Consider the following 68,532-nt stretch of genomic DNA (forward strand, 5'->3'; position numbering starts at 1 on the left):
TGATGCCACAAACGATTACATACATTCATGTGGGAGTATGGCAACACACAATGATGGAGGGCTCTGGGTTATTTGAGAACAGACAGGGAATTCCACCACCTTCTAAAAAAAAAGACCAGCACATAACTGGGAGGGACGTGGGGGGGGGGCTACATTTTTCAGCTGTATGTTTTGATCTGCTGCCAAAAGAATGAGCTGTGCTTCATGTTCACAGGCTGCTGGGGCAGCAGGATACTTGGCACTGTCACACAGTGGACTAAACTGTGGACCAACCTACCTGATATAAATATAAATACAGTGTGAGACATTGTAGTCACTGTTTACAAAGAACACAGGAAATTTAAAAAAATACGTAATTTTTCTGAGTAAAAATGACAAATACGTTTAAAAGATGCAGTTCTACATTTTATTTCATGTTTAGCTGCAGTGAAATATCATCTTAGAATGCAAAAATAACAAGCCCACAACAGCCTCTCCTCTGACTGTAGATTACAGTTCATGTGGCAAAACACCTGCAGGCTTCAAATGATTTACAAACAAGACCAGTGTGTAAGACTGTACTGGATGATGCATAGTGAAGTAGCTGCTCAACGCTGACATGAAAAATTCCACTGAAAAAAATCTGTCTAAAAATGCTATTAAATATAATGTGTAATGGATCCGTCGGATAATCGAGCCTCGGATTCAGGAGATGCAGTGTGGCTTTCGTCCTGGCCGTGGAACAGTGGACCAGCTCTATACCCTCGGCAGGATTCTGGAGGGTGCATGGGAGTTCGCCCACCCAGTCTACATGTGTTTTGTGGACTTGGAGAAAGCGTTCGACCGTGTCCCTCGTGGAGTCCTGTGGGGGGTGCTCCGGGAATATGGAGTGCCGGACCCCTTGATAGGGGCCGTTCGGTCTCTGTATGACCGGTGCCAGAGTTTGGTCCGAATTGCCGGCAGTAAGTCGGATACGTTTCCGGTGAGAGTTGGACTCCGTCAGGGCTGCCCTTTGTCACCGATTCTGTTCCTAACTTTTATGGACAGAATTTCTAGGCGGAGCCAGGGCGTTGAGGGTGTCCGATTTGGCGACCTCAGAATCGGGTCTCTGCTTTTTGCAGATGATGTGGTTCTGTTAGCGTCGTCAGGCCGTGACCTTCAGCTCTCACTGGAGCGATTCGCAGCCGAGTGTGAAGCGGCTGGGATGAGAATCAGCACCTCCAAATCCGAGACTATGGTTCTCAGCCGGAAAAGGGTGGAATGCTCTCTCCGGGTCGGGAATGAGATCCTTCCCCAAGTGGAGGAGTTCAAGTATCTCGGGGTCTTGTTCACGAGTGAGGGACGAATGGAGCGGGAGATTGACGGGCGGATCGGTGCGGTGTCTGCAGTGTTGCGGGCTCTGCACCGACCCGTCGTTGTGAAGAAGGAGCTTCGCCTTCTGGCTCAGCTCTCTACTTACTGGTCAATCTACGTTCCCATCCTCACCTATAGTCACGAGTTGTGGGTAGTGACCGAAAGAACAAGATCGCGAATACAAGCGGCCGAAATGGGTTTCCTCCGCAGGGTGTCTGGGCTCTCCCTTAGAGATAGGGTGAGAAGCTCAGTCATCCGGGAGGGGCTCGGAGTAGAACCGCTGCTCCTCCGCATTGAGAGGAGTCAGATGAGGTGGCTCGGGCATCTGGTTAGGATGCCCCCTGGGCGCCTCCCTGGGGAGGTGTTCCGGGCACGTCCCACTGGGAGGAGACCCCGGGGGAGACCCAGGACACGCTGGAGAGACTATGTCTCTCGGCTGGCCTGGGAACGCCTCGGGGTCCCCCCGGAAGAGCTGGAGGAAGTGGCCGGGGACAGAGATGTCTGGGTTTCTCTGCTCAAGCTGCTGCCCCCGCGACCCGACCCCCGGATAAGCGGCAGATGATGGATGGATGGATGTAATGGAGTTGTGAGAGACATATGCCTCACTTATTGATGAACAGGAAGTCTGTCTGGATCACAAATTTTTTTGCTCGTTGGGACATGAGTTGATTTAACCAGAGGTATGATAATGACTGTTTTAATGCTAGAGTGACCGATGTCACTATATTGCTTGATGTAAATGTTGTTTGTATTCACTTTGTAACTGTTTGGAAAGTGCAGTAATCTTCCCTCCATTGGGGGTGACTCCATTCATGGCACGTTGTTGTACGTAAACAGTCACTGCTTGGTCCGTGAGCTGACCTTTCAGCTTCCTTCCGGAGACTGCACGGTTTCCCAGAAAGACAACTCGGATCAGCATTATACAACGTTCAGAAGTAGCACTTTTCCTCTGATGATGCCGAATCCCGAGGAAAAATCGGTATTCTTTCTTCTTTTCATTCTCACTTTCACTTTTGTACCTGGAGTGTGAGTTTTCAGTCAATATAGCATCTCTCTCAAAACGGTAGCGTGTCCATGAAGATTTTTTCTACAATGGGAGGTGGTGGCACAAGATCTTCAAGTTTCAGATAAAAGATGCGCTGGAGGCCTTGCGTGCACAGAGTCCTGAGCTCAGGCAGCTTCCCGAGAAGCCTGGACAAATAATTGGGCCGCAAGGACTCGGAGCCACAGACGGAAACGTGGTCTTTAAGGCAGGTGATGAACTGGTTCTGCAAGTCCTCCACACGTTTTGACTCCTTAAGACCATGTCGGTCTGCAGGGAAAAACAAGAAACATACGACAGGTCATTTTTCAGACTTTTACAAACCATTACTGATGATTGTTTGTAATGTTTTAAATTCTGCCGGAAATCTGACCTGCGTTTAGTTATTTTTTAGTCCTTTTTTCTAAACAAAACTTGACACACTGGATTGTATTTGGAACCTTGTTATATAAAACATAATCCATATTCAGCAGAATTTTGCTCGACTAAATGTGTTGGCTGTGCAAGTACTGCCACACTGACACTGAGTCTATATGTAAACCTTCACTCTGGTTATGTTTAGGTCAAGTTCCCTGTGTTAAACACGAGGTCGTGTTTCACTTTGTCTAACACCTGTTGTGTCCATCTTGTGTTGTGTAGCTTGCTGTTTATTAGCCACTGAGTTGAAAACTGAGAAAGATTCCCCGTGGACACGTGACAAAACAAACTGTTATTTGATTCAGAACAGAAGACAGCATTTTGAGGCTTAATATGAATGAAGATCTTACCGGTGATTATGACAAGGGCTGTGAGACAGGAGAAGGAGGAAACATCCAGCTTCATGCCATGAAGGCTTTGAGAAAACTCTAAGATGGAGTCAATCCAGTCCCCAAAGCCCCGGACACACTGTGTTTTATGTAGTACAGCCCCATTGCAAAAGACGAGTTTTTCTGTTTTAGGATTGGACCTTCAGAAAGAAAGAAAACAATCTACCAAATGTCTCAAAGATGCTACAAATAATCGTCTAAATCTAATTGCAAAAGAATTATAGAAAGTTGCACTCACCGAAATGCAAGACGCAGGATGAAGAGCTCAACAAATGCAGATTCCAGCAGCAGTTCCTGATCCTCCAAGCAGAAGTCAGAGAATCCTGGGATGTCCTTTGCCCACTTCTTGATAACTTCCATAGAAACTGTGAGTAGATCGTAAAACTGTTTGATGTCACTAGCTTCTTCTTTCTGGTCCATGCTGACTTCCTTCTCAACATACTGAAATGACAGAGAGCACAGATGTTAGGAGATGTGCCCGACTTTGCCTTTAGCTGAATTATACCCATTGAACCAAAAACAGAGGGACATTGCTGCGTCTCACCTTTGAATAATCCAGAGATCCAACACCAGGGTTTGAGTCGATGTGGGCCCTCACAAGTGAGGCGATCATGCTCACCGGAGACATAGTGGTCGTCACATCCTGAATGACTTTAGGCTTGGAAGGTAGGCGACCCCTTCGTCCTTTCAGATTATCAGTTCTTACAACTGTAAAAAAGGTTACATCAACTGTTACTTTGACGTCTTTCTTCCAAGAGCCACTTGAACTGAGTGTAACCAATTTGTTATGAGAGCGCAACAAAAGCCATTGTATGGTACATTCAGGCTGAGGATTCTCCTAACATATCTAAAACTAAAATGTATTTATTCAAACTAGTGTTTTATTGTGCCTCATGTTGGTTTTTGTTTTCAAAAGCTCCCTCTGGCCTCGTGTTAAAGACAGTACCCTATTTATGAGGCCATAGAAGCCATTAGTGATTGAATCTGGGAATGCTTTTCAGGTGGATGTTTCAAAGAATATGCTGTAGTTGAAGTAGCTTTATGTTCAGCCATAACATACTATTCCAAACAGATTAATCTGGGTTTGCATTATGCTCACCTTCCCTGACCATGCCCACAGTGAGACACTTCTGGAAACGGCAGAACTGGCATCGATTTCGTCTCCTCTTGTCCACAGGACAATCCTTGTTAGCAAGGCACACATACTTGGAATTTTTTTGTACTGTGCGCTGTAAAATAAGAGGAGACATTACTGTTAACTTGGCTGGAAGGCTGGCACAAAAACATTATTTTTAATCAGAAAAAAAGAGCGTGCCTCTGAATAGATGAACATTGCTGCACTGGGTAGTCAAACCTTTTTACCTTGAAAAACCCTTTGCACCCCTCACAGGTGCGAACCCCATAGTGCTGACAGGAGGCATTGTCTCCACACACAGCGCAGCCACCCTCATTTCCACTTTTCAACTTGGGCGATAAGCTTCCATCCAGCTGTTCGGTGACATCAAGACTACATGCCTGCTCCATCGTCATGGCGGGGAAGGTCAATGCGGATGGGTGAAGGTGAGCCACAGCAAAAGGTTCCTGCTCTCGCAAAAGCGACTGACCCAGATGAGACATGTCCTCCCCAGACCCGGAGCCAAATGTGAAAAAAGAAGGTGCATGTGGAACTGAAGGCTCCTCAGCAGCCCAGTATCCTGGACTGGGTGAGTATGGCCCAAATGCTGAATCCCAGTTAGACGCGTGCTGACTCTGAAACCCAGGTGTTGAAGGGGACGAGGCAGACGCAGGGCTCCCGAAATAATCCGAACCACTTGGGGACAAAGCCTCATCCGGGTAGTTCAGCATGAAGGGTCCAGGATAGCACCCGTAAACTTGGAGTTCATCCAGCTTAAAAGGGCTCTCCTGGTCTGGTGCCGGAGTTGCGTGGGCTGGAGCTGTAGTGAACTGGCATGAATAGGCATCATAATCTCCTGAAGATGCGCCCACCAGGGAATTGATGCTCGGCAGGGAGGGAGTGGTGAGGAGGTCCCGCGGGCTGCTCCTGTCAGCAGCCAGCCTGGAGATGAAGTCTGTGCTTGGAAGCTCTGGGCTGCTGAGGTTGTTCTCATAGGGCTGAGATCCATGCCGGGGGTGTATGCAAGTCATGGCTGCAAGACTGAGACACATCGCACAAATGTTAGAGAAGCCAAATTAGTGTTTTTCAGATTTTTACCTTTATCAACAATTAACAGTTAACCTGCCATAGGCTGCAAAAATGTATGGGTTTTTTTCTTTTTTTCCACCTTGTTTGAGTTTTGTGTACCATTTTACTGCACTTGTCCAAAGTTTACTATGTTGTAGGCTGATTGGACACAAATAAAAAATGTGCTCTATAATGCTAACAGGAATTCTAAAAGCCTTAAAACAACATCAGATAACGATGCAGAGCCCTTTTGCATATTTACATTTGTGAAGCTAATTTAGTAGAACTTGACCTATTTTGGACCTGCTGCACTGTGACAGTGGTTTAGGGGAATCCCTGGTCTCCTTTATTAATTTAAATAACGGTAAATATATATTCACTACTAGAAAGTTATATTCTTTTTATAGCAACAGACACTGTATTATTTATTGCTTCGTAGTAAATATAGTAACGCCTGCAAAGTGCAGCGGGGTTGGCTTACAGGCAGGGACACAGTGCCAAGATACACATGTGCCCATCGAGCTGGCAGAATTCACACATTTTCTTAGGAGGAAAGCTCAGTTAGTAGAGATAAAAAAAAAAAAAAAAAAAACGGATGCTAAAATGATTTTATTTCTATTTGAAATATCCAGCTATTTGCTTCACTTTAAAAAAAATGAACGGGGGTTTCTGTTAAGTTCTTGATTGATTAAAAGCCAAGCGTCAATATCACAGCTGCCGAAATTCAAAACAACAACAAAAGTTTCAACTCGTTTAAGTCCACTGTGTCAACGTTCCAAATAGTTTCTTACCTGTGTTGACCGTCTACAATTGTTAAAAAGAGTCTGCACTCTACAAACGACCGTCTGTCATCTTCGGTGTCTCTCAGCTGAGTTGCAGTCCCTCAGCTCTGTCCTCCACTACTCTCTTATAGCGTTACACTTTTTGTACCCATGACGCCAAAGAGAGCTTTCCGCACAAGGCAGCGGGGTGGGCGGGGAGATTTCCAGGCCGCGGCCAATCGCACCGCGCGTTTAGAAAATAGTCGCTGGATGACGCACTACGGGATTCCGTTGACGCGCATACAGCGAAGAACCGCAGCATTGTCCTCCATACACACACAGACACACACTCACAAAGAGACAGAAAGACAGAGACGCACGTGCGCACACACATATAGTCAGATATAACTCAATACATCTTATCAAAACCTTTCCTGGGCTGGCACAGGATGGCAGCGTGCACAGTTCTTTATAACCCAACTCACCACAGTTCTCTGTTTAGTACATGGTGGTAAATGTTCCTGATATAATGGAAAATAATGTGATTTAATCGTTTATAAACAGGAAGTTAGGGATATTTTTTCTGTTTCTACGAGAGGCAGAAAAATATCTTTTATGTCTGCTGTTTTATGATAAAAGAGACAAACATTTTGCACAGATGTTATCAGGTGTGCATGATAACATGATAACATAGACACAGTAGTCAAAATATGCTCTCGTATCTTAACAGACCTTTGATGGGGTGAAAAAAAGGATTGACAGTTGAAGGAGAATAAAACAAAGGCCAATTGTCCAATGAGTTGCTGTGGCAGTTAGACATTTACCATGTGTCTTGGCACATGTCAAACTTTATTGGGCATTTAAGATTACATGCAAGATGTCTGCAGACATGCGGGGCTGAAGGTATGTTCTGATGGGAAGTTTTATCTTAAAGAAGGTGTCCTTGGCTATCTCTGATTCTTTGCTCCTGTGTGTGATATTCCTGAGGGAATTGTTGGTCACATTAAGAATGGGAGGAGCGATTTAGCTGTGCAAATACAAACTATGATCATTCTCATAATACAATCTTTTGAGGTTCTGAGACATGCTTATACGAGGTCATGTCCTCACCTTGACTTTGGTTTTCTGAAAGCATCTTTGAACCCCCAGTGTGAAACAAAGGATGTGCTCACTCTCCCTGTGGCCCCATGGGAGGAAGTGCTTTCCACAAGCTGGTTCTACAGAGGAAACAGGTCACATACACACACACACATACACGACATGAAGCTGAAATTGTGACTACGGAAGTAATGATTATTTAAATGAAGGGAACAATTCAGCTGTGCGGACTGCGGTCCTCATAATGGCTGTCAGCTCAAGGTCATTCACACCAGAAGAAACTGGGTAGCACAGTCATAAGTTCAAGACTAAAGTTTTGGAAAGTAAACATTTTAAAATCACTGGTGCAGTTTGCTTCTGAAACTAACTTGTCCTTTTTTTTCTTATTTCAATATCCTTTGAATCTATCACATCATGCCAGCACCTGCTGGGCCTCCCTGCTGCACAGTAACTATTTTCATTCATTTTCATATCTGATCAGCATTATCAGACACAGCGTCTTGCTGCCATTGATGACAGTGAACGTGACATCAATGGGATCCTTTCCTTGGATCACCTCTGGGCACTCTTTCAAGTAATTTCCTTGAAGTGGTCATCAGTATGATAATCTGCCTGGCAGTTATTCTGTTGATATTTCTTTTGTGTGTTTCCATGATGTGAAAGAAACCTGGATTTTGCCTTCAACTGATCTCACACACGCGTGTCATTTATGACCACACGTCCACTGCCAGAGCACCACCTGCTGCTCTTCCAGAGTGCTATTTTCAGGTTAAGAAGATGGTTAGCATTCTGTTCAACAAAAAAAGACATACTGGTTCTTCAGTTTAAGCTTGACATATATTTGCATACATAATAATTCTGAATCCACCCAATCCACCGGGAGAGCTGCAGGGGATCCATGAGGAAGTTCTGCATTCTGATGAGCCAGATAGCAGATGGAAGCATCAGACACAAAGTGTGTGTTTTTTTAATAGCATGACTGGTCAAAGTTGTAACAACCACAGCCTGGAAAAAAACCCAGTTACAGTTGCTGAAGTCAGAGCCCTGGTAGTTTGCATGCAGATGTAAATGAGGCAGACAAGATGCTATCAACAGTGCTTTGCATCTTTTTCCAATTCAAAGAGAATTTCATCACCTATTTGCAGTTATCACAGCCTCATTCTGTGATTGTGGAATTATTACGCTCCAGAGCAGATCTCAAAGTGTCCAAAAGTGTCCCACATGCCTCAAAAATATCTTGTGTTAAGAAGTTAAAGTATACTCATTCAGTATCAAGGGATAGCCTTGCTTATTCTGGTCAGGTTGCAGGTCAGTGTAGAAACATGCTCCAAGCCAGTGTCATTGCTCCTGTTCTGGTAAAAACTGGTGTTATCACATAAACTGTGAAAATAATATTACTAAATACTCAGCTGCTGTTTCTTGCCTGGCAGTCTGTCAGTGTGGCAGCCTGACAGTGAGATTTATGAAGCAGGTCACTGAAAGGCACCCTGTCAGGGTATAAGGGAAAAAATAAGCCTGCATATGGTCAATTTAATGTATCCATTAATATGCTGCCTTCTCACGAGTACCCGTGACAACAAGCCAAGCAACACCAGCCTCTTCACTCCTTATATGTGCAGTCTGTTTTAGGACTTGCAGATGAATTTGAACCTGACGCAGCTCATATTCAGCACTTGAAATATATACTTCTCCCAGCGGGGGAGAACATCAGGAACTCCACAACAAGCCGATCAGGTTCAAACATGCCTTTGTGCGTCCTCGCTTCTTCATGCCAAGCAGTTGCACATATTCTTTTATGGGGTTTGTCAGGTGCACACTGTTTGTTTGCAATCTGATATGTATAAGTGAACCTGTATGTGCTGTCCTGTGAAATAAAACATCTTTCAGTTAAAAAATTTTACGTATCAAAACATAGTGAGAAATTAGGTATATACAATCTCTGAATAACAGATACATGTGACATATTACATTTTGTTATTATTCATTTAACTAAAACTACGCTAAAATGCCGAAGTATTGTGTGAAAACTACATCCACTTTCACTGCTTCCATCAGAGTTAAGAGGGTAAGTCGCAGCAAGGTACTGTCAATCAAACGCATTTGATAAAGTGATCATCAGCAGATGTGAGCACCTGTATAAGAGCTGATGTTTTTGCAGTTTGCTACTCTGGAGCATTCAGGTGTGTGTTAACACAATACCAAAGAGGAAAGACATCAGCAATGGTCTTAGAGAAAAATGTTTTGCTGCCCATATATCTTGGAATGGTTATAAGGCCATTCCCAAAACATTTGCAGTCCATCATTTTACAGAGAGAAAGATCACTCAGAATTGAAAAACATTCAAGACAGCTGGAGTGGAGTTCCCAGTTCACTTCAAAGTCAGACTGAGCAATGATCCAACACACAGCACAAAAAGAAGAAAAAAAAAAGAAATCCAGCAAAAAAAGGAAAGAGCCACATCGCAGACTTTATAGTCCTCAGTTAGCATGTTAAATGATATAGTTCATAGTATTTCTTGCTTGGAAAGGTTATCAGGCGAAAGCATCTTCTCTCTAAAAAGAACATGGCAGCACAGCTCTGGATTATAAAGTTAAATCTGAAAAATACCACAAGACTTCTTGTACAATGTCCCTTGGACAGACAAAACCAAAGTGGAGAAGTTTAGTCATAATTTACAGCAGCGCGTTTGGAGAAAACCAAACACAGCATATCAGCACAAATGCCTCATACCAACTGTCAAGCACGATGGTGGAGGGCGGATGATTTAGGCTTGCATTGCTGTCACTGGACCTGGGCATCTTGCAGTCATTAAGTCAACCGTGAACTCTTCTGTATACAAAAGTGTTCTAGAGTCAGATATGAGACGATCTATCTGACAGTTGAGGCTTGGCTAGACCTGGTCACATAACAGGATAATGTACTCAAGCACAACATCAAATCTACAGCAAAATTTCTGAAACAGAAAAGAATCAAGGTGATGCAATGACCCATTTAAAGTCCAGACCTCAGCCTAATTGAAACGTGCAAGCGGGACCTGAAAGAGATTTTGTCATAGATGAAAGTCGACAAACCTCAATAAACTGAAGTGACATTATAAAGAACAGTGGGTCAAAATTCCTCAGCAACCATATAGAAGATTGATGAGATTAAGAAAACAATACTTACTGAATGTATTGCTGATAAAGGGGTTCTACAAGCTGATGAATCATGGACTGTACTTAGTTTCACTGCTTTGTCTCTGTTTAATAAATATTGGCACCATGTAATATGTCATATGTTGATGTTCATTTCAGGTTGTGTTTACCTGTTTTAATTCCTGGTGAAGACCAGATATATATTTTTTTTTAATTGTCATAATAGATAAAACCTAAGAATTGTGTAGCCTCTTATTCGTTAGACTGTATTTACTTATTTGTCATGTGTTTACACTTAAGAATCCTTCTTTGAATGGCATGATATATAAGAACAGCTGAATGATGAAATCCAAGGCGACAGCTCTTGAGTGAAGGTTACCTTACTCACAAAATTCATCCTATATTAAGACTGCTTAAATTAATTTTTTATTGACTAGATCACTGATATTTTGGTTAGTTATACAATGACGCGATTGTGAATCACTTGTGTGATTTTTTTCCTAATGCAGAACCACAGACTGAAAGGACAAAAGAGGGGAAAACCTGAACTTTTGAGGACCATTTTGCTAATACGGTTTGGGCCCTCCAGTCCACTCAGAGGGAAGGATTACATGGTATTACTGAATGGTTTGGTGAGGATGAATTTGACGTGAATCATATGATCTCACCTTAACACAGTTAACAGACCCAACCAAACACACACGGGAGATTTGGATCGAATGTGTTAGCACTCTCAACCATCATCGTGAAATCACCAAATGAGGGAAAATGTTTTGGAAGAATGGTGTTCCGTCCATCTGGCTGACTTCCAGACAGCCATAAAAATGCACAGATTGTTTGAAGGTGGCTAAATGTTTGCTTAAGACACTGCATTTTAGTTTTTACCTAATTCTGTCACATGTCTGTATGAGTATTTCTCAAATGTTGACACAATGACGCTGATATTTTTTCTCCCAAAAACAATGTCAAAGTGATTTAAAAAGAAAATAATAATTTTGATCTTTTATCACCAGAGAAAACACGAGAAAACATGAGTTTCCCTATTTCGAAATACAGAAATGAGAGTTCCAAGAAATATGTGGGATATTGTGCATGCCCCCCACAGACACTACATTGTGGAATTTGTTGCAAAAAGCAGAATTGCCAGATCATGAGGTGAACATTTTTGGAGAAGCTGCTCTCTGTATCCATGACGTAAACATGACTAGGCCTCCAAGTGGCTCTTCCTCTTCCTCTTTTCTTTTTTTTTTTTACAGACACGTGACAGTTTTTTTATATCACTCCTACATTCCTCTTCAGGGCTTGAATCGCCACTGTCCTTATCAGGTTTCATTTTCCACTCTTGGATGTGAAGATAATCAGACACTACATATCAATGTCTCGTATCTTATAAACAGATCCCATAAATTATTACCTTCTCCTTCTTCCCACCTCTGCAAAGTCTGTAATTTACTGTTTGTCTGTGGCGTGATTAAGTTTTTGTAATTATAGTTAACAAATAAGTAACTATGTTTCAGTGTGACAACTTCCATGAGCGTGAACTGTGAGACAATTTATTATGAGACCTTTCAGTGCAAGAACAAGTGACATCTAATCTTGTGTGTCTGCGGTCATCTAAGAGTTCTCAATTTTCACTTACATTTGCAGCACAGGGAGGAGGCGTCACATACATGCTCTTTCTGGTGGCACAATATGAGAATGGGCCGTCATTTTACCAAGAAATACCTCCCAGTATAGGTGCAACAAATATGATAGAGTCGCTGATACACTGCTCACCATCTGGATTAAACTAAGCAAATAGGTAAGAGCCTCCCATAAGATAATTACTGCATTGATGATTATGTTTCAGCTGGCAACAAGTTATCCGACCCTAACTGATGCAGTAAGTAAATGGACTGTACTTGTATAGTGCTTTTCTAGTCTAACTGATCACTCAAAGCGCTTCATACAGCACGTCTTAAGTCTCTTTCTAACCATTCATACACACATTCATACACCATAGGCAACGTGGGGTTCAGTGTCTTGCCCAAGGACGCTTCGACATGTAGCCCGGGGAAGCCAGAGTCGAACCACGACCTTCTGATTGATGAGCTACAGCCCCCCTTGAGAAGACATGAGAAGTAGCTAAACAAATATGTCGGAAGACACATCCTAAGGCCGGGGAAAAGATGCTAACCTGTTTCAGAAGGGTCAATTATTGGCACGCATCAAGCAAAGAAAACATCTAAGGAGATTGATGAAACTACTAAAATTGGGTTAAGCACTGTCCAACGCATTATTAAAAACTGGAAGGATGATCTGGGGTTGCTGCAGTTGGTCAGGTCAAGGTTCAGCAATATTATGTGCCCAAAGAATGAGGTCAGACGACTACCTAAATATACTGAATGACCAGGGTTATTCCAACAGTGGATTGTTTTCCTCACTGATGGTATGGGCATTCTCCAAGATGACAGTGCGAGAATTCATCGGGCTCAAATTGTGAAATTGTGAAAGCGTGGTTCAGGGAGCACGGGACATCATTTACCACATGGATTGGCCACCACAGACTCCAGACCTTAACCCCATTGACGTTGTTTGGGGTGTGCTGGAGAAGACTGAGCAGCGGTCCAACTCTCCCATCATCATTACAAGATCTTGAGGAAAAATGACTGCAACTCTGCACGGAAATAAATGTTGTGACATTGCAGAATTTTTTTTGTTGGACAAGCAGTGTATATCGGCTCTAAGTTAGAATAGCCTCCTCCATCCTTATGCTGATTATTACAGTTTAAGGTCATGGCTCGACTAGGTGTACAATCTGGTGATGATTAATTGAACTGGTTGCAGTTTAGTACATAAAAGACATGTCTTAGCTGAAATTGACCCCACTTATCCTCTGACTGGTGACAAATGTTTGCCTCACTGCGTATTGGTCTGTTTACAGGTCCTAATTGAATGTGTAACATGCTGATAAAATCACTGAGACGCTTTTGAAGCTTTAGAAGGAGACAGACGCTGTTTCTCAAAGCCATTCTTCATGTCTCAAAAGGAAGGTGAAAAACATAGTGACGACTGAGTTTCACGTGGCTGCTTTGGTTTCACAGTCCTGGTGTGGTGTACTTTGGCTCACTGCCCCGCTGTCATATCTCATTGGGACACTCTAGTAAAGTAGCATCTTTAAAGCTATCAGTCATCAACACCTGTGACTTTACTGCAATGACATGTCAACATCATATCTGTTCTTAGAAATGTTGATTTTTCTGGCAAAAATGAAAAAAAACTGGTGTAAAACAGATCTTGCATGGATCCATGGACCCATGGTTCACATTTTGCAGATTGATTGTAAATAGTGGACTTTTAACAGGAATTAAGACACCTAAATGTTTTGAAAAAGATCAAGGTTACAAGAATTTGCACAAAGTTTTATATACATATGATATATTTATATAGATAAATGGGATATTATCATTCAGTTGTCTAACAGTCAGAGAAAGATTTAACTTAAGATGGTTTGTGGGACTTTGGGGACACGTGAGGGCTTCTAAATACTATTAAATCCCAGTAGCTGTACGAAATTCTGTGCACCCCTTTTTGTCAAAGTTAACGGCAACGCGTGGGCCCGGGCCACAGAAGAGCATCCTAATCCGGTTTCATAAGTATGACAATGAATTATGCTGACCTCGTGTGCGCCTTCAGTAATAAATGCAAAAAATAAGAAATAAACATATAAATAAAGAAACCACAGTGTCAAAAGGGAAATGAAGCTCACTTTTATAGTGAAAACTCACTGTGCTCCTTCCTCTCGCGTTTGAACTGATTCACCACCGGAGGGCAGCATCCTGACATGACTGAACAACCTCTTCTCCATGAGCCTTTATCGGCTTCTTGTTTCAGCCCTATGGAATGACATCCCATACATTTGAGCAAAAACGTGGAGCATAATAGGTTGGATTTAATTAATTAGTTACCCCTCACATGGAATTTTATGTGGATGGTACCTTTTGTTTGCAGGTTTATTTAAGAAAAAAAAAAACCTGAATGAAAATGTTATCAGAGGTGTGGCCCAAACTTAGAGGCGATTCCATTTTGATGTTGATCTGGATGGGCACAGACATTTGTGTCCAGATTTTTTTCAATTCCATTTGGTGCATATTTGCTGTGCACAGGTAAAAAACAAACAAAACTAAAATCTAATACATAAGAGGCTCTCCAAAAGATTGTGCTGGTGTGGTTGCAATAAAAAAGAGAAGAAGAGTGTTCCTCTAAGAACTGCTTTACATAAGCTGAATAAGCCATCACAAGTATTTATCTTATTTTATTACAGATATCAGGACAAAAAAAAATGATGATACATATTTTATGTACAAATTTAAAAAATAACTCATGTAAGCAACGATCAAAACACATAAGATAAAACCAAAATAAGTATGGTGTGATCTGTGGGATACAACCTATGACAATAAAAGGAGGAATGCACAAGATTGAATCCATCATGCAACTCACGCATACTGTCAGAGTACAACTTTTTCCACAGCTGAGAATTACAGAGAAGAAATATGAAATCATGTGAGTTACAAGTGATTCACACATTTACTGTGACATCATAAATCTGTCAGTGATGACCAATAAGCTTCTGTCAGGAAAGATTTAACTCAGATTTAATCGTTGCCATTTCTTGGGAGAATTCAATTGTTTTGAATTGTGAGCTCTGTCTTCATGCTTGTCTTTGTCACCAAAGAGGAGGACAAATTCTTGCCTGTCGTAATTCTCAAGAAAGTCCCTGTTTGAGCCCCCCACTCTCACATTCCTCCCTCATCAGCTGCCCACCTACACTCGGTGGGCCACACACACAGGGCTGCTATACAGGGTTCAGACAACATCGATGCCACTGTGCCAGAACAACAGAATAATACGGGAGAAATTATTATTTCAAAGTCCCTCTCCTCTAAAAATCAATATTTTTTTCGACATATAAATGTGTGTGTATGTGTGTGCGTGCATTACAAAACATAGAAGCAAATTTCTTTCCTTTTCTTTTCTTAAACTGAGCAGTATTTAACGGACATTCTTATACATTCCACTTATAAATGTTTGGTTGATTTTCATTAATATTAGAAATGGTCATTGCTTAGCAGAGACAAGATACCCTGGTGTTCTGGTAGGTGGGGCTAGAATAGCATATCAACAGACGTTCATTCACTGAAAGAAGATGTAGAGTCATATCCAGAGCTATTTTAAAGGCATAAGGGTTTTTCCTGGCAAAAACTTCCAAATGTACTGTTTGGAGTTACACAGATGATTTTGTAGAGGGTTTATAACTACTGGAGTGGGACTCAGAGTGAATGATGATTAAAAAAAAAAACTTAAAAACATGGTCTTAGACATGGACGTGGAGGTCTTAGGAGGATACACTTAATATAACAGTGGAATACTGGACAGCATAAAGAAAGGGGAAACCTGGTTCTGTTCTGGTTCTGTTCTGTTTTTTTTTCAGTATAAAGCAACAGAAGATATGATTTGGCATTGTGTGCAGCATCAGCAAATTCCAAAAAGAAATTTAAAATTTGGAGTCATCAGGTCATAGGACAGTTTTTCTGCTTGAACTCAATCCATTACAAAAGAGCCCTGGCCCAGAAAAAGCTATAACCTAGATCTTGTCTAAATAGCACTTTCTCTTTACGTGTTAGACTTTTGATTGTTGGATGAACTGCGATCACTGCCTGTGGTGGTTGAAGTTTTCCTGAGCCTGTGCAGTGATTCCATGATAGAATAAACAACGTTTTTGATACAACGCTCCCTGAGGGTCTGCATATAATTAGTATTGGTTTCGGCCTCGTCCATTCTAAACAGATTTTTCTCTGAATGCCCATGTGATATTTTTGAAAAGTGATTGATCGCTTACCAACTTTAGTTCTGAAAGCATCAGCCTCTCTGTTTTCTTATGACTGGTAAAGTTACTGAACTGCTGCAAATAAGCCTTGTTCATTGTGAAAAGTTCTATTAAGTTTTTAGAAGTGGAGTCCTATGTAGTTTAACCCAATGATCTTGGACAGAACCCCTCTGAAGGGTCACAAGATGTGTAAATGTGACAAAATGAAGAAAAAGCTAAGTCTTAAAGCATCTTTGACTCTTCGTTTATCTCTTTACTTGTTTGAAATTGTAGAAAAATGGCTTTTTTTATCCCCTTCAAGCAGATGCTGACATGAAATCACACAGTGTCTCTTAAATGTGTCATTGGTGGAGCCAATAAAAAGTATTTGACAACTGTGCTAATACAGAGTTTTCTTAACAACAACACATATAACAACAAAATAGTTTTCAATAGGCTAAAAGTCTACTGTGTATTTTACAGATTCAGGTTGGCTTGTTCTAATTTTTACTTCGTAAACTACGGGTAGGTGTGAAATATGTGTGGTGTGATAACATTTTTTTTTAAGTTCTCTGGGGAAACAGGGAAGTACCTCAAGAGGAATACATTCAAACAACGTAAGAGAGCTGTCAGAAGTATAACAATGAGGTCACAGCCTCAGACCAAGACGCCTCTGCCTATTCGCACCTCGGTCTGGTGTCACCTCGCTTTTGGTTTGCAGGGCACGTCGTGGTGGCTGCATGTATTGTTGCCATCTCTGAGCAGAGGCGTGGATGAAGGTGGGGAATGTTTTCATAGGTCCCCACAGGAAAACAGTCAGGAAGCATTACATGAGGTCTCAAACACTCTGTAAAACCAGCGCTGAGTCCCTCCAGGAACTCCCCAGAACTCAAGCGGCCGCTGTGGTAGGCTGCTGCTGCTTTTGTTTTGATTCTTCTCCAGGTCCGGGACGGTCGCCACCAATGACTCACTCATATTGGCTCTTGGCTGACGTTGGCCCCTTTTCGTCTTCAGCTTTTTTTTTTCAATGAATTTCCTCTTGTTTTTCCAGATACAGTCGCTGGATGAAATAGTGGTGTTATTGTCTCAAAGTTTCCTGGACCTGTTCAAGGTCAGGGGCCAGTTGTTTAACAGTACGTACGGGGACTTTATGAAGAGTTTGTGATGCTGGGTTGACTGCACTAACGCAGGTGAAATCCCCAAACAACGCAAAGTCTCGCTTCTCAGTATTAGACTCAGATTGAAGCGACTTGTGGAGGGTGGGGAGAAAATGTCCACCACAAGAACAACAGTTGCCATTCAGATGGAAATGGATAATAACTCTGCCCCAGAATGCTGTTTGGTCCCTTTTCCAATCACGGTGAACAACTCGGCCTCCTTAGAAGTGCAGTCACTGCTCATTTCATGATGACATAGAAACAACAACGTATTCCCATTCCAAACTGAAGACAGTAACGTGAAATTTCTGGACCTATGTCTGTTGAAGATCAAACACGTCATTTTTTATTTCTTTATGGCTAAAATGTGGAACTCTATAGGTATTTTATTTCCTTATTAAAACAAGGGGAAGAAGCAGCAGTCAACAAAGAAGTCACAGTGACAAAGCAGACACTTGAAGTTCCCCTTTTCCTATATTAAAAAAAAACCAAAAAAACTTCTTAACCAGTTGCAGTTGTTTTGAGCAACATGATATGACAACAAGTGGTGTGTCATCTTTCACAGTCGTCACTTGACTCTCACATCCCCCTCAAAAATAGTTGTTTCAGTATGAAGTGTAGCACGTGTCATCACCGCAGACGAATCAGTTCGACCTTCTTTGATTGAGTGCAAAGGACTTCGAGGTGCAGAGTTTGTGGGCACAAGAAAACAGAATAACCTAAATAATGTTGGATAAAAGCAGCTGTCTATGTGACATATAAACCCACACACTGTGAATTTGAAATACTGTGGGGCTTTCAGTTCATTTATCCTTTTCACATTGATCTGAGGAGTGGCTTAGGGTGAGGGGCTGTTTGTGGTCTCTGTAATTTACATTGCCACCAAATAAAAGAGAAACATCCTGAAGACAGTAAACTTCAGCTAACTGCAATCATAATGTTTTCTGGGAACACACAACAGTATCTCTGGGCTCCACACTCTGTGTTTTCCAGCTTTGCTCTTGGAAAGAAAGATGGTGAGTCAACATCCTCTCTTCCCTCACACAAACACAACAGCTTCCAGCATTCCTGAAGGCCAGACACTCCGCTTTGCTCCACAGCCTGAGCTCTCAGACGACCATACTGATTTAATTTGCTCAGACACGGTGGCAGAGTTGTCAGTGTGGACGTGGAGACTGTGTTCGTTCAGAGTCCCCTGGAAGAAAAATATGACGTTCAGAACAGGCTGATCCCAACCACTTCCTCTTTTCAGAGACAGGAAGAAGTCACTGTGGCCGTTCTTAGCCTTTCAATCCAAGTGTGGATATCTGAAGGTCTTCTGTGGTTACAAGAATCCACATTTTATAGAAACAAACAATAGTTTTAGCAAATAATCTAAATGAAACCCCTTTTTCCTCGAAAAATTTCTGATAAGTTTCAAACTGTGGCAGCAATGTGTTTAGAGATACAACCACATGACACTTCCTGCCATTGTGTTTCAGGGCTTTCTCTGTCTTTGTGTGCACATTCTCAGCTATCAAGCGTTTTATATAACAGAGGCTTGGTTCTTAACCCTTGAATTAACAGGCTGGGTCAAAAATGACCTGATTGGTCTATATTATTTAACACTCCGTCTGTCATGTGGTATTTCTAAACTTTTCCACCGGTGCATCAAATATTTCCTTCCATCTGTGAGAAACTTGTTATCCCTATCAGTTATTTTTACAGAGAACCACATCATTCTTCAACCTTATCAGCGACCATATATCGCACAATATGACAACTATACACGCAGACAATGTATTCTTTGTTTTCTTCTTCACAACTGAAATGATTTTATCATAACTTATCACAGTTGCATGAAAGCGTTTACAGCTTGATGAAAAATTAATACATTCTTAGTCAGTCAGTGGGATTCAAATGATAATTTTGGGAAATATATGCATGTTGCATCGATTTATATTTATAATAGAGAAACATCTGATTATTTCTGACTCACCAGATGACCTTTTTATTAATGCGTGTGTTTGTGTGTGTTCATGTGTGTGTATGCAAAGGTGGAAGTGACAGAACATGAACAGGTGGTTCCTTATCTGACTTTGTGTTCTCAAACATCATAAAGCCATCATGGAAAAGAGGAACCAGTTTAACAACTAAATGTTCGATCTGACACCCATCCTTTGCCATCTGGACAAATTTGGTTTCTCTGTGAATATTTCACCAGCTCAGACGTTCCAGCTCATGAAACCAGCCTTCAAATCATTTAGTTTAATCCCATTTTTAGCCTATGGAGAAAGTCTGAGCTTAATGCGGAGCCCCGGTGTGACACACTGAGACAATGCCTGTGATGCCCCACATCATGTTCTCCAGAATTGTGAGAAACTTAAAACAAATCCTTCCTTCACCCCTCAATTTACAGTGGGGTTAGTTGCACACAGCTGCTGTTTCCTGTCTTGGCAGTGAAGCAAAATGGTCATGATTGTCTGACACATGAGCGGCAAAGGGAAAGAAAGGCATATTTAGTTACACAGTTTCACGCCTGTTACTCCTTTAAACAGGAAATAAGAGAATAGTAACGTTAAACATGTATGTTTGTGTGTGTGTGTGAGTCTTTGAAGAGATGCGTATATATGTATATGTATATGTATATGTATATGTATACATATATAGTTTATATACACATATTTAGTACACAACAGAAATTACAACATTCTTGTCTAATGTGAAGAATTTGGAAAATGTGTTTTTTGAGGACAGCCCAGATCCCAATGGAGAATACCAGGTTTTCAGCCATTCTAAAAATATAGAATTCTGTAATTCCTCAAATACTTTTTAACTGCGCTTTGTTCAACAAAGTGACAAACTTTACCTGGAGATAGTTTTTATTTTATTCTGTCATTCCTCAAATACTTTTTAACTGCGCTTTGTTCAACAAAGTGACAAACTTTACCTGGAGATAGTTTTTACATTTTTCTCATGTGAATCTCATCTTTTCACCAACTTCCTATGCCCTCAAGTATGCCCATATCATCACACTTCAACCTCCATGCCTCACTGTTGTATTTTTTGAGGTAGTCTTGGCCAGGGTTACACTCATCCTTACCATTTCTTCTTCTGATCTTCAGGCAAGGCCCACATAATCTCTGATTTCCATGGACCCCTGCGGCATGTCTCATGTCTCAAGCCCTTCTGATTTTCAACACCAGATTACACGTGTAGTGCTCTGTCCACTGATTTAGTGGTACCATGACCTGTTCTAGCTCTTTAGAACTGATGAAACCATACATCAATTATTCAGAAATGGTACTGTTTCAAAGCATGTAATATTTGAAGGGAAACTAGTCCTTTACTTTGTATTAGCCTTTAAGCAGCAGGCCCAGATATCTTGACATTTAGTCACTAGTTAAACTCCAAAAACACTGGATTCTTCAAAAAATAGTGCAGATCATCATGCATCATTTGCTTGTTTTCCTCCTCTGTTTGATAAAAGAACTCCACCGCCAAGTTTTGATTGTTGACTTTCTTTTCAAAACCTGATGCAGGACAGAGGTCTTTGGCATGAGGTCACCTGGTTCTGAGGTGACCGGGGAAGAAGACATCAGATGAGGTCAAAACTTCTGCAACATTTTCAGATGAACATTAATGTGAGACCAGCACATCAGAGTTTGTCCCTGATCAAATCTGTCATTATCATGTATTGTACAGGAACCAGTTACACATTCTTTCAGCAGTTTGATCCCGCTGCTGCAGCACAGCTCATTCACTCCGGTAAGGACGTCCATCGTACTCAAAGTTGTCGTCCACGTCGTCAAAATCTGATAAATATTCTGCCATGTTGCACAAAACTATCAGTAGCAAACTACGTGTGAAGTTAGCCGACTGTCACAGAGCACGGAGTAAATAAGCTGTGCTGCATCAGCGCGCGGCGATGACGTCATCCTAGTAGCCGAGTGTGTAGAAAGCCCTCTATAAGCCCCCGATAGCTGCCAATAACAACAACACAGCAGCTATGACCTAAAAGTGCAATTCATTCATTCTTCTTAAAGTATTGGTGAAATAAAGACAGATAATGCCTTATTTAGAAGCTGCATCATCTATGCCCCCGTTCTCTTCCATTATATAGAGATACGCAGATCTCGAGGAATCTAAATATCTTCCGAAGGATGCTGACTTTCACCAAACTGTTCTCTGTGAGTAGATAAACGTATTTCATGCCAGAAATAAGGTCAAGGTTTAAAAATACCAGAGTTCCCCTTTAAGGCCCCAGTATGGTTGCTGTGCGATGACATCATGGTGCCGGCCATATATAATGACGCGAGTCGACGCTCCAGCAGTTGCAATCTTCTCCGTCACAGAGGTGTCGCTGCTACGTGAAGGTAAATATAATGATGAAAGTGAAGAAGAAAACAATGCCCCCCGTCAAGAGCAGGAGTAGCCCTGTCATCATTGGTCAGCATTCTCACCTCTGCTTACATAATAGCTGATGAGCCTACAGAAGTTGAAATTTCAATTGGTGTGTCATCACCATTATAGTCTGATATAGTACTTAGAATATTGTAATAGGACTTCTAAGTGTATTGTGTTATCTTGTCTTTGTTTGTCTGTTTTGAAATAGTGTGCTTCAATGGATACACTTGGGAATTACCGTTGCCTTTCAGGATGCAATAATAATAATAATAATAAAAATAATGGATCGGTTTGCTGTTTTACTTGCTTATGCTGTTTCAGTGCAGACGCACTTCTCCTCGCTGAGCCTGTTTTTCAAATTGGTCCATCTGGTTTGTCGTTCTTCGCACGCGCCAAGTTACAAATTTTGAGTTGTGCACGACTCTACCGAGCCGCGGAAAGGAAATAGTTTGCAGTGTTTTGATAACTATTTATGTTTCATCTCTGACCAACTGTGTACTGGAAGTGATTTGCTGTCTCCTGACAGTTAAAAACAACTTGCATTTAGTCTAAGTAAATGAAAATGTTGTATGATTCCACTCAGGATACATAACAATACCAAGTGTGAAGAGGGCCTTTAGAAAATATCCTTCATTGTTATAATGCTATTAAACTAAATCTAAACTTGTATTTCTTTTTTTTCCACAAAACAGATTAATTTGTGAAGTGTTTTATTACATGATATAACCACTGGTTTAATGTCTGGTGCATCCAGTGTTTGTTGGTATCTGTCAGAAATGTTAATTTTGTGTACAGTCACATTTACAGTAAGGCTTCAGCTCTTCTGTCAATTCTTAGATGAAGCCCTGAAAAACTAGCAATAAAACCCAACTTTCAAAACACCCTACAACTGCTTTTTCTTCTGCAAATGAGTGCCTCGTGAAAGCTTGGCTAATCTGTTTCATCAGGACCCGTGTGGGCGGTTGTTTGATCAGATTTCACTGACAGCTGCCTGCAACATGAGCAAACAACTGCCATAAGGCTTCATTTTGAATGTTGATTAACGTTTATTGGTTCATGGAAACAAATTGCCTTCTTCCCGCCGAGGCCCGTCCACTTCGAACTGATGGGAAAACCACAGACACAACTTCAAAGATAAAAATATCTTTCAATTTCCGTAGAAAATGAGATTTATTTTTCTTGTTTTGTAAAACATTGTCACTAATGTTAAGAAAATGACTGACAGAAGTTTTCAGAGCCTTTAAGATATTATTTATATGTCTTATTATGTATTTGTTTTATTACCAAGAACCAGTTACTGTATTGAAACGTGAGGTTAGATGATCTGTAAGACCCATGCTGCAACTTGAGCATTTTTTACAGATGGTATCTGTATAAAAGACTTCCACCCATCCATTTTCTATACCCGCTTAATTCGACTGTCAGGTCGCGGGGGGGCTGGAGCCTATCCCAGTGATCATTGGGCGAGAGGCGGGGTACACCCTGGACAGGTCGCCAGTCCATCACAGGGCCACACAGAGACAAATGGGACAAACATGCACACACACTCACTCCTAGGGACAGTGGGAGGAAGCCGGAGTATCTGGAAAGGTATAAAAGACTTGATAAAAAAAAGTACAGTTCCTAAATAGAGGTCCTGAGCTGTTCAGTAACAAGCACCAGGAAAGTGACACTAAAGCTACTGAGACAATATAACCGTTAAGATATCGGCTCACTGCTGCTGCATGGAAACCAAACGCTGAAACTTTATCTCAGATGCAGACTGTGAGGAGATGACTGTGGTTTGCATATATTCAGCTGCGCAGATATTTGTTGAAAGTTATTTCTGTTTAGGTTTGCAGTAAAGCTGAGTCATCCAAGTCACTCTGGGTCGATTCCTCCAGTTGGCCACATCTTCTAAACTTAATATTTTACAAGCATTTTTGTGGGACAGTTTCCGTCTGTAAATTTTGATCTCGTGGTCTTCTTTATTTCACAATTGTTGTCTCAAAAAAACTGTCAAGTCTGGTGTATTGTAAGTTATGTGTACTCTCATTTTAAAACAAATACACACACACACACCAATTGACAGACCAATATAAACATATGTGTACCTATAGTCTTTTTTAAAGCCCTGAAGTCAGTTGGATTCTCTTATCTTCATGGTGGATTTCCGGCACATTTGTCACCCACATCCTGTCTTGACAGCCCACACAAGCTCCTAACCCTGTATCAGACACAACAAGGCAGCATGCCATGGCAGCCACCTACACTTTATGATGGCAAAACCTTACTGTTTTCTGTGACATTTTTGCTTCGGAAAGGCTGATCTCTTGTGTAAGGACAACATTTGTGGTCACGTCTGGTGTCTATTCTTTGAACAGAAGTGTTTAGCCCAGCATCCAACTGCTTCCTCATTTTTAAGCAACAAGAACACGGTAAACCATCAATCTAACCAGAGGCACTAACGGCCCATCAGAAACTGTGACGCACACGATGCTTGAGAAAGACTATTCTGGTCTGAGCTGTTTCACCACAGTGGCTCATTTTTGTACTGTAGGCCCTCCTGCTTCCTTTTCTCAAAGCTCTTTTTAACTTTTCCGGCAGACGATAACAGGACTGGGTCAGCACGCATATCTTGTTTGCCAACTGTGCCCTCAGCGATCACAACCTCAGATGCATTCTTTAATCATTTTTTGGTTCTTCCCTCAAAACAAAATGGGCTCTGTGAAAGGAAGGTTTGTAGATTATTTAACTCCACTGTGGGTGCTGGGGGCAGAAGTAATATAACTACATCTTATTCCCAAAGAAGTGTCTGTTGCATCAGCTTGTTTTTTGAGCACAATGTCTGAGTCTATAATTAGTATGGGGATACAGGAACAGAGACACACTGAAAGATTAGAGAAGCACGTGTGTATCAACAAATAGGCATCTGCCAAGGGGCTTTATCTAAAAACTTTAATGCAGATTGCAGATAACTATTTTGATTGCAAACCTCCTTTTACGTCAGTGCAACTTGATTTCTAACTGCTCATATTACGGTGGATTATACTGATATTGATTAGAACATGGGTTACTGGATCATTTTCCATAGTTTTCAATTTTACAACTTGCATCATGTTACAGATTTGGCTGTCACGTGTCTGCTAAGAGGCCGCTCATCAGCCCACGGATGAAGGGGACTACAAATAGTGCGGAGAGTGCATAGAAGTGAAATTTCATGTTGAGTTCACAGCCAGTGGGGCTTGATATGACATAAAGCCAAAGACGTTAAGGATATGAATAATTTTATTTTCATTGGGCTATTATTCGTTGTTGGGTTGTCAATGTAGACCGTTATTTCCATGAGCTGTTCTTTTTATAGGACAGAAAAAAAAATATCAAAAAGCTTCTGATAGAATTGTTACAGTTGGTACAGTTTTAATAATATATTGCTGATTAAGCCTTTGATTTTGACCTAAAACTCGATCAGTGTTCTGATATTTTCATGAAAAAACAGTGCAGAGGATGTAATGAAAGAGTAGGCAAACAGCTCAAGCTGAAACTGAGGCAAGTTTGTCCAACCCACAAGTGCACACACTAATTCACCACTTAGTCTTTAAATCAGCTGTGTTATTTTAGCAGGTGGGTGACATATTTGCAACAGTAACCACATAGTTTGCGCTGACCTCCTGCTGTGTTAACTGCTGAGCATCAGCTGCACCCTCCTTGTTTGGCCCCTTTGTCTATGTGAAATGGCCCTTTCACGCATTGTTTTAAGTGTTACCATCGTCAGGACTAATTACCCTCTCATTACCCAGGCAGCCCATTTTCTCTAAACCCCATGTTTTAAGCACCAGCAAGCATGCATAACAATCCTTTATATCAGTGTCTCCCACCCCCCTCCGTTGTCCCTCTCCATCACAACAAGCAGAGGAGAGCATGAAGAGGGCCCGGCTCGAACACATGGCTGCATACCATCGCTCACCATCGTCGTCACCGCTGATGCATCTGTGAACGAGCGGCAGAGGACAAAAGGGATCAACGCCGCAGAGCCAACAGGGAGAGTGACCACCATGACCTCATGGGTCAGCTGGGATCCAGGAATGAAAAGACTCTGAGTAACCCCCACACAACACACACACCCAGCAAACTCTTGGACAACTGAAGCTGCCATGGGAATATGGGAGCGTGGAAGAGGAGGAATCAGCATTTGCCTGCGGGAGCTGAAAGAAAGCGGTTGCGTTTGGAATTTTGGGTCATGGTTTTCTTCGCACATTCCTCACTGTTCTCCCAACAATAAACTGTGTCAGAGAGACAACAGTCTCCATTCTGGATACTTTGCACCATAAAAAAGCCTTGAAGCATCCAAAACCACATGCTAACCTCCAGAACTCGGGTGATAGCATTCTTAAATTATGGAAGAGCTGTGGAGCCAAAGAGGCTTACTATACTTAAGCATCACATGAAAAAGGATGCATTTCCATCAGATAAACAGATTGTCTGTACACTCGAGGTCAGGGAGCTAAGTCTAGTTTAGCAGCCAAAAAAAGTTGCGGCTGGTTGAACAAAGTAACTTTTCTTCCAAGTTCTGCATAAAATAACGAGCGTACTATGTTGAAATGCCACAGATTTTATTTTTAGAGCCATTAATTTTGGTGGAAAAATAAAACAGGATCTGAATCGTCCCAAGCTGACGATGAGCTCGTCTCTTGCAAAAAGTCAAGTTGCACAATTACAGCTATAGCAGGCATTTTCTTCAGCTGTCAAAATAAAAACCTGTTGATGCAGGGGCAAAAAACCCAAAAAAAGGGAACATCTTTCATTTTGTACAGAAAAACAACAAGTAGAAATAAATAAATAACTTAAAATTCGAAACAAACAGAAAGAGGTTATGTACACCTGTGAAACACTGAAAGCTACTGAATGTAGCAAAAATGTTCATTGGGCGACCCATTTAAAACAGGGCAGAGGTGCGACTACAGAGCCGATTCACTTTGGTCCCAAACTCTTCAACTTGCTGTTTTCTTTGGTAGTTTAGTTTGACAGTGGTGCTTTAGTCTGTTTGCTGCTCAAAGCTTGCTCTCCTCCTCTTCCAGTGGTCGATTCAATCCTGGAATGAATTTGAGGAGGCGCCTACGAAAGCTCTTCTGTTTGGGCTTCCTCTGCAACGAGCCAAATCCTCCTTGCTTCTCCCCTGAGGTGGAGGAGGATGAAGATCCCCTCACGTAGCTGCGAGTGCTGGCGCTGCGGGTAAGCTGAGTCTTAGTTGTTGTAAAGAACTCGCTGGCCGGTCGGAGACGCTGCTGCCTCTGCGGCAGCTGTTTTTCTTTCTTTTCGTCCGCATTATCCGAGTCCACGTTGCCGTCAGCCTGGTACAGGCAGGTTTGGTAGAGAGGGTCGTCCTCAGTGGCTGTGCTGAGGAAGCTGGCGCTGCTGCTGGTGCTGCCGGTGCATCGGAGGGCTCTCTGAGTCGCAGGGCTGGGAGCGCCGAGGCTGCCGTACACACCTGCTGACTCCAGGGACTCGTACACTGCAGCATCGCTCAACACAATGCCTGCAGGAGAAGAGGACAGTGTGAGGACCAATCCTTAAAAGGTCACATCGTAAAGTCACATCTTCATTATCATCTGATAATCCCATTCAAACTACATTAATCTCAGTTTACAAATAAATATCCGCCATCATGTTCTTTTTCTGCCTGAATAAAAATCCTAAATCAGTTGAGGTAAACACGACAACCTACCGTGAACAAGCCTCTGCTCCTGCACCATCAACGAGCGATATTCATCCCACTTCTCATGGAGAGTTTGCTACAAAAGAGAAAAAGAGATGTTTAAGCAGACTGGGACAGCAACAACAGCATAAAATAACTTTCCATTATGACTGTGTCAGTGTGGTTTAGCCTCAACTTCCACTACATCTCAAGCTGCGACAAAAGCAGCGTGTTCAGCAGCAGGCTGATCTTTAAAATGATGGATTAGTATCTGAGAAGGCGGCTGTGTTGCCGCGGATTACTGCGGGACAGCTGTTGTAGTGTTTGGGGACAGTTCGCTCACTTGAGCCACTTCACAGGCAGCTCGAGTTGAGAATGTCTGCGGCGATCTGTGAGCCTGCTGCACCGACTGCTGATGGAACAGGTGGAGCTGCTAGGAGACAGGTGTGGAGGGAGGGGGAGGTGCTTTCTATATCCGGGATGTATCACTGTGTGTGCGTGTAAGGCTGCTGAACACACAAAAAAGGGCCGACTCACTCCTGACAACTTTTACACCAAACACTAAAACAAAACCACTCACCTTTAAATACTGCAGCCGAGCCTCCAGCTCAGCTTTTCGGATCGAGTCACTGTAAACCGTCTCCAGCCTGCAAGTGAAAAACCAGATGGGCCACAGAGTTAGTAAGCTCAACAGGAAGTGCTTATTAAAACTACAAGGGTAGAAAACAGCACTAAAAACACTAAAGGCTCTTTTCACAAGTCAGGGACAGGAACGGGCCTGGTGTCGAACAGCAGTTTACAAGCAGTGGGGAACGATAAACTTATACAGTTTCCACTCTGTGACACTTCAGTGCTGCAAATCTTTTTGGATCAGGGGTGGAAGAACAACCCATGGAGCTTGTTTACACTCTTGCAGTTCATAAGGAGTCGAGTGGTGCAAATCATTTCTTGAAGTCAGTGTGTAAAAGCCGTGCCCACATTGACACTGATGCGGTTCTTTTTGCAGCGGATCTCCAAGCTTAAAGCGGAGCTGCGCTAATTGTCCTTTTAATCTTTTACAAGCAGAGACGGAGGGTGAGGAAGAGAGCCTGGCTCCAATTAAACACTCACTAAGCGAACTGACAGACGGAGCCGTGATAGCCATGTGCCTCGAGCGATGCCAAAGTTAACTGACAAAAAAAACAAAAAACAAAATAACTTAATTTTCATAACAGTTCCAACAAAACATACTGAACCAAAACCTCATATTTTAAAAGGTAAGGCAAATTTCTGGCATTGACTGGATCAAAAGTTTACTTTAGAGTAAATAAAACGTTCAAGTAGACCCTAGACTTTCCCGCCTCTGTGACATAAACTGTGACCCATGTCTTGCTCTTCATTACGATCAGTCTCCAATATAACATTCATGTCATGTTGTACAGCTCCCAGAATTCAACAAGGAAGGATCAACAGAGCCTTTTTGTGACAGCCGACACGTCAAAAACATGAAACCTCAATAAAATATGATGTGGGGGGGTGGGGGTGGTGTCAGCTTTCTTTGTAAAACCAGGTGGATCTTCATTAGATTCTGCGTCCTGTTCCATAAAAGAGATGCTGTCGTCAGCACAAAATGAACCGACTTCCCACTTTAGTTTAGCTGTAAAATGATAGCAAACAGCTATTTCTTTTCTTTTTTCTTTTCTTTTTTCTTTTTTTTTGCTGAAAATGAGCCAAGAAAGAAATGCTGAAAAAGTCAATCACCCATAATGAGGGTGATTTTTTGGCCAAATTTGCAGATATAACGTAAGTTATAGACAGTAAGGACCATCATCAGGATATGAAAGAGTGACAATGGCTGTTTTTTTTTTATTCCCAATTTCCATTTGAAACTCTAAACATGACCCCCTCCACAGCAGCTTATCTGCTCATCACAAGGTTCCAAGGTAGAGAACTATGTTCACGTCACCAAAAACCCGAGGCTCAACATGCCAAACTGCATTAATCCCCCTATGTAAAACATCCTTGAGATTGCCTGAATAGCAGAAGAGCACAACTATTTTAGTTTTTTTGTTCACATTTCTCCCTGTTATGGGTCCAATCGATTAACCATTTTTGCAACAGAACAAAGTGAACATATTCACTTAGAAACGGAAGCAAGAGGAGCACCAGCACAAAGCTGTTGCTTCTGAATCTGTTTACCTGAGGGTGTTGCCACTGGCCCTGATGAGCTGAACAATGTCCTTGTGCAGGAATCCCTCCACCGTGGCCTCATTCACACTCGCAATGGTGTCCCCTGCACACACAAACACACACACACACAAATCTAAACAACGTATGTGTACCAGAATGCTTTCGTCCATTGTGGCTCAAACTACTTCAAGAAGCAGCCAGCTGAGGCTTGTTGGATTGTAAATGGAACCTCAACATGTGTGAAACACAAATGTGCAGTCGTGGCGCTCGCCGCTACGTTTCGGTCTCCTCGTGTGAAGGGAAACACGTGTTGGTTCGGTGTATGGTGTTGAGTTCTAAAGCTGCTAATGTTTATCTGCAAGAGGAGTCATGCAAGTTGTCCTTTGGCTCAGCAAAGCAATTAAACGTGCTGCAGACTTTCAAACGTGACAGCGGCCTTTGTGAGGCTTCGTCACAAAGCCCCCCCCCCCCATTCAAAAAGCAGAGCAGTGAGCTCATTGTGTTCACAGCGAGACGCAGGAGACAATAGAGGTAGCATGCGAGGAATGTAGGAAGCGAAACCGAAGTGAAACACTCGGGCTGGATGTAGGAAAGAAGTGGCGGCAACAGCGGCAGATATTCACCGTCCCTCATTTTTGACAGACTGATGGAGACTTAACACGGTTCTCACTCAGCCGTCACAAGATTCCCAACCAGAGATCATTTATTGAAGTAAAATGGAGCAGTGAGCTGCTTCTTGTCAGTTCAGTTTAAGTTTTTTTGACCATTTATCCTCAACATTCATGCTGCTCTATGGAAAAAAACAGCCCAAATAGAAAAGCTATATTTGTCTAATAAAAATATCATTGGTAAACGTAGGTTGCAAATAAATGTTGCCCGAGTAAGCGTGCGGTCATATTTGTACTTCCCTCAACCGTCAACCATCTGGTTGAAACTCATGAGTGCTTTTGTTGACATACAGTTTAAAATGTCAGCTGGAACACACAAAACAGTACGAGTTCAACCAAAACATCGTGTCTCGCTCACCCCCCCTCCCCCCCGTGTCTATTCAAGTGCTTTTCAGGTTATTTTAGGTTAAACAGACACGGCTCAAGTAAAAAGAAGAACCATAGCCATGGAAGAAATGTTTACTCACCAACTTTAAGTCCTGCTAGCTGGGCGGGGCTGTCCTCGTGCACCTTACACACAAATGTGCACATCTCCACCGAGTTTTGGTCCTGATGGTGGAGGCCGTAAGTCTGAAAGAGGCCAGAGCAATCGTTCTGAGCAAAAACAAAGCTCGCTTCTGTTTTTCTTGATGTCTAGGAACGAGCTTACACAACGTGACTGATGTCTGTTCTTGTGAAAATGTCACAATGCACCTCTGAAAAACCACTGAATGACATGCAGAGGAAGACATGACGGACAAGGAAGCAACAATGGCCGCATCACGAAACGATGTGACGTAAACAAGAAAACCAGGGAGGTTTTTTTCCCCCTTCTTGTCTCATAAAATAAATCCACTGGTGGCTTTTGTCATTGTAAGTTGATGTTAAATTGATCAATTTAAATACAACCCAATGAGAGCTAAATAAATATTGAAAAAACTAATTTGAAAACTACCGTCATGTTATTTTAAGTAGGTACAAAGGTTCAAAAAGCAGAATATGCTAAGACAAACATTTTTTTTGTCACTGATTAATTTGAGGACTGATTTCTTAATTAACAGATTAATTATATGGCCAGCTTCACCGCCACAAATATAGAAAAATTCAAAGCCCGTCTTCAAAGGTCTCCTTTTGTCTGACCAACAGTCCAAAGCAGCAGGTACTTCCATAGTTTTGTAATGCACACTTAGATGGTGACGCATAATCATTTCCTTGCTTTGGTTCATTTCTCTTATCTAAACTTGTGTGCCTCCTCTCCCACCAAATGTTTTGTTGTCTGGGAGACCTGCTTTTGTTACTTCCACATGCATTTGCACGCGCTTCCTTGTTTCAGTCACCGCAGTGTCTCTGCAAACGACCACAGTGCTGCAGAACACGAATGCACCTCCTCTCCTCATCCTACGTTCAGCCAGTCAACGTGCTGCTGCTACAGGAGGTTTTAGCTTTAAAAATAAATGAATAAATAAAAAATAACAAAGAGAGTCAAATCCACTGATAGAAAAATGGATCAGGCTTGCATGAGTGTATGGCTGGAAATGACAATGATTCAGATCTGCCTGTTTTCGCAGCTGCTGGCGTCCCTCTCAGCAGCCTGAAAGATAAACACGTAGCCATGCAAATATCGTTGCAAGGCAAATATCACATTTACATGCTGACTCCATGGCTCCACATGAACACTACAGAAACTGAGGGAGGAAACCACCAGGAAACACAAGACTCCACACTCATGGCTGTCACCACTGACCATCAAACTGCTCCTCATGGCCTCACTTCCTTCTGGCCACAGGCAGGCAGGAAGGGCGGGAATGCCTAACGAAAGCGTAAATAGAACACCGTGTCTTTTCCTCGAAGAAATACTTCAAGAAGCTTTGAGTGAGCACCAAAGTATAACATTATCCATGTTATCCCCTGCACGCATTAATCGTGTTTGAAAACTATTTAAAGGACGGGCTCTGAAATACAGAGCCAACATTCTGAGACGACGCTGCAGGGCGATATGTGCCGGCTGGGTGGGCGAGAGTGGAGCAGGCATTACAAGAGGAGTGTGTGAATGAAACACACGGCTTAATGTACAGATGCTGGGAGGGAGGGAGAAAAAGAGCATTTCCTCCTCCCTCGAGTCATAGGATTAACCTGAACGAGACGTTTGACTGATGCATGACCTTTCACTCCTGCCGGTGCAGGGAAACACTCGGATTAAAGGGTGTGCATGAATAGATGCACATGCCTCTGCTACTTAGAGGCAGATCATCTGGTATTAGAAATGTGGCCGATCATGGAAATCCCGATAAACTGCGCTCTGAAAGATTCTGAAAGGCCTCATATGTGACGATTAAACTTCTTACCTGAATCTCAAAACCAAATGTCTCCTCTTCTTTTTTCTCCAGAACCACCACCTTCCTGAAAAAAATAAAAAATTCTTTGATCTTTATGTCTAAGACAGAGATGAAAAGATAAGTCAATAAGCACCTATTCAGATAATCTATGAATCCCACCAGCCATCTTTAAACCAACAGTTAACGGCTGCAGGTTTTCTTTAATGCAGTTTCAATCATCACAAACTGAATACACTTCCATATTTGCACTGTTCATTTCGGGCTATAGGAGGGACATAAAATTGACTACATCAGTCAATAATAAAGGCAATAATCCAAAGCATTCATGTCTCATCTTCTCAGCAATGGGACATTTTTTAAACAGATCACTCACATCCCAAATTTCTTGGGCCCTTCCAAACAGTCGGTTTTTTTACAGCGTATCCACTGGGATACAGAATGATGATACTTATAGTCTTTGTTAAGAATGATTTACAAAACAAGACTCCAACGATTAAAATGCTAAATGAATGTGTGTCTTTATCTAAATTGCATTAAAGGGCATCTCTGCCGGCAGCACAGGACTCGGCCTGTGTCCAGCAGCGTCTGGACGTCACAGTCACAGACACAGTACAACGATCTGTTAGACTAAAGGACGTCAGTGTGCGACAGAAGCAGTAAAATACATGAAAATTCATGACAGCTCTCCAGAATGCCACACGTAACAATGTACGCGGCTACAAACGATCACTGTGTGGATGAGGGCCCCTCGCTCAGAGACAGCGGGGAAGTGGTCATAAAATAGATTTGCTGAAAAAGACTTCAAGGAGATATGTGGGAGATTGTACCTTTGCGGTTCTGGTGACTGTGTTAGGGGTTTCCACTTCTGTGGCCCGCCGCCCTGTGAGGAGAAAACGAAACAAGACATGAAGCGTGTCAGAAATGTACACGAGGTTAGCGCAAGATTACTCATAAGGCCTCCCCCCCACCACCCCAACATCTCCTGGAGACACCTACAGCACATGTCGGCGAGTCCACTGGTTCAACAAGTCTCAATGTGGCAAGCGTGCGCTGTGCAGCATGTTTGTTGTTTTTAAAGTCACTGAGCCATGGTGTCGGCTTTGAGATGCTGCTCCTGAGACAAGAAAGACATGTCTGTCTTCTTGTTTGTTTACTCTTTACTCTGTATGTCCTTAACAGAAAACCTTCAGCTAAATTTGGCACCAGTATCACACAAAATCAGCAGCCCTGAAGCGCTCAAACTGTTGACCTATCTGAAATCATTTCGAGGCGCTCACACAAACTCCAGTCTATCCGAAGAGACACACAAGATGCAGTGGTGAACACCGGGTCACAATAACTGCATTGAGAGGAAAAAGTCAAATCAGTAGCCGGTCGGGCCCCTGCCCTACCTGACTGTGTAAATAAGAAGGGTATTGCACCAGGAGCCCCCAGTAAATCACATAAAAATGGGCTCACCTCTGTTCCAACTGGGTCATTTTCAAATGTTACTCCCATGAAAGCCCGCTTTGTGCTACAGTCTCTCTGCCTAGTAAAATGTTGCTTTCTTTATGTCCCAACACTTACAGAATTGTCCCGCACTCGTCTCAATGAGAGCATTTATTCCCAAATACCCACAGAGCCCAACGGGGGTGGCTTAACGGGATCTGCCTGCCTGAGCGTACACAATGCAGTGTTGTAGCCCCGCACTCTTGCTGCTGCTGCTGCACACTGATGGTGTGTGGGTTTGGAGACAAGCGTGTCTCCAACTGGACTGTACTCTGTCAGCGACACATGCCCTGCCTGAAAGCAGCCCTCAAAACCTTACAAAACCTCCAGAGTTTACAGAATTGGGTTGACATGGATTTATGAGAGGAGCAACAGTCCAGAAAATGTGCTGACCGAACAACCAAAGATGCACCCTGATGACAAGCATTATGCAACACAGACTCAAGCTGGCGTCACTCTCCACCATCGCTGTCAGTCTTAAAACTCAACTTCACACGTGGACCCGGATGGTCTTGTTAAAACGACCGATTTTGTGTGAAGCCACGTTCAGAGTGTTCTTGTTCTTGAATGACACCAATGTGAAGAGAACAGTCATCGCGGAGCAGATTAAAGTGCTTCTGTGCACTGAAAGTGCTGTCAGGAGAGTGAACCCAGTAAATATGATCTGAACTCCTTTCTTTAACAAAGGAATTCCTCACACATCACCAAGAGTAAGCTCCTAAATGGGTTTTGGTAACCTTAATGCTCCCAACTAAACACCTGAAAAACAACTCAAATTCGATTCTTCTCTTCTTTCTTCTCACTTTCGGCATTTCAATCAAATGCCCAAATTAAAGTATGAAGAGCATCAGACTGTGTGTGTGTGTATGGGTGGTCCACACTTGTATTAACTTCTGCTGGCACTCATTAGGATGCCATCTGTACATAACAAGTGTCTCAAGAGAATTTGGGATCTTCTAGCAGTAGTTCCCAGAGATTTCCAGTCACACACTGACACTGAACTGATAAACAGATCCTTGGTTTAGTCTAACCTTGACCAAAAAAATAAATAAATCTCAAGTTACACAGTTCAAAACAGTATTCAATAAGCCTAATAACACAGCTTAGAAATTATGTCAGATACTTTTAGCTTCATTGGACGGAAACTACAGACAGCACCAAACTGATGAATTAAGCTACAGGTACGTGTCTTACCTTTTTGAAGTTCCTGGGTAGCGTCCCACCAGAGTAAGCCAGTGTCTTGTAGTTATAAACCTCCGAGGAGTTTGTCGGTAAGTCCACAGTCCGACAGCTGTCTGACTTTGACGAAGGGAAATAAATGTCGTCCTGAGAAGCGGTTCCGCTGGCCGGCCCGCTGGAGTTCACCTTCTTCAGCCTCCTGAACGTCATTGTTGAAACTGAAACGTAGACTTTCTTGCTGCTCTCTGACACGCAGGAGACGAATCCAGCCGCAGCGTAGAGAGATGTGACCGAAGTTTGAGACTCGGCGTGGTGCGGGCTGCGACTCCCCTCCGCGGGTGTCGCCACCCATCACAGTGGAGGCGGGGAATTGTTTGTGAAGGACACACGTGAGAGCGTTAACGCGCAGCCACTGAGGTGCCTTCAAGGGCGGCTTGGGAGTTTTTGTGTCACACTTGCAGCGCACAACTGGGAGGCCTTCAAGTGTTTCAAAACTCAGAACAATGACGCTTTTCATTTAAAAAACGTTCAGTGAAAATATATGTAGATTGACTGTGAAAGAACGACCGGTTATTATCCGTGGAAATAAACCAGCTCCAATATCATTACTTTGTATTAGCTTTTTGAACATACATTTAAACATACATCACTACTTTATGACACTGCAAAAGAACTGAAGTGCTGGACTGTAATCAATGCTGTGTAATATTATGTGCCACTCATATGGGTGTTATAATTGGCTTTGTTCTTAGACATTATGTATTCATATTCTCTATTTTACTAAATAACCTATGTTCCTAGCTGGTACTTTTCCGCTCTGCTCATACTGCGCAATAGATGACCTTAAACAGTCAGACTTTAGGATGACATAGCAAGACAAAACAACTGGGTAAGACAAAACATCTCTTTTGGAGTAGATAGGTCTGTACATCGGGTACACGCCTAAAACAGCACTCACATACACACACACACTGTTTATCACATCCAAAGAACACAACGAGGACAGTGGTTGGCCTGTTCAGGCCACTAAAAACTGGCCAATTATACTCTGTCAAGTGTGGGTACAACCTTTGTGAGATAAAGCTGAATATAAATATGAAAGGCTTCCGGATATCGGGGCTCGGCCTGACGGATTTCCTGCGGGAGCTCTGGCACTCCGAGTCCAGCGCTGCAATATACTTTACATGTGACCACTAATAAATACTTTGTTTAATAAAATATTTCTCCTGCTTGTTCTTGGGCTACCAATGAAAGAATCTGGCTAGCATGGGTATAATCACATTCACTTGGACGTTTAAACCATCGGAAATCATGTCAACACTAAAAGGCTACTATGTGTATCTGCTTCATTTCAGATCCTTTAATTTTCAAATGAAATACTTCAAAGTTCAGGAGTTTGTGTACAATGTCTTTGACCTTCAGACATTTTTATGTTTAAAATATTTAAACCATGGAAAAGGCTTCTCACTTGACACTTGAGTGGCCGAATTTTTGCAATATTCAAACATTTGTTTAAAACCTTTCAGCCCAAGGCTGCTCGTTTCCCCCCACGTCTGCAGTCATAATTTGTCTGACAGTATTTGAAGGCAGTGTTTGTTGCAGTAGATAAACCTCTCAAGTCTGTTTAGAGTTTTTGTCAATCAGAAGTATTGAAAGACAACACTGCACTGATTTCCAATATTTTTTTATAACAATGATTAGGTTGTAAAATAAGAAGCTGAGCAGACATGTATGTGGCAGTGGACCAGGTCAAAGTGGAAGCCATAAAAACAAAATGCTGGCAAAGCCATTATCTGTTATCTACCTTCAAAAAGCACAACAAAAACTGAAATCCAGATGATTTATTAAAATCTTTACATACTGAGTTATTTCAGGCATACTGCATTTACATCCTCAAGATATATTTCAATGATATTACCGATAAAGCATTTACAGTAAAGATTACATACAATAAAAGCGGTCTGAGTCAATAGTTTCAAATCCAACTCATTGAAAGTTCAGTTTACATTTCTCATTTTTCTGCTCTCGGAAGAGTAGCTCTTTTATCCTCTCTGGTACCTTTTGTACCCCTCAAACACATGCACACGCAAACCAAAATTGGTCCACATAAAGATAGAAAGACTTTCGCAAACACAGTCACACAAAGGAACAGTTTGACCCCTGCCTCAGTCCTTTTTCTGCTCCCCAACACACTTTCAAGTATCCTTTGAAATAAACGAGAAAAGCCTAATGACATTAGCCTAAATTTGAAATGTAGTTTTTCCTTTACTTCTCTCTTTGCTCTGAAATGACCTGAAGATATATCTGGCTTTTAGAACGTATATACAGCCATAGCAACACAATACTACGTGGTTTATGCTCAAAGTGTGTAGTGCACAGCGGCCTGTATGTCTTTTACCTAACCACAACTATAAGGAACATATCATCAAGGCACATGAAGCTAGATATTCTTCTTTTAGCATGATATTCTATTAACTTTAACCTGATAAGAGTATTGATAAAAACACTGAGAAAATTTGGACAAAATCATTTTGCCACAACACAAACATATTTTACCTTAAAGATCGTGCTGACTTAATGTCATGCTTTGGTTGTGTGTTGTGAAAACTTTGTGTGATGTCAACGTTCTACAACATACACGTTCAAACTAAATTTTCATTAAAAAAATTGTCAGTCCTCCATAAACAATAAACACATGCATCAAATCTGTTTGTTTTATTTGGAGGTGAAAAAACCTTGGCCTTTGGCCTGAGGAGCCATCAACATACAGGCTTGATTCTTGTGTGTGATATGAATCTGAAAAGAAAAGAAAAAAAAAAAAGGACAAAACAACTTATGAGTTAACAGTATAACCAGAATAAGACATTGAAGTCATTCCTTTGCTAAAGCTGCTGTGCTGTTTCTGTGACTGCGCTGTATTTACCGTGCAGGGGGGCTGCATCCACGGCTCCCCATCTATCTGCATTGGTAAAGCTTTCGTAGTCCTGTTGTAAAGCACAGGGGGGCAAACAAGGCGTTAAACTCCTCACGTGTTTAAAATGCTAAAAAGGTACATGTAAATGTCTGTTTTTGTGGAAAGCATCAGCCATCGATTGTTCTTGTTCCAAGTCAACTGGGGATCATCAGGCCCGAAAGGCCGTGCTTGTTATGTCTGAACATGTTTCTGACCTGATGGTGATCTGCGAAGTCTTTGCGAGCCGCACAGCACTCTTGAGGCCAGTGTATATCTGTCCCATCTCCATGGCGCCTTCCAGACCGACCACCTCTAATCGACGGTCACTGAGATCTGACAAGAACACATGAGCACCGACATGAAACATAATTTAGCCTGAGACAACGCATCGTATTTACGGTCTCAGAGGTGATGTCATTTAATATAACAAAATAACTGTGTACAAGAGGAGCATTTGACAAATCTGCTGGATTATATGTTTGTGTCTTTAAACTGACAAATCAAAGTGTAAATCTTGTGAAGTGGCTTTGATCCATATTTACATATTAGCAAGGAATAACAATTGTGGCCTTCTTGGATGGATTTCTTGTCTGGAAATGTTGCTTCCAGCAGAAGCTGTCTTCTAGCTTGAGGACCCGGTCAAAGATTTATAAGTTTATCTTGAATACCTTCCTAGTGAGAACAAAATCGGGCTAAACTTCCACCAAATGTGTGTTTAGTATCTGCAGACCTGTGAATAGTCAAATCGGAACGCACTAAATAAATGGGTTGATGTTGTGTTTACAGGTGGTTTCTACTGCCCTCTACTGGTCAGAAACAATCAGTACGTGCAGGTTTCTGTCTTCAAAACATGGGTGCCAGTTTTATTTCACTGGAAGTAAACTGCCCTCTTAACACTGCATTGATTGAATAGTCATCCAGTGACACATCCAGGAGACAAAAGCAACATTCACATTCATTTGTAATCTGGTAGCTGAAGAGCTACGACAATCTTGAGCACTACAATAATGCTTGTGCAGAAAATGCATATGAAACACAACACACATTCCAAGATTGGTTAAGATGTTTTAATCATTTGATGATGTTTCAATTCCACAAATTTCTTTAGAGTTAATAGTGTTGTTACTGCCATGTTGCATTTTGAGAACTCAGAGAAAAATGTTTCTCTTTAGTTACCAAATGTTTAGTTGTTACACGAAAAATGTATGAAGAATTAGTTACTCTGCACACAACAGGTTTGCAGTAAATAAAGGACACTGTATGATGTTCCTTACTTGTCCACAATAGTGACTGTCTTTAGGTGATATGCTCACCACATTTTATATGTATCTACAACACTGACAAATGGCAGGAAAGCCGCATCCACACCTGCAGAAAAGAGTACGAGGCCGTCAATCTTATCAGCATACTCGTGCCCTTGCCATCAATGTTCCAAAGATGTACCAGCTTACTCAGAGACTGTCTGGAGAGAGTAGTAGGGAACTAGCAGGTAAAATATCTGGTGGACCTGTTTTGGAAAAATCCATGCTGCAGTACATGATTCCAGCTAGTTTGATTTAGTCAATACGTGGGTTGGTGCTTAACAGGTAATGTATGATCGACTTATCAGCTTTTTAACTGATAACAGCTGCAACAGAAAATCTGGATTTAGACTTTGCTAAAAAAAACTATTAGCTAATGGGCTCTGTAGAGCTAAGGAGAACTGTCACAAACTAGTCACATAATGCAACTCGGTTTAACATCACTGTAAAGTGAAGTTGAGGTCAATGACAGAGTACCTTGGGAAGTCACTTTCAAGATCTCAGGGTTGACGATCACCTCAGGCTCTTCCTGACTTGTCAGTCCTTTTGTGTCAACTTTTTTGGTGTCACCCCACAGATTTGAGCCACCATGCATGCTGGGAATGTTAAGGATGGCCACCCCCTCCAGAGACAGGCCACTGAGATCCAGAGGAGTGCCACAGCACTGGAGAGAGTACAGCAAGACACAGAGAGAGAGAGAGAGAGAGAGAGAGAGAGAGAGAGAGAGAGCAGAGCATCAGCATACTGTCAGTGGAAACATATCTTTAGTAGTTTTTTTCAAAGCTAAAATACACATTTGCTGTTCTGGTGCTGCTGATACTCTGTTCTCACCTCTATTGTCAAACCTTCGTTCAGCTTCTTGCAGGAAGCCGAGATGGTTTCTGAGGTGGCAAATTCAAAATACCACAACTTGTTCTTCATTCTGCAGTTACAAAAAAAGTGTCTTTTAGGTTTAACTGTCACTTCACATTCAAAGAACATTTTTTCCTGAAAGAGATAGAGGCATGTACAGACACTCGCTGCCACAGACATCTGCTGTCGCCACCTGCATTTATCTTTTTTTCAGCTTTTAAAAAGGCAAGTAAAAGGGAACAGGAAAAATAGAAGTTAAACTGAAATGATGTCCCCCATATGTGTGTATATATACACACACAAACATATATATATATTCATGTGATGAATAGGATAATCTAGTTCCTGCCTGTTTGTCTACTTCTGCTGTTCCTCATATGTTCCAGAAAAAGTGCATACCTGCTGTTGAATTTCTGAGGATGTTTTTCCCTCATTGTGTGAAACCGGTGAGCAATGGAAGCATCCTATCAATGCGACACAATACAGCAATGAGCAAAACAGCATACTACAACTTGCACCCCCCCCCCCCCCACCCAAAAAAAACAACCAGAAAACAGAACACTTCCTCTTGTGTGACATATTTCTGCGAAACTCACGACTCCAATAGAGAAGTAGTTGTTGATGATTTCATATGGCACTGGGTCACCCTCCTCCTCATTCTCATCTGTGATAACCTGCACAGTCCAGCGGTCCATCAGCACCTGAGAGCTCCCCTCGATGTCTTTAAGAATACGATTCAGGCCTTCACCATCATAACCTGTAATAGAGATGAGGAGAGCAACGTAACTGAGGCCCTCCATGTGCACAGACGTTACAGAAAGCAATTTGGAGAACTAATGTTTGTGCTGAAGCATATTTAGAGAGGTGCAACCCTCTCAGTATTTTCACGAAGCAAAACTGAAGAGTCTCATTAATTTCTCACCTCCTCCCCAACGCAGACATCGTGCAAGGTCATTTCCTGTGCCCAGAGGAAGCACAGCGACAGGTGGCCGCACCAGTAGATTGGCTTTGTCTGATTGAAAGAAATGGACAGTGGTAAAAAAAAATCAATGAATAGAAGTGTATGAATGATTTCCACACATGCCTACTCCGGAGGTTAGCCTAATAAGCTCACCTATCGCGTCCAGAATCCAGCCAACTGTGCCATCTCCACCGCACACTAAGATTCTGTAGTCCTGCAGATTTCTGAAGAAACTCAATCTGAAAAAAGATGATGGCTGTGAGAACTATAACAGCAAGGTAAGGAACAGAGCTCAAGTATTCAGCATGTGGTCTGAAATACCTTACCCTGGTCCAGGGCCACCATTTGAGAGGTTGTAAACCTGCCGTGGATTCAGCAAATACTGGAATTTACGCAGGACTCTGAAATACACCAACTCAAGCTTAACAATGTACACCATCACAAAATATCTTTTTTTCCCCTGACCAATTTCTGTCTGGGCTCACCTTTCTCCCTGCTTGCCGCCACTTTTAGGGTTGACAAACACTAGAAGGGGGTGGGTATTTGGCACAGGGATGATCTGTTCATGTATAAACATAGGATAGTCATTAGAATTACACAGGTGAAACGCAAATGTAATAACTTCTAATAACTTTTTTTGCAAACTTTCAAGCTCTCATTATTCTGCAATGTGAGCAAAAAAAACAACAACAAACAGACAAAAAAAAAAAACAACCTGAAGCACTTGTCCATCAGGAGTAATGTTGAGCTCGCTGTCATCTGTTGACCCAGAGGAGCCATTCTTCACATTGTTTGGTCTCTCCTTTGGAGACAAAGAAAAAGCATGGAGTAAATTAACTATGAAAAATGTAATAGTTTCTACTGCCTTTTGAGGACAAGAAACAAAGTAGCTCCACTATTTGTCTGTCAAAATGCAAAAGAAATATGAAGGTTTGTACCAACAACAAGAAGCAGCACTGGCTGACGTTATGTTCTGCGTTGGTGTGACAGGTGCTGTTTGTACTGTACATGTTCTTGAGATGTGCCGGAAGATAATTCTGTACCTTTATAACAGGATATATTGCCCACGGAGGGAGGATATGGTCTCTGAGTGGCCCACAGGTACACTCTCTTGGCTCCTTGTCTGCACATTCATCATGAAGCTGGTTAACACAGGTAGGTGACACATTACATAAGCTCTTAAAGCAGTCAAGACTGACAGAATTTTTTTTTTATCTTTTAAAAGATATATATAAAAAAAAAAGATTTCTTTGTTAGATGGTTACAGTGATAAGAGAGACCGTAGCAATTTAACCAAATCTCCTTATTGCTCAGTTTACACCAGTCAGCTATAACATTGTGACAACCTATATAATATTGAGAGGGTCCCCTTTTTCACCACCAAAACAGCCCTGACGCATCAAAGCACGGACTCCATTTCGCCTCTGATGGCATCCTGTGGTATGTGGCACCAAGCTGTCAGTAGCAGATCCTTGAAGGACCGCAAGTTGTCAGGTGAGGCCTCTGTGGATCGGACCCATTTGCCCAGCAGATTCCGCAGATGCACGATTGGATTGAAATGTGGAGCATTTGGAGGCCAAATCAACACCTCAAACTCACAGCTATTTTCCTCAAACTATTGTTGAACAATTTTTGCAGTGTCGCAGGACACGGTGCATGGTGCGTTCTGACACTTTTCTATTGAAAATAGCAACATCTTATTCAACAATTTGCAGCAGTAGCTCTGCTACTGGATTGCGGGTTCACCATTTTTACTTCCTTGGACCCCTTTTGGTAGGTTCAAGTCTGACCACTGCAGACTGGGGGAACATCCCACAAGAACTGCAGTTGAGGAGATGCTATGACCCTGCTGACAAGCCAACACAATCTGTAAAATATGCTTGCCCATTTTTCTACTTCAAACACATCAATTTCTAGGACAAGATGTTCACTTGCAGCCTAATATAGCCCAACCACAGCCAGGCACCTTACAACCAGATGATGTTTTTACTTAACCTGTCCGTGGTCATGAAGTTACATGGGATTTAAACAATTCACCAGTCCTATTGTCTAGGATGACTAAATGTAGATCGTAACAAGTCACGACTCTTTTGTAATAACCAGCCACAAGCAGATAAGTGACTGTGCTCTACTGGGGTTTGGTCAGCCGTGCTCCTGTGCATACAAGTGAGAAAGTTTGAATTTGGTCCATTTACAGCCTTAGATCACACAATTTTTGAGTGAGGTCAAAGGGTCTACTCCCACAATAAGTCAATGTACGATTTAACCTCAGTGAACTAGTTAAAACAATGTTATTCAGTTATTTGAGAAACAAATATTTTAGTTTGAAAGATAAGAGTGTAACACTTTTAAATCCTTTGAGTTCTAAAAAAAAAAAAAACAGTCGAACACTTGGATGCTTCCTCACCATCGCGTGGCACCACACACAGTGTTTTCCTGTTAAGCCTTGGAGACTCTTGATCTTCTTTTGGCATCTATCACACTTCCTAGAATCACAGTTCCCACTCACCCAGTCATGCGCTGGAATCTGTGAAGTGGGAAGCAAGTCCACACGTACAAGCATTAAGGTAAAGGATAAATACAAGCACTGACTATGTATGTTAATGTAAAGGTTGTCATGGAGACACTAACATACCCCTGTTTCTTTCTTTGACTTCACATACGTCCTGGTACAAGGAGCTGGGTTCCTGTTAGCACAGCGTCCGTGGACTGTGTATTTACAGCCTGCACATAATTCAGTTGTCATATGAATCTTAAGTAGAAATCACAATGTCAAATAAAAAGCTGGCAGTAGAGTTATAATTAAACCAAAAAGGTTTACAATTGGGAAATTTTTAAATGTGACAGTATGCATTGTTTGAAATGTCACTGCAGTGTCGCCCTCCTCTGGTGGGTTCAGGTACTCACAGGTGCAACACAGCCCTTGCTTCCTCAAACCCAGCAGCATGCTATGACACACGTTGCAGTACACGGGCTTATTAAAATTTTTCATCCTCCAAAGGTGCTGCCCGTCCGTTTGGGTCATCTGATCGTTCAAGGAGCGATTGTTGATGGCAATGCAAGACAGGAAAGAACATCATGGGTTATGAGCTTTATTATTGATCAAACAAATCTGCATTTTGAACAGAAAAATCAATGTTTAAAAGACAAGAAAAACAAGAAGTTTTTCTCCTCCCTTGTTGAATTTTGAATGCACTAACTGAAAATGTCCATAAATGTACTGTGGTCAGGGACCGCATTTCAGCTGCTTTTTTCACACCCACTCATGACTAATGGTGCCTTAATGAGACTGCACGGTGAGCAGTAAATGGTGACTCTGCCCATCATAGCAAACTGAACAACATCATGGATGTTCAAACCAGCATTGACCATAATCTTTACCAACACAAGATTAAAACGTTAAATTTGCTGCATGAGGCATAATAGGCGGCATACATCAACTGTGAGAGGGCTGAATTCATGTACCCCAGGCTTCAAATGTCCATTGGTGGTTAGAAATAGCCTGAGGGGAAGTCCCCAGCATTGTTGCAGAGGCCAAACCCAGCAGCAGAATCTGGTTTGTGGTTTTTAGATCGCCACAGTGAGCTATCAAACCAGCTGTAAGTTGCTTTTACATTCTGGGTAATGCATTAATAGGCTCATAACGCAAATCTGATCTGTACTTTGTATAAGACTACCATTTTTATGAATAAAACCTACATTAAAATGATTAATTTCTTTAGTCCAATATAGCGCATTAGCACTAAAAATGGATATTTTATGCAAGCACTTAGATGGTGCAGAGTAAGTGGAAAAACACGAGAGCATTATGATGGTGCAGAGCTTGCATGAGGGGGGGATGACATTACCACACCCTGTAACACTGAGTCGGCATAAAGGCCCTCAGAGACAGGGAGGAGGAGGAGGCAAAGGACAGAGGAGTGGCACACAAGGCCAGGGTTACGCAAGAGCAGTTACAACTTGGTGAGACACCTGCTGTAAAAATGAAATACGTTTGAGCTCTGCTTCATGAAAAAAGAAACAAGTAGCTTTTAAAGCACCTTCAAACCCAGCAAGACGAGCAGGGGAACGTTGTTCATGCCTCCTTCTACCCACTCATCCAGAGACACTGTGCCACTGCTGTCAGCATCGATTGCTTTCATCATGTCCTTCAGAACCTGACGAAATTAGATTCAATTATCACACACCTTTCTATCACTTACAATGTGTAAAGTGTCAAATGTAGTCTAAAACTTGTCAGATGTGGAATCTGTACATTTTACTTGCAGTTCAGATTATCATTTCATCAATAAGTATTGCCAGTGTAATGAGTTCAACAACATGAGGGATATCTTGTGCAAACAAATACATGTATCTTGAGATACATTTACTGCCATGGCTGAAAGAGTTTTATGTTTGTGTGAAGGTTACACTTCACAGAAGGGCATTCTGGGACTTACTGGCTTGAGCTCTGACACATCCCAGTCAAGATATTCTGCAGCATGCATCATCTGAGCGATAATCCGATCGACTTCCTGTTTTTAAAAAAAAAAAAAAAAATGCAACCAAAAAGCAATTTTTTTGTTTTCTGGCTGGTGAGCTATAGAAGTAATAGTTCTACTGTAAAAGATTTTTACAACAACTTACAGAGCTGTCGAGGACTCCATTGCCATCTCTGTCATAAAGCCTGAAAGCAACTAAACAGAGAAAGGAAATGAAAGTGGAATGACAACACCGCTACTCATACTTATGGGCAGAAAAGAAACAAAGACTCACATTCTAGTTTGTCTCTGGGCTGGCCATCTTCCAGCAGAGAGAAGTAACATGAAACATCCTTGAGGAAGACCTCCTCTACAGGAAAGAAAAGAGAGAAAGGAAAAAGCTTTGGATACTATCTGCATAAACAGTGCTGAATGGGCATCCAGTGATAAATTAATGTACCCCGTAAAGGCCATAGCGTAAATTGATAAGGGCCTGCTAAAGTGAAGGCAGTGAGTTGTGTAAATTCATGGTGTATAAATAATCTCACTAGTGCTGTCTTCCTGGGAGGGTTCAGAGTTTTGGAAGGAACGGAAGAGTCTCTGGCAGAGATCCACAGGGAAGTCCTCAACTTCTAAATAAGTCTTCAGGAACAAGCCAAAGCCTTCCTCATCGATGCACTGGGAAAAAAAATGAATGGGAGAGGCATATTTTGTTTTCAGTGGTTTTATGAAATGTAAAATAAGATAGCTGCACTTTCCGTTTGCCGTGTGCTTGTTAACGTCTGCATTTTTCTAAGACCTCTCCTCTTAAGCAAAGGAAGATGACAATTATATGACTGTTCATTTGAAAATCTCACATTTGTTGTTGTTTGCTCAGAATAAAAAAAGATCTCTGAGCTTTAGTGTATATGCGGTGGCAGCTAAAAGGCTTTCAAGAGCCTAAGATACTGACCAGATATATTTAATCCGTGATTCATATGGGAAAATATGTCTAAAAAAAATGTAAGCTTTTGCATGGTTTTTAATACGACTGAGCCACAAAACAACAACAGCGAAGAAGAAAAAACTAGCTCCTTATTCAAGTTTCCAGTCCATCTGTTTAGCTTGAAGAAAAGGACTGGAATCACATGACAGTATGCTGCATGGCTAGCACGCAGTATTCCCTTGATAACGGTGAGCCACAAACCCATTTCAAGTTGATATTATTCCATTTCCCTGTCTGATACCCTGCAGAGATGCTCCAGCAATACTCAAAGTCACATAAAGGCAGCTAGGTCACAAAAAGAAATGGAAAACAAAGTCAGAGAGTGACCAAAGGAACTACCTCACTATACTGAACCCATAAACTACGTACAACCAATAACTTAATCGCTCCGTGTATTTCAGCCAATATTCACTGATAATTTATTGGTGTATTCATGCTTTTCTCCCGATATATCTGAACGTAGCCAAATAATCCATTAACAATGACCGCACTAGCTTCTAGCACAGATTAGTTGGCAGTGTCAGGCACTGATGTGCAGTATTGGAAAGATCTTTTTTCAATCACATTTGTGCTTACACTGCACAGCTAGGTCACTGTTTAGCAAGGCCTTGCTGCGTGGGCAAATCTAAGGAGGTAATTTACATTTGCAGCCTCTTACAAGTGCAACATCTCAGTCAACATGATCGATAGGTTAGAATCTAATTAAGCAGCACAAGGAAAATTTATAACTGCCCAATATACATGAATCATCGTCCCATTTCACACCAAACAGCTGTGCTGAGAGGTATAATGTCACGCAGTTATGTGCCTTGTAGCTAAAGTCGCTGTGAGTCACTTGCGGAGGAGAGAACGTGACTGTGGACAGAGGGAAACACCGTCCTATTACCTCTCCGTGTCGATGCTGGGCCAGTCTTCCATCAGCATCAAATTCTTTTAGCACATCTTTCACCTTCAAGCTGCAGTCTGCAAGTAAAAAAGCACAAGTCACACAGGGGTACACACACAGCTCTAAAAAGGGGGAAGTTCACTAATTTCAATTTTTTTTGTGAACATTTTTAGTCAACATTTCTGAAAACCCATTTGAGCATTTGATTGAATACTACCAACAAAAAAAGTATTTTGTCTATGATACAACATAATACGTGTATGTAAAAAAAAAAAAAATGTGGTAGACTACTGCTGCCTCTTCTAGATATGAGAAACTATGAGCAAGTGTAAATGAGTGTGAGTGGGTGGAAGTGTGTGTGGGGAGGGATGTTAAGCGCTGCAAAAGCTGCCTGCCCGCCCGCTTGCCTGTCTGTACTCACATTCAATGTACTGCTGAAGCTGGATAAAGTCGACAGGGTTCAGTTCCTTCACCTCTGGGTTTGTGGGGGTGGACATGGTGCCTGCTTCTGCACTAACTGCCTCTCTGTGTAAATACAGGCGAGAGAAACAGTGAGACGTAGACGGAGTGAAAAGAGAAGGTGGGTGCACGGTAGCCTGCTTCTTTGTAAAACATAAAAGCCTGGCTGCGAGCAAAAGATATCATCTTCCATCTTGCACTGTAGAAATCCATAATTGTAGGCACAGAGAACCAACAACCGAAGCACGTGTGAGGCAGAAACAAGAATAAGTAGAGCTGTGCATGTGTTAAGACCTCTTTTATCATTACAGTTATTATTTTTTTCCATGTGTGATGACACATTATCGTTTTAAAAATGCAGCTTCACTTCCAAATATGAAAAATATCATACACTCATGCCGCTGAACTATGCTCAGAACACATGATTATCCAACTGAAACTGGGTCTGACAGAATTTATGTCAGTCTCTCAAGACACTTCGACTCTTGGGGATTCCCTGCACCCAAAATCTGCTTCCATCTACTCACTAGCCCATATTAACTTTAAGAAACAACCACTATGAAGATTGATCTGTTTAGTTAGCACCAAGGAGTGGCGTGATGTGTCGTAATGCAGAGAAACAATTAAACATTCTGTAAAGGTTACAAAAACCAAGCTGGCTTGTCAAGGGGCCTCCCCCATATATGAAAATGAAGAGACATAAATGTCACACAAGGCTGAAAGTAAACAAGATATCCAAGTCCAACAAAACAATGACCTGACATGTTTGCGCAGTTGAAAGCATGAAGCATGAATCATTGAAGAAAGAAAAGAGTTAATGGACAAATGAAGGCTGTCATCCTGTTTATGCATCTATGTCTTAGATGCACGTTAGTAAAACATTTAATAGGATATAAAAAAAATCAATCGTTTGCGAAGAAATATGTGATAATGGACATGAGGGTGCATAACATACTTCTCTGACTGACTGATGCATTCCTCTTCTGATATAAAGAGCATATAGAGGCTAATATTTGCGTTTAATCGGCACCATGTAATAATTTAGGATGGAATTATACATTCTTCTAGGTTTTAACACTATGTCGAGGTAATAATACCATATGCAATAAGACTTGCAGCTTATGGTGGCTGCAGGTGGCAAACTGAGTCCCTTAACAGTTTGTTTTACCATAGTTTGAAATGGAAGGAGGGAGACAATGGAGGGATGAAAGAAAAGTGAAAGACAGATCTAGAACAATAAACTCACAAAAGGCTGAAGAAAATGGTAAAACTAATCTGTTTTTCTGAAAATACTGTAAAAAATTCATTATAAATGCTGCTAATTTGCCAGATAACAATGTAACAGTGCAAAAAAGAGTCCAAGAGCAAAGAATTCAAGTATAATAGGATAAATGCTGTGAAATGAACCTGAGATAACAAGAGCAGCAGACTATAAAGCTGACGTGCTGTTCAGTTTCAAGACCATCATATCACTAACCAAAAAATGAAAGCAAATAAGACTGAATGATGGTTTTCAGTCAGGGCAGAAAAAGACCCTCAATGCAAAAGTGTTGCCCACACTTTTGTGCACCGGTTTTATCACACCTTCAAGTGCAGCTGGTGCGGTGATCAGTGACAGCTGCCCGCACTGAACAAACAATCAGAGTACTCGAGGGACAAAGAACATACTGAGAGAAATAAATGAAACAATCTGAAATAACATCAACTCTCCACATGTGATTCGGTTCCATTTGGTCTCTTTGGACTCTCAAAGGTTCACGCTGTCCTCACTTAATTCCCTCAAAAGGTCAGCAGCGTTGCCTAGCAGTTCTGTTTATGCGGCCAATCAGAGGGGCCAAGCCTGTATCGACAGCAAAGTGACACATGAAGGAATCATGAAAAGCCACCTGCTACTGATCACAAGACAGCCTCAAACAGTTTATCCTGGAAATATTCTCCAGACTCCATTTTCAAACATTGTATTATAAATAAACTAAAAATAGATTCTTAAGTTTATTTGTGCGCCTCCTTTTTTTCTTTTTTTTTTAGAAACTTCTTGATGTTGTTTTTCTGTTCCTGCTTTCATAATCTCCAGGGAAGTTTATATCGAGAGCACTATCATGTCTATTTAGTCTGCTTACCAGCTGAGCATCATCACCATCGTAATTATTGTCTGGTAATCTTGAGCCTATCTGAGTAATCCGATTCCTCACTTCCTGATTAGATAATGATTTGCATGCACAATGCAGAGGGAATCAGGACCAGTCGGGGCACAGAGAACAGGAAGATGCATTTCATGTACTCAGAGGAGAAATGCATAGCGTGATATATCCAGAGCTATTTGTATACACTCACAAACAAAATGGACTTCTGAAAAAGGCATTAACTAACTCCATCTTAACGATGTGATGCAAGCATGAATATTTCAAGAAGTTCTGTAAAGGCCGGAAGCTTAAAATGACTAGCTATAGACTAGATGTGTGACAAAGTCAGCTTTCAGTGGGGTCACACTGCTGGACTAAGGTTAAATGGCAACTGTTTTATGAGGGAACTGTTTATGTTCCTTTATGGAAACATTTACGTCTCTGTAGTGTAGACATATGAAAGATTGAAATGCGTGCACCATTCACCATGTTTTACTTTGGTTCGCTCCACTGAGCTACAATTTTGTTTAAACTAAATGTTGCTGAATAAAGCACATATTCTGAGCGGACATTACACTAAAGCTACAGCATCATGAGTGGTTCTTTAAGTAGGAGTGCAGAACAATCAAAGTGTTTAAGTGATACAGCAACGGCTCATAAAAGCAACATCTACACCCAATGAATTTGGGAAAAAACATCATGTCTTGTTTGGAAACACTGAAGCAACCGATTTACAAAAAGTAGTAGTACAAAATGCAGTGAAACTATTTGAGACTTGATGTAAACAACCATAAGAACGCTCTCTCTCGCCCTCGAAAAGAATCATTTCAAGGTAAAGTTGGGGATGACCTTTCTTCCATGAGGGCTAATGTTTGTGCAGGCTGTTATAACGCCCACGCCTTGTGTCAAGGAAATCTGCTGTTTTGCAACACTTGCAGAGAGTAAGTCACTGACTTTGTCATACTGTGGTTGGAAAAGACTTGTTTTGGGGTTTTTTATGTACGTGTGTGTGTGAGAGAGAGTGAAGTCCACATAAAATCGTAGGCATTTGTTTTTCTTTTGAAACTACAACAATTCTCCTCAATGTGGTGTTTTCAGATTGCATCAGATTAACGGAGGGGAAGGACCGACATGTTTGGTTGCTATGGAAAGTGTTTCCCTCCATCAGCTGATCTCTGTCAATGCGCTGCCACGGGTGACTAATGTGTAGGAGGCTCTACAGGCAGAAAGGAAGGCAGCCAGCTCAGGAAGGGGGTGCCCAGCCATTAGCTGTGAGTCTTTCCCCTTCAGCTTAACCTTCTAACATGTCACAGGCCTTCAAAACCAGACAACATGCTTCAAACTGCATCTGTACGCAGACACTAATGTGACTGATTGTATGAAAAATGCAATACTCCCTTACTATACATGGTTTGTTTGCTCACTTTGAAGGTTAAGCTAGAAGCTAGAACAATCTGTGAAAAAGGAACTTCTGTGTATCTATGTGAGCGTGGAGCTCCAAGAACCCACAACTTTAGCCGAGTTTAACATCTTTGTTTACTTTATTTTGCAGAAATACCACCAAATGTAATATTGCCCCATTTATATAACTGATTTGATTTACTAAATCATATTAAATAGGGTCCTGGATAAGTGGATTTTTTAATTATAATTATGCTGAATTTACTCGAGAATATGTCAGTTGTGTAATCCATAAAGAAAAGACAAAGTCTGTTATAATTGCGTGGTCACAGCTGAGTATGCTCTATTAACTTCTCTATAACTGTATGAGGACATCTGAGGAATTGAGAGGTTTACATAGTACGAGCTCCACATAAGAGAAACACTAGAGAAACTGGACACAATGAATATTGATTGTAAATAAAGAAGACATTCACCACGACATGAATCACAGAAATCTTTGGAAAATGTAGGCGAGGCTTTCGTTGCTCCCAAGCTTCAAAGTGAGGACTGCCCATCACTGACTTCAGATATGAATGTGACTTATATAATAGCTTTTCTGTGGAGGCAGCCTTGTAGAACAGCATGATATATTCAGGGAGAGGCCTGGCCAGACTTCAGAAGGAGCTTACTAGGGTGTGCAAAAAACTGTTGTTTTTAGTACGTTGCTCATACTGGGGAGTCTCCCACGGTTCGCCCACACATGTACCTACAACTGAAAATGAGACTAAATTGAATGTCAAGATTTTTGAGAATTTGATCGGAAATGCCATCTTGTAACATCTTCCACTACCCTACCAGTAATCCAAGGATTAGGAGCCATCAGAAAGAAACATGCTATCTTTTAATCATCATCCAGTTACTCTTCCTCTACTATGACAAGCGCTGTCTTGTAGTACTTTCTATTGTAGCATCACATTCACAGTTGTAAATATGAGCTACAGGCTGTAGTGAAGACATAATGGAAGCCCTGAAGGCGAACTGGAGGATAAAATTACTGGATAAGTCAAATAATCTGGAAACAAAAAGCTGTGATGAAACTTCTCAGATCATGCCAGCTTCACCTCATCGAATATTTACAAACCACGGCACAAATCACGAAGCATTCTCAATTCTAGCTCATTTTAAAAAAAGAATACCCCTGATGTAATAATAATGGATCATTTCAAAATTGATCTCAGTGGAGAAGCGAATGTCTGTGCCTGAAAATCCTCTTGCAGCAACAACAAATGAATTCCCCCAGAGACGACCCAGATTTGAAATGTCCTGCTCGTTACACAACAAACATCTGGAAATGTAAGAAGGAATACAGGTGTTTCTGGGACAGAGAACTCCATGGGAAAAAAGCAGAGAAACACGAGCCTGAATAAACATCTATACCGAGTGCTTTGTTTTTCCGGTTGACTGAAAGCCACACTCACCATTTACTGTCAAAAGACACTGAAGAGGGTGAGCTTTGTATAAACGCTGACCTCAAAGAAGAGAGAGTGTTCGCCAACACCTACCATCATCTACTTTACACCGTGAAGGATTTTTGGAGACTGATGAAAATAGTGCAAACCCTCTGGGCTGTTTGAAATGTGTCTGGGTTGAGGTATTACTGTTGCCACTAGTACAGCACCATGTCCCACAACACACACAGTCCCAGATGGGGGTCAAACAGATAAGATCCAAACACATGGGAGCAATAACCTGTTTGCTCCTTGTATTGGTGACATAGAAAGTTGTAAATTGTACAGATAGTTTAAAGTAAAGCCTAATGTCCAGCCCGTGACACCAAAATTGCTTCCTTTTCAGGCATTGCAGCTCCAATATTCCTCAATGCTCACCAGAGGGTTTCCCAAATTGGCAACTCGAGCAGCCTGATATTAACAATAATAACACTTTGCAAAGGGAACTGAAATGATGAGTGTTTGTGATCGTTTCACAAAGCACAGCCCTGCGCATTGAAATGCAGGAGCTGCGCTCTGCTGCTTGTTGTTTTGCTGAGTGAATTACTCTGTTGTTAATGCACGACAACATGCCAAACTCGTGCATTTCATATCCAGCTCTTGTTGACAACGCAGATTCGGGACCTCAAAGGTCCCCCCCCCCCCCCCAAACACACACACACATATGTATTTGACTGGCATTTGCCTGCTGTTGAAACACATTCAAAGCTGCAAGGAAACTTAAACCAATGCGAGTCCGGACGTGTTCTGTGTTTGTGAGTCATTTACCTTTTCGTCGACTCTCGTCGCTGTTTTTTGAGATCGTCGGTGTTGCAGCAGCACGACTGGTTACAATCCTCTTTTCAGATGAGAGGCAAAGTGGCCGTTAACTACAAACGCAGGCGGCAGGGTCGCCGGAGTGGAAGCCGCGAACTAGTGCGAGGCAGAGAGTGAGTGAGAGAAGAGGATCCCTCCTGTCAAGCGCCAGCACCGCCTCAGCCGCTCTCTGCGTCCTCCTCACTAACCAATGCACGGCCGCTACTGCTGGCCCGTGTGACTCCATCTGTAAAGTTGCAAAGGAACTTCTGTTAAAATTACGCAGCTGTAATCTTATAGAGTCCAATTACCATTAGGTTATTTTCAAGGTAATCGATGCCATATAGATTTCAAAGCTTTTAACAAACTGATAGCGGTGTTCTAAATGTTTATATGACGTAAATATAGAGCAACAAACGGAAATGGCTAATGCTTAATTGACTGTAAGTGAGCTACTCCCAAAATCTGACTTAGTTTGTAGTTACTTAGAAATGATTGCATTACTGACGACCTTAGTGAGATAACATTTACAGTCAAAACATAGCTCATTCATCCTAACATAACGTTAGCTAACGTAATCTTCAAGATTGATTTGACGCTTAACTCCTTGAACGCCTTTCTGTAGCAATATTTTTATTAGTAAAGAGCACCGCTACAATCGTTTTTTTTTTAAATAAAGTAATAAGCACGCCATAAGATATCAAAATTGGGACGTAGTTATAACGTAAAGCGGCTACGCGACCTAACGTTTTTATCCCACATTCATCATACGCGCCATGAACCGCGCAATTATATAGAACGAGAATGGAGCTAAATTTCATCTGTAGCCAATCAGGAATGAGTATTATTTGATTACCAAACAAAAACAAATACAAAACTTTATATTTTAAAGAGAAATATCACACTTTAAAATCAACAAATGCGTTTGAACTTTAAAATGTACTGCTTTACTACATTGAATAGCATAGGTATACATTGAGATAGCCTACAGAGAACTGATTTTTAAAAAGTTCATTACAGATGTGCAACAACAGTAAAATCCATCATAGGGTAACGTTCAGCGATCAGTCTACCGGATTATTGCTAATCTTGATATTTAACCGCATTTTCTGAAAAAAATATTTTCAATGGAGATGTGAATACTTCTTACTGACTGCTATTGTAGCAGTAAACCGGTTAATAAACTCTGTAGACTTGGAAATTAATTTTTAGATTATTTCCTCTTGAAATACCAAATATGTGAAGCCGTGATTTCTTCTCAAATGGTTTTGATAGCGTGAAAATCGGTGGTAATTCCGATTGTACATTTGAATAAAGGTGCCAATTGTAGCAATTGTGGGTAACACTAAAATAATTTTTCATCTGGGTGTAACATCAGTCTATGAGAGCTGTACACCATCTCGCACCTGAACCACATGACATAACGATGCCAGTGGACAATAAGCCACGTTATTTGGTAAAGCGCTTGATTTCACATTCCGCTGATCACAATGGTGAGGGATTAGGCTCCAACAATGAGGACGAAGCTGGCAGGAGAGGAGAACAGTCGGGGAGAGCATGTGGGTGTCTGGGTTAGACGGTGAAAAGGAGAGTGAGTCAGGTCAGACGTTTCTTCGTCTGAGTTCGGTGGTTCACCTTTTCTCTTCGGTTTCATAATCCGGATCAGTACCTCTTCACACTTAACATGTCCTCCACAACGCCCTCTCAGTCTGATGACTCAGATTTTCAACGATGTATTCGTCTCATGTGCCCTACAACTGGAACGCCACGCAGCTCTCTGCTGACCTCCCGTGGTGTAGTTAAAACCTGCCTATTATTATTTCAATAGTTAAGATTTATAAATATAAATTAAGAGTTATTTAAAAGAAAAAAAACATCCATAAATTTAGGATGACATTTTATTACTTTCTTGCCTGTACAATGCAGTACATAACAGACAAAACAAAAACAAGGAAAATAGCAAAGGGCATAAAGCGGCTTGTGTGGGCTTCTATACCATCAGCTGAAGTTTCGTGTCTTACCACATCAATAATTATCTAATGGTAACTCATTTGATCTCTCAAAAGCTTTTTAAGAGTGAATTCACAAATATTTGTACAATCTCCAAGTGGTATTTTGTGTCAATGAAAAGGTGTTTCCCCGACTGTGAGGAACAAGGTTAGTGTCTACATGACATACGATCGTCTAACATATGGGAACCATTTCGATGGGTCAAATCCAAAATGTTAAACCTCAACTTTAACACTTCAACTGGACCAAACATAGAGACTCTATGTACAACTGAGGCAACATAGAAAACACGTAAATCACTTCTTTTTTTTCCCTCCTTTCTTCCTGCAACAAACTTCAAATGTGCCCAAAAGGCAGTTTTCCATATAGAAAATGGTAACAATTTCAAGCATGTTCGCGAAAAGGCAACACAATAAATAAAAACAAATGGCACGTAAGGTTTGAACAATCTAAAACTAAGAAGCACAATGTCCGGTGGAATATTCACATGAAAACTAAATACCAAAGCAAGCACGCGAGGAAAATAAAGAAAAAGACTTCAGTTCACACCCTTCCAGGCAGTAACACAGGCTCACTAAACAGAACTGAAATAAAGGAATCACAATCTAATTACAGTGACAAGTATAACATTTATAATTCAATATAGTATTTGTATTTACAAGCATTTATACAACTGAGGGTTTTAAATGGGGGATTCAAGCTTATTACTATATTAGGAGCAGAACAATCAGATAACATAATGCACTAAATATAAACCTTGTAAACATCCCATCTCAACTTTTATCTCAGACATCAGTCGGATTATGTTTATATCTGCCAGGTTCATAAAGTATTTGTCCTTACTTTAAGGCATAGGTATCAAGCTTAGGAGTGAACCTAAGTTTTAATTTAAATAAGCCAGATTTTTTTTTCTTTTTTTCAGGTTTCCCCTTCAAAGAGGATAAACCCCTCTTTCGCTTCACAGAGTGAAAGAGCAAAAAAAAAAAAAAGACATCCCCACTTGTCTCTGGATCAGCACAGCTCGCTGTACAGTTATAAGATCTCCTCCACTCCGTGCGCAAAGATCATAACAAGGCCGGGCTCCAGGATCATATCCTCCCCCATATGCTGATTTTCACAGGCCATCACCACCACTGCCTGCTTGCCAGGAATACGCTTGGCAACGTAGTTCTCATAGTAGCGCCTGTTCATCTGCCGAGTCTCAAGAGTGGCCAGTCCCTGCGGCCAGTTCCGCTCGTGGGCGTTCTCAATGAGGTCATTCACAATTGAGAGGGGACAGCCGCTGTCGATGAGAGAGCGTTTGATGACTGCCTGGAGCACAGCATCGGGAGTAGAGATCATGCCACCCCAGCGGGTCACTCTGGCTGGCTGCATGGAGTTCACCCACCTGAATTCACGATAGTAGGTGAAAAACACAGGAAAATTAGGAATTGGGTTGATTTTTTGGTTTCTATTTGCAAGAGAATGGAAACTTCACTTACTCCAGGATCTCGTTGTACTCTATGCTCTCCTCGAGGTTTTGCAGGTTTGGGTTTGCACTGCGGATTGCTCTCATGTAGGCTTTTAGCAGCTGAATGTCTCGTTTCTGTTCACCAGGAGCCACAGAGCACACCATTAAACATCTAAATAAAATGCGATGGTCACTTTAAACTGACACACCTGTAACACCTCTTTACAATAAAGATTTTGTCCTGATCAAAGCCACTCTAAAATGTGTTGCATCACAGGAAAAAAAAAAAATCAATGTCGCAAACAACTTGTAACCAAATGTTTTAAGCCCTTTAACAAATCGACCCCTAACTATAAAGAAATTTAAGAGGAATTAGATCTATTTAAAAAGGACTTTGTAGGCACAATTTATTAGGACACAATACAAAGTGGGAATTTCCTTTTTTTTCCCTCTTAATACACCAGCAAAGAGCTCTTACTTGTTCCCCCAACTGGTGCTTGTGTTCTGCCACAGTTTTCTCCAGCTCTGAAATCTTAGTTTGCTGCTGCTGAACGACGCTACGCAAGTGTTTGATGCAGTTATGGTTGGGCAGCTCATCTTTGGGCATTTCAAGCCTGTAAGAATGAGAATTTTTTTTTCTTCCCTCAAATAAAAATATGTAAAAGAAAGAAATAAAAATACAGCATCTATTTTCCACTTAATACCAGCCACTCACCCACATCCCTCCTCACAGTTGACAGGCCTTTTGGGGTTGTGCTCGCAGTCCTTGAGGTGCGACTGCAGCTGGTCCAACCGCAGCGTCGCTGTGCAGCCGAAGCTTGCATTGTCGCAGCTGATCTGAAGTTTGGACAGCATGTTGCGCATGATGCGGGGCACAGGCCGGAGGTGAGCCAGTGTCACTACGGTGCGGTCAACAGGACAAATCTGCTGCTGGGCGAACCACTGTGTTATACAGGCGTTGCAGAAGGCATGTTCACAGTGTGGAGCCTGAAATGAAAACATACAACCAGAAGTTGTAGTTTTAGAGTATAACCATTTTAAAAGTATACAGCAGATGTTTGAAATAGGGACGTACCTGCACCGGTTCTTCTAGCACTCCACTACATATAGGACACAGCAGGTCTTCATCCACCTCACCCTGGAACCTTGTAACGTCGTACCCCATGGTACACTACCCACAACCTCCTGAGTAACAACAGGAAATCAGTGTTTTCAGGCAACTTTACAGCACAAGGATACAATTGTAGATATGGTGGGCAGACATATCCTTCAGAAAGGTTTTAGGCACTTTACATCTGTAACCACCACACACACCACCATTAGGGAGGCATCTCATTGAGGTTAAGCTGAGGTTATGGACATACTGCAGAATTCATTCAAGACCAAGCGCGTGCTGGAGTAAAGAAATATCTTTAGTAACTAGATGAGTCTTCAAACAAGTTATGCTTTGGTAGGCATCTTTGTTTTAATCAGTGCCAATGCAGTTTTAACTGAATCAGAAGTTATTTGTGATTACTTAAGACAAAAATGCACTCATAAGCATTGGATAAGTTAGTGAAAGGATTTTTTTTTTTGCAGTGCAGCAGTCCAACATACATCAGACAGTCCACCAGACTAACACCGTTTTTCTTTGATTAATCAGCAAGCAAGCATCTGGCAGATGTCGTGGAAGAATGAAGTAAATGAGATGGAACTTGTGCTGCAGAAGGGACCTGGCTCCATCACAGCTCATGACGAACCAGATTCTGTACTGAATGCAGACCAGCACAGCAGCTCCATCCGCCCCTTTTCCTTGGTTTGATCTGATGGACAGTGTACGCCCTCACCACCCCCTTCCATGTTTTAACTGACTGGCTTTTGCATAAAATGAGTAAACAGAGTTAATTGAGGGATTTAAATCGAAAATGGAATTTTGGGTTGTGTACTGACAACTTTCAACTATATGTTGAAAATGTGTTAATCGGTTTACAGAACTTGCTCAACAAGTTTATTGGAAAAAGAAAAAAAAAGCATCCACAGAGAACCATGACACAGTGCAAAAGCTAAGATTAGATGCCACAGCTGAAGTTATAACCAACTACGATACTGGATCACCAAATACTGACTCGATTTAGTGTTTTTTCCCCCATTATTATTGTTATGTGGAGTTAATAAAGAACACAAAAATAAAAACAATTTTTATATTTTCGCTTCCACACGCACAAATATCATACAAATATCTGAAGCCTACCTCACTCACAAAAGGCCTCAAATATTTCCATTCAGCTCTTGATGTACTGATCTGTCTGAGGAAGAAGACAGACACAGCCTGCAAAAAAAAAATTAAAATTCAATCAATAAAATGCAACAGGAGACATTAAAACAGCTGCCAGCTCAGTGACTTTATCATACCCAAATGATAATCGGACAAACTAAAGGAGTACAATGGGGACGGTTAAGAAATTAATAGATACCTCGAGACTGTGTAATCACAAAGAAAACAGTTATATTGATGAATAGCCCAAAATTGATGCCATCGATTCGAAGTTCTTTGATTTTCTAACGTGATAACTGACATGTGCTACTGCTCCATGATGTATCCAACATCTAAAGACTGGACCCTGTTATCCTAGCTGACCGGTGGCTGGCCTGTTTTCAGTTAAAGCTGCACAAACCGATTTATATACGTTTTTCTCGTATCATTCTCAGCATGGCTTACACAAAAGTTAGCCAAGACTCGAGGCTAATGTTAGCTAGGTGTGTACTATTTCACTTCTGAGATTACACTAAATTGCAATGGGATTTCTAATGAATATAACTGGTTCCAAGGTGAAAAAATATCTTAATAAGTGAGTTGGGACACCATCAAAGCTTGGTTGTCACGACTTACATCTAGCTAAGGCTTGCTAACCAGCTAAAACTGTTAGCAACAACGACGTCGCTGGTTTTCACAGAATATTGGCTATCGAGCTAACCAGACATAGCTCCGGCTGGACAATTTACGCTGGCAAATAGCTGTTTACGCTCAAGTACAATATAAACAATAATATAAACAAATATCACAGATGACTGATATACTTACTTAGGCATGAAGTGAAACGGATCTTTAAAAGGATTTCTATGTATTTTTCAGCTAGTCGTAACGTCACTAGCAACTTGCTAGCCACGTCCTGCTACATCCTACACATCAGCGTCAATGATATCCAAGTGGATAAAGACGTCATGACGTACAGTAGCTTTTCATTGGTCCATGAAGATTACAGCAGAGTGCGATACACCTTCCCTCAAACCGACCTGAATTAACAGTAATTTATATGAAAATAATCTTAAACGTCAGAGACAATTTAATCTATATGACAGATGTATCCTTTGTTGTTCATTTTAGTGATGGTGGTTTGATATACATTTATAATTAAGGTCAGGGCTTTATCTGAATGAAATGTGAAAATGTCTTTCATGTGAAAATGATACATCTTTTTATGTATGTCCAAGTTTATGGAATTGTGTATTTTTCATGATGAATTTACAACCACAAAGGTGAAATGTGTCTTTCTCAGCCACGAACTTTGACAGATATGCTCTGTTCATTTCCTTCCTGTTCACCTTCTGTCACAGAAGCCAGCATGCAGAGAAAACACACTCCATGCAGAGTGAGGAAGTGGCTTAGAAGGAAGACCAAACAAGATAAATGAGTCAGTGCTCATAGATCCAACACAGACACAAGGCAGTTTTACTACACTGTACCAGTATGTATCACCAATATAGCAGCGTTTAAAATAAAACCCAGCCCCAATCACTGATACAAATTTTGAGTTACTTCCATCATTTTTACTTAATATGTTTTTTGGAACCTTACGCAGCTGAAACTATACAATTCAGTTAGTGTTGTGTGATCATGTGTGGCTTTCCCTGGTTCCATGTTTCATCCACATCTATGAGGACTTTTCCATACGAGACAAGGATATCTTAGAAATATTAAGTATACCATTTAAGGGTATGTTGCTTTAACCTTAAAACAGCAAAATCGTGTAAAAACCTGATCTTTAGTAACTGATCTGAAACATTTGCTGTCGCACTGCTTTAAAGATGGCTTATTGTGCTGCAAAAACAATTTATAAATCCAGAACTTTTTCTTTCAAACCAATTTATTTCATGTAGGTTTGTTCTTTGTGTATTTTTGTTTCTCATTTTTGCTTTGTCGAGACAAACTCAAAAATATTGCTCATCTTGAGTTTGATGGCAGCGACACAAAACAGGGCAACGAAACAAGACTAAAGTTAATTGGTGTTAAAAATAAACAGCGGGAAGAATATGTTACAACTAAATAGCTTATTTCGCAACATGTCTGGGTATAAAGAGCACCTTAGAGAGGCGGAGTCTCTCAGAAAACAAGATGAGTAGAGATTCAGCAAAACAAATTCAAGATCAGCTTTAAAAAAAATTTATCTAGTAAAATGCTTCACCTTCTGATGCTTGTGCATTTTGTTTCTATTGGGAACAAAATGTTAGTTTGAGATTAGTAAATTGGAGAGTGAGATTTGCAAATCATTGCAGTCTGTTCCTATTTACACAACATCCCAGCCATTTTGGAATCTAGTTTGTATAAAAATGGATTAAACAGCCTGCTAATAAAGAGTTCCTGTGAATTCAACAAAACTGGGGAAAAAAATAAGTGAATGAAACAAACGAAGAGACAAACAAAATATTTAGCAATAGCACTTTATTGAACACAAACAACCCTAAGCCACAATACTGAATGACAAGACCAATTGGCTGCAGCAAACATTTTATAAAATAGATTCAGGTTTAATGTCACTAAATTGTTGTTGTTTTTTTTCTTTTTCTTTTAACGTCAGAAAGACAGATGCAGGTTTTTCCAAAACAGTGAATGATCTTTTACATATTTAACATTTCTGTAACAAATCATCATTCACATGTTCACACAAAGGAATAACAAGGCAAAGTGCTTTCAGGATTGCATTGTTGACAAAAACAAAACGGAAACATGAATGGCTTGAGGTTTAGGTGGGAAGGGTGAGTGGGAGTGGGGCTGGTCCTGTCCTGGAGATGGCATATGATGGGGGGGGGGCTGGTCAGAAAACCTCAAACCTTTCACCTTGTCCTGTACCCCTTATAGTTAAACCCAATGTAAAATGCCGGGACAGTGTGGAGACAGACGCCTGTGTAGCTAGAATTTGGTTCAGAGTGGACAAAATGGATTCAAAGGCATACGGCTCGAGGGGCTTGAACTCGCCCTCAAACAGAATTGCAAATCCATCTTATTATCTACTTTCTCGTGACAACCTGTGATGTCATTACAACTCCAGGGCAATCATCGGCTGACCCAAAACGAAGCTGTAAACGTTGAATTACTGTTCACTATCGGGAAAGAAGTATATGCATGAGAGGAAACCATGGAAATAAGCTATGTTTAAAAAACAAAACAAGCCAATGCTTGGTAATCCATTTACTAAAACATGGCTCCTCTGACCAGTCACCACTGAATGTTAAAGGGGAGAGACTATCATCATAATCTGCATCATAACATCGTCTGGCTTCACATTCCAGTGGTATTTTGTCATATAAATGCTTCTCATAAATATTTTTTTTTCTCAACGTCAAGTAGACATATACACGTACAGCACAACCAAGCACACTTTTATGTATCACTACAATTGCTTATGATAAATCTGTATTCCCGTAAAGTCAGAACAGGTTGAGAGACAATACTCAAGGCTGCAAAACAAGGAGGTAGGAGAAATGCTACACAAAAGAAAAAAAACAAAACAGCAAAAAAATAATAATAACAGCAAGTGATGTCAACATGATCGTTTATTTAAATAATCGTGTGATACACAAGGCTTCTTGAACCATGCTAGTTCCAACAGCCGCTGTTCCAGTCAATATTTGAGGAGCGGTTATGCGACACCTGCAATGTTGAGTTTTCACTCTTTTTCTGTAAATTACGATAGGATATTGATCTGAGATCTCCCCGAAAAAAAAATAAAGATCTGCAGATTCCTGATGGCTCCTAATGCTGACTGGAGAAGCAGCTGTGATTCATTAACTGAAGAAATCTCAGAGGCCCATCTGGCCTTACAGAAATTTGAATAATGTCTCAATCATATGTTTCTAGACCGGTCGTGTTCTAAAATTGGCTAACATCAGAGTAACTTAGTTGGTCCTGTTGTCATCACAGGTCTCGAGACCACGCTGCTGGTGATGGCATTGACTCCTTTACACACAGTAGAATAGTAATATTTGCAGATTTGTAAATGAGGTAATCAGCGTTAGGCTAAATAGGGAAACCCTGTCATTGACACACGTGCCCGCTTCATTCACCAGCAAAGCAAAAAGGTTTCCTCATTCAGAGGGACAGGACTGTGGAAAATTAAATCAACTTTGGAATGTTGGGGTGGACGAGCCAACTTTTTTTTTTCTTTTCTTTTTTTCCTATTTCTGTGAAGGTGCACTGTGAAACTATTTGATTGTAACTCATCACATGCCCTGATTCAGAGTCCTTCCACTCATGATAAGGGCTCCTTTGTATTTCCCCAGATAAGCCACTCAAACTAAATCAAGACAACCCACTATCCACCATACATATATATATATATATATCTATAGATATATACATTTTATTTTTTCTCCCTTTTTTGTTTCAGTTTGTAATGAATTAAGGCTGCCTCAGCAGCAGATCAATGCCTGCTTTAAGTCCAGTTGTGAGAGGATTGTTAATAGCTTGTGAGTTGCAATGAGGTGGCAACATCTTCAGTGAAGCGGACTAAACACAAAAACATGAAAGGGACTAGCACTACTAAAATGTCACAGAACATGCAGTATACATCCTTTTTCTACAGGAAGCTATTCCTAATAGCACATTCATGGGGGTTTCCTAATGGGCATATTCTGATATGGCTCTGCTTTTGAGTAATCAAGCTGGGTGAGAGACTGCTTCCATGATGGGCTCATAGAAGGAGCGAGTCAATAAGGTGCTCCATCGAAAGATTGCTGCCTTATTTCTCCTGCACAAATACTTAGCTTCATTCAGTTCAACAGTAAACACTGGAGAGTGTTTTGAACGTTTGATTTCCTTTGTGTAAATGCATTCCCCCCCTGCCCCCGCCCCAATAACACATCTTCTGCTGGTGAAAACAAACGGCACTTTCAAGGGGAATGTTTCTCTAAAACCACAATCACAGGACCTCCAAGTAACAAATTCTGAAAACAAATAGGCTATACAGAAGATATAAATCTAATGAGTTTCTTAACTGTACAAGCTTTAGGCTACACACTGAAAAGGGAGGGACACAAAAGAACCCTTAATGCTTAACATTGGAAACATTATAAGGCATTTTTATATTTCCTTTTATCCTCATATGTCACTGACAGCAGGTCTAAATATTTTTGAGAAAACATTTCATTCAAGGAGGAAGAGAGGATGCATATACACACCTACACATGCAAAGAACATGTCCACTGGTTAGAAACCAGAAGTTCAAACTACAATACCATCAAAAGTCCATCCAAAGAAGGATTTGATAAAAAAAAAGAAAAAAAGAAAGAAAGAAAGAAAGAAAGAATGCACATACTCAAAATCTTTCAACTTGTGCACGGTCCTTTGTCTGAGCAGGCAGCTTTTAAAGTCGGATGTCGATCACAGTTTCAAGAATGGAATATCACACACTCCCTATCAGACGCCACCTCTCTGAATACAAACAAGAGGACCACTTGAAATCCTTCATTTGCTACAGATGAGTGACTTTTGGTGTTTTAAAAAAAGGGCATATTAAATACGTTTTTTTTTTTTTGTTTTTTTTCCCAACTGAGGAAGCGATGATAAACAAAAGGTTATTGCACTTTTATCTATTTCAAACGAGGTCAGCTTGACAGAAGATGATTCATGCCTTAATGTTGTAGTAAGACAACAAATGTTACGTCACTTCTATAGAATGATCACACTGTTATTAACACTGCACACAGCTACTACTGCTATCCTACTTATAGTCAAGTCTACCCTAAATAACACAAAAAGATTCTCCACAATCAATTTGCAACACAGCCACAACAAGCAGTTCACCTAGGTCTGATGTTGAATGCAGGTACCGCAGCATTTCACAACTCGCTTTGCACTGTGAAGTTACTAAATCGTAGATGAAATACCCAAGAGTTGAGAAGAACAATCAGAAGCAGCTCTGTAATTCCAGACAACGGTCTCTACAGTTAATGTGTTACCGACAATCAAGCCTCATGTTTTCTGCACTAAGGAGTGAGATTTTTTTCTCTCACATCTTTGCCTAAATTTGGTCTATAGGCTCCTTCGCCTCTTATTGTTAGGAGAGCCCGCTGAGTCCCGAGGTGCCTTCTTTGGATTTGTGCTTTCGAACTATCGATCCCCATTCACTCACTGTTTGATGTGCCCAAAACTCCCATCAGCGATGTGCAACCTCTTTCTGCCACCCAAAGGGAGCACTGGAAATGTAGAGTGAAACCCAGGCTAATGCAAGAGTTATTCAGGCTATTCTCTTTTAACGCAAGATCACACAGAATTGAAATAATAATGCTCAGAGGGAGTATGTGTTGACCTACTGCAGTCATGCATGTTCAGTGTAATTTCTTTTTCCCATTATAAGGCTTCTGAGAAATACAAATGGAAGACCGTACCTTTCGGTAGTAACAAATAAAAGGCACCTTGCCACCGCTGTGCTTGTTATTACACAGATCCTATTGGTGGTGGAGGGGGATAATTACCAAGTGTTCAGGCTGGGAAGGCGGTCAAACTCGCATTAGTCATACAAAAAGAAATTTGTATTGTTTTGACTTACAGAGGTAAAGTTTTATAGCTACCTTCATTTCCCACCTGACATGACACTGTACTCTTTACTCTGTATGACTTGCACCAGATAACAGACTCATCTGTTGATTGTATTGAAGAAAAAAAAAACTTGTCGAAACAGGGCAATTATGCGCTTCAGTTCAAAAAATGTCGGGCTTGTGCATGTTATGGTAGGACATGCATATGTTTAAAAGTCTCGCACACGCACGCTCTACAAGAGTAATCTACATGAAAAACAAGAACAAATCACACAGGATCAATGTCAGCGTCGTCACACAAAAGATCACTGATGAGGTAAAACTGCAGGTCCAATAAAAAGTACAAGGTGCAGTTGGCTGCGCCCTTCGTAAGGTAGGAAACACGAGACATCTGCCGACGCTAATCAAACACTTCTGCGAAGAACGTCCGATTTAGGCTGGTTTAAGCAGGAATACACAACCCACAAGATGGATCACAAGGTTTTAACTCTTTGTTAGCATAGCTGTTCAAGCATCCTTCCTTTCCGAATAGTTTCTCGAGGTACACCGCTTCAACTCCCAGTGTCGCTTGGCTCTGGATAACAGAGAAGCCATAGTTGATTGTTTACGAGTGAATTCTGAATTCATTCAATCACAGTGGAAAATATGGCGATATGCCGACCTCTCAGAACAATCTCTGCACCGTGGCAACCTTGAGCTATGTGCTACCGCCATTTATCTGTGTGCTTCTTGACACCCAGAGATGCCTGCAGGACAATTTTTTTTTTCCGCAATCAAACCACGTAGCATAACTCTACAGGTGATGTGACGCATCACGTTCGGCCAGGTTATCATTTTCGATTTCAGCTTTTAAGGCAAAAGGCTCAACAGTGGATCAGAGTTTAATTGAAATTTGCCAGTTACTTCAAGTAAGAACCAAGACATCCATTGAGGCAAATCAATTCTATATTGTATATACCATGCTTTTTTTGGACATCAAAAACAAATTTATTCCCCCCCCTATGCAACACACACGCGCACGCACACATTATAAACCACCTTGCTAAACACGCAACCTATGGATTGCTTTGCCAATACCAAAGGGACCACCTATTTTCTTCAAAAATGTCCAATTATAAAATAGAGCTCTACCAACACCCAAATTTAAACAGAACACTCGCATTTATGCACTAATATCCCATGCAAATGTTTAAATAGCTTTCTTTTGACTAATATAATTGGCGACGAGACATGCGGCTCCTAACACAAAACTGTAATAAATCCTGCCTGCGTCTGAATATGTTACTGACCAAGTAAATATGATTCATGTCTAAAGGCAAATCAAGGTTTCTATGGCACTAAATGGGTGTAGCTTAGGTGCATTTTGTCAAATATAGGCTATTTACGAGTATGTGTGATCTTATCGACTGTAGACCTTTTTGTCCCTCATTTCACTGTACTGTAAGGCAGTCTCCATGGAATGGATGACCTTGAATGTTTAAATTCATCAGAACTCTTGTCCTCTGTTTACCTTGCAGGCTTCACTCGGATGCATGTATAGAGAAAGTAGTGACATTTCACAACAGCAGGCCTAGAACACCAACGATAATGCCATAAAAAGGGGAGGGGAAAACCTAAACATATCCAGACCTTCAATGCAGGAAGACTACTAAACATACATAATAAGTAGAGTTCTTTTACTACATGCTACCTGTATAATCATATCTATGCAAGACAAATGAAGAGCAACAGTTTAAAGTCGGGAGAAAGCAAATCGTCCTGCTATAAACTGACCCTACATTCATTTCAGTCAGAAAATTCATGGCTCAGATTTGATGGTCAGACTGTAAACTGCTTGAACGTATGCATAAATCCATTGCTGCTTTATAAAGAGGTTTTCCGCTCTCTCTCTCTCTCTCAACACATTTTGGCAAACCGGCCTCATTTGTGACCAAAGTTCATGACGTCTAACCCGCATTTGAATCTTCCATTGGCATTTTCTGCTATGATTTTCTCTATTGGCCTAAATAGATGGCAGTGCAATATTTGTGCTGCACACTATTACACACGCGCACGTGCTATTGCTACAATTGGACCTTTCATTGCTTTCTGTCTCTGACTCCAAATATATTGTATATGCTTCATTTTGTTTCATTGCTATATCACAATTGTGACGTAGCTCCATGCACAATCACAAATAAAACAAATAAAAGTGAAAACAAAACTCCTGTATAAGAATACTGTGATACAAGAAAAAAAGATTTAGTTACATCCTGTATCATTGCGAGGGGCAATGGCTCCATTTACTGGACATATAAGGACATCACAAGAGGAGAGAAAAAAATATCCCCGTCTTAACAGGCTGGCTTGACAGCACCTACAGATGGCAGAAAGA

At 41.2% G+C, this 68,532-nt stretch overlaps 4 protein-coding genes across 5 annotated transcripts; all 4 read right to left on the reverse strand.

Annotated features, from left to right (window-relative positions):
- Positions 1-2,017: 2,017 nt before the first annotated feature.
- On the reverse strand, positions 2,018-6,325 carry nr4a1 (nuclear receptor subfamily 4, group A, member 1). Its single transcript, XM_072367677.1, has 7 exons — positions 6,154-6,325; positions 4,543-5,335; positions 4,280-4,409; positions 3,725-3,888; positions 3,419-3,621; positions 3,142-3,320; positions 2,018-2,644 (listed from the first exon to the last, which is right to left on the reverse strand). The coding sequence occupies exons 2-7, from the start codon at positions 5,323-5,325 to the stop codon at positions 2,388-2,390; spliced, it is 1,716 nt and encodes a 571-aa protein (XP_072223778.1). The 5' UTR covers positions 5,326-5,335; positions 6,154-6,325; the 3' UTR covers positions 2,018-2,387.
- A 19,996-nt stretch (positions 6,326-26,321) lies between these two features.
- Positions 26,322-35,574, reverse strand: tamalin (trafficking regulator and scaffold protein tamalin). The gene is made up of 8 exons (XM_072367401.1): positions 35,255-35,574; positions 33,400-33,452; positions 32,582-32,636; positions 30,725-30,827; positions 29,599-29,692; positions 28,001-28,067; positions 27,451-27,517; positions 26,322-27,261 (listed from the first exon to the last, which is right to left on the reverse strand). Exons 1-8 carry the CDS (start codon positions 35,447-35,449, stop codon positions 26,777-26,779), a joined length of 1,119 nt encoding a protein of 372 aa, XP_072223502.1. The 5' UTR covers positions 35,450-35,574; the 3' UTR covers positions 26,322-26,776.
- A 1,491-nt stretch (positions 35,575-37,065) lies between these two features.
- dgkaa (diacylglycerol kinase, alpha a) lies at positions 37,066-54,065 on the reverse strand. Its single transcript, XM_072366881.1, has 24 exons — positions 53,879-54,065; positions 48,059-48,162; positions 47,638-47,714; positions 46,315-46,444; positions 46,062-46,136; positions 45,933-45,982; positions 45,746-45,820; positions 45,347-45,463; positions 44,214-44,331; positions 43,942-44,030; positions 43,714-43,833; positions 42,350-42,448; positions 42,022-42,108; positions 41,792-41,865; positions 41,633-41,707; positions 41,460-41,545; positions 41,268-41,357; positions 40,942-41,102; positions 40,745-40,809; positions 40,325-40,415; positions 39,971-40,157; positions 38,408-38,525; positions 38,163-38,223; positions 37,066-38,035 (listed from the first exon to the last, which is right to left on the reverse strand). The coding sequence occupies exons 2-24, from the start codon at positions 48,132-48,134 to the stop codon at positions 37,955-37,957; spliced, it is 2,202 nt and encodes a 733-aa protein (XP_072222982.1). The 5' UTR covers positions 48,135-48,162; positions 53,879-54,065; the 3' UTR covers positions 37,066-37,954.
- A 2,150-nt stretch (positions 54,066-56,215) lies between these two features.
- rnf41 (ring finger protein 41) lies at positions 56,216-60,552 on the reverse strand. 2 transcript variants are annotated; one of them, XM_072367241.1, is made up of 7 exons: positions 60,427-60,552; positions 59,605-59,673; positions 58,441-58,550; positions 58,081-58,352; positions 57,844-57,979; positions 57,397-57,500; positions 56,216-57,302 (listed from the first exon to the last, which is right to left on the reverse strand). In XM_072367241.1, the coding sequence occupies exons 3-7, from the start codon at positions 58,528-58,530 to the stop codon at positions 56,948-56,950; spliced, it is 957 nt and encodes a 318-aa protein (XP_072223342.1). In that variant the 5' UTR covers positions 58,531-58,550; positions 59,605-59,673; positions 60,427-60,552; the 3' UTR covers positions 56,216-56,947. The 2 variants fall into 2 exon arrangements, with proteins under 2 accessions (XP_072223342.1, XP_072223341.1); XM_072367240.1 differs by having other exon boundaries at positions 59,596-59,673.
- Positions 60,553-68,532: the final 7,980 nt, after the last annotated feature.

This window comes from Leuresthes tenuis, unplaced genomic scaffold (assembly GCF_036924035.1).
Source record: "Leuresthes tenuis unplaced genomic scaffold, fLeuTen1.0.hap1 SCAF_16, whole genome shotgun sequence".
NCBI classification, from domain to species: Eukaryota; Metazoa; Chordata; class Actinopteri; order Atheriniformes; family Atherinopsidae; genus Leuresthes; species Leuresthes tenuis.

Bases quoted from the DNA above. Each gene is read 5' to 3' on its own strand.
- dgkaa (XM_072366881.1), bottom strand. From the start codon at position 48,134: ATGTCCACCCCCACAAACCCAGAGGTGAAGGAACTGAACCCTGTCGAC. The intron at 40,416-40,744 runs GTATGCACTTTT...TTGTAACTGCAG, and splicing joins CCTCAGAAATTCAACAGCAG to AATGAAGAACAAGTTGTGGT. The intron at 38,224-38,407 runs GTCAGAAACATG...GCTTTACAACAG, and splicing joins ACTTCGCAGATCACCATCAG to GACTACGAAAGCTTTACCAA.
- nr4a1 (XM_072367677.1), bottom strand. From the start codon at position 5,325: ATGACTTGCATACACCCCCGGCATGGATCTCAGCCCTATGAGAACAAC. The intron at 4,410-4,542 runs GTAAAAAGGTTT...CTTATTTTACAG, and splicing joins GGTGCAAAGGGTTTTTCAAG to CGCACAGTACAAAAAAATTC. The intron at 3,622-3,724 runs GTGAGACGCAGC...CTGTCATTTCAG, and splicing joins GATCTCTGGATTATTCAAAG to TATGTTGAGAAGGAAGTCAG.
- rnf41 (XM_072367241.1), bottom strand. From the start codon at position 58,530: ATGGGGTACGACGTTACAAGGTTCCAGGGTGAGGTGGATGAAGACCTG. The intron at 57,980-58,080 runs GTGAGTGGCTGG...TCATTCTTACAG, and splicing joins AACTGTGAGGAGGGATGTGG to GCTTGAAATGCCCAAAGATG. The intron at 57,303-57,396 runs GTAAGTGAAGTT...TCGTGAATTCAG, and splicing joins GAGTACAACGAGATCCTGGA to GTGGGTGAACTCCATGCAGC.
- tamalin (XM_072367401.1), bottom strand. From the start codon at position 35,449: ATGACGTTCAGGAGGCTGAAGAAGGTGAACTCCAGCGGGCCGGCCAGC. The intron at 32,637-33,399 runs GTACAATCTCCC...TATTTTTTTCAG, and splicing joins CAGTCACCAGAACCGCAAAG to GAAGGTGGTGGTTCTGGAGA. The intron at 28,068-29,598 runs GTAAACAGATTC...TTTCACTTGCAG, and splicing joins GCCAGTGGCAACACCCTCAG to GCTGGAGACGGTTTACAGTG.